The sequence below is a fragment of the Hyaena hyaena genome, unplaced genomic scaffold, assembly GCF_003009895.1.
Source record: "Hyaena hyaena isolate Hyena2069 unplaced genomic scaffold, ASM300989v1 scaffold_11, whole genome shotgun sequence".
Lineage (NCBI taxonomy): Eukaryota > Metazoa > Chordata > Mammalia > Carnivora > Hyaenidae > Hyaena > Hyaena hyaena.
In genome coordinates, this window is record NW_024080643.1 from 7,230,163 (window position 1) to 7,302,251 (window position 72,089).

The 72,089-nt window shown below is 45.2% G+C and overlaps 1 protein-coding gene across 1 annotated transcript; it reads right to left on the reverse strand.

Moving 5' to 3' along the window:
• Positions 1-23,269: 23,269 nt before the first annotated feature.
• FGF9 (fibroblast growth factor 9) lies at positions 23,270-53,134 on the reverse strand. Its single transcript, XM_039255396.1, has 3 exons — positions 52,340-53,134; positions 44,093-44,196; positions 23,270-23,560 (listed from the first exon to the last, which is right to left on the reverse strand). Exons 1-3 carry the CDS (start codon positions 52,614-52,616, stop codon positions 23,315-23,317), a joined length of 627 nt encoding a protein of 208 aa, XP_039111327.1. The 5' UTR covers positions 52,617-53,134; the 3' UTR covers positions 23,270-23,314.
• Positions 53,135-72,089: the final 18,955 nt, after the last annotated feature.

Here is a 72,089-nt window from a genome sequence, read left to right on the forward strand (position 1 = left end):
CAGAATTACTCTGAGTGCTGAATACAATATGTAAGGAAGCTACTACACTATCATTAGTACTACTAATGATACACTACTACACAACAGCTACTACCACTATCATTAACTACACTGTGAGATTCGCTCTATGGGGCTCTATTTATGATTTTTCTCCCTCTGATTCTTGGTGCAGACACCTGACTGAAAGCTACAAACCAGCAAAACCATGGTAGGGGTACCAAGGCCATTCTCTCCACTGAGCGACCACGAAGGCTGTGAGAAATAGCTGGCAGGAAACGGTGAAAAGAAAATTAGATATGAGTTAGTAACGCTGATACAGCAGCAAAAAGGCTAATGTAGTTTTGGGCTTTGTTCCCAATGGTTTCATCAGCAGAGAACAGAGGTGAGAGTCCCTCTCTAATAGCCTTTCTCAAACCCCACCTGGAAAATTACATTAAATTCCAGGCACTTCAATACCATAAAGATGTAGAAAAGCTGAGGGGAGTTCAGAGAAGAGTAATAAAAATGATGGGGAGGTTGGGAGAATTGATTTACTAGGAAAGATTAAAATAACTAACTATGTACAGCACGTCTGGGTGGTGACTGGTGAGGAGCAAAGGAGAAAACATAGCAGCCTATAAATAATGGAAACATGTAAACACCCGCGGGAAGTTATTTCGCATGGTACAAGGAGGCACAACCCCGAGTAATGAGGGGAAGATGAAGGAAAGGACAATTTATGAAGAATGCTGGAAAAGTGGTGTTGGGTTTTCTAAAGACAGAGAGGAGAGAGAGGAAAATTAGAGATACCAAGAAGTAATGCTCCGATTCAGCAAGAGGGAATTCCATTTTTTTTTTTGAGAGGGGGAGAGAGAGAGAGAGAGAGAGAGCAAGCTGGGGAGGGGCAAAGAGAGAAAGAGAGAATCTCAAGCAGGTCCACTCTCAGCACAGAGCCTGATGCGCGGCTCGATCCCACCAGCTGTGACATCATGACCAGAGCTGAAATCTAGAGTCCAATGCTTAATGGCCTGAGCCACCCAGGTGCCCCACCATTTTTCTAAATCATGTTGGTTTCCAGTCTACCCTGGGCATCTCCTACCGTAATGTAAACGACACAGATCATCGTTCTCCCTTCCCGCTAGTCTGGAAGCTCAGTGAGAGTGGAAATCATTTTTGCTCACTGGTGACTTCCCAGCAGTCAGTGCAGTGTCTGCCTTATGGTCATTGCCCCATGAACATTGGCCGAAAGCAAGACTGAATGCAAAGAAATAGAATGAAATAAAGCATTTATTACCAAAAATGATATGGAGTAATGTAGTAATGGCACCAAAGATCTAGCAGGTTTGTTGTGGTTGATTGTAGGACATAGAATTTTAGCATCAGAAGAGCCCTCCTATTAAAAGTCTTATATTTCACTGACTCAACTGTTTTTCCTCCAACCAGTTCATGTGTGCACTTAGGTTTTTTTAATATATACTTTTATTTATTATTTATTACTTTTTATGCATAGAGTTTTATGTGAAATCTCCAGCACACTAATGTATTTCCACCCCTTCCCTTCTACTGGAAAAAAATGCTTATCGGAATGCAACTCATTGAGAGTGACATTGTCACAGGGATAACCTTGAAGCCACTCTAATCTATTAAAAACAAAAAAGTAAATAATTCATGGACTGTTTTTTAGTAAGCCTTCCCTAATTCCCCTCCTGTGTGCTTATTCACGGTCCCCCGCCCCCAGGACTTCACCCTCCATGTGGGCGGGGCCATCCGCAGCTCTGACGTAAGTCTGCACCTTCCCGGGTGCCTGAGAACAGTTTTGGAGTTTCTGAATTCTGAGTAATAAGATGATGCGTTCCACTAGTCATACCTCGTCTGTGTGTTGAGAGGTAACAGACGGGTCTGCCGTCCTAGCTCGCCACCATATTTGCAGGTTAAGTAGAGTGACTTTGCCCCAGGTGACCCAGTTCCTAGCACAGACCAAACTACAGGAATGGTGCTTCTACAGATTTTTGAGCTTATCAGCTGCCATTCTTAGTATGTTATGTTCTCCATAAAGGAGGAAACAGAGTCTTTAAGGAGTTAAGTAACTAAGTCGATCAAGCAATGGGCTCAGATTGAGACCACAAGGGCCGCCTGCAGACCCCACCTGTCCCCCTGCTGTCTCCTGAGGACCCCTCCCCATACTCCAGATTTCTCTGCAGCAGCTCATCGAGTAAAACTACAGAGCATCAGTTTGTGAAGATTTGTCGTGAACAGGGGATTCTCTTGGTCAATACTCATGAGTTGAAGTTATGAAATTTGGAGCCAAAGTCCAGACAACTCTTGATGCACAAATTTCTTTCTGAAAAAGTCAACCTCAAAACCTAAAGCCCATCAGTGGAATCCCAATCCCCCCATTACCACCTACAATAAAACAGTCAAGACCTTCCAGGGAGAAAGTAAGGAGAGGGAGCCTCGCACTTTGCTCAATAAATTTATTTGTTCACTTTGATCAATAAACTTGCTAAAGGTGTTTTGTAGGTATTGGGGATACGGGGGCAGACAGGACTCGAGCTTCCCTATGAGCCCAGGATACAGAAAACAAACCATTTCAGTACAATATGCTGTGTGGCCCATGACGGGCAAAGAGGGGGCGTCTGCAGTGAGTCCAAGAGTGTGCCCAGCAGGGTAGCATGGGACAAAGACACGAATAAAGAAAGAGCATGGTGTGCTTGGGACACCATGTCAGGGGCTCTGAGACAGAGGGACAAGGAAGAGCAAATGTTAGCCCTGAGGAAGTGCAGGGAGCCCTGGTGATAGGAAGTATCCTATAGAACGGATACTAGAATCCATCCTATAGGCCAAGGAGACCACAGTAGTTTGGAAAGTGAGGGAAGGAGTGCAGTGAAATGTTACTGGGCGTGCACACCGCGGAAACCAGAAAGGTCAGTACACAAATCTAAAGTTTAGCACTTTAGGTGACAAAATCGAATCTGATCTGACCTTAAGGCCACAAAATCTGACCTGCACTGGTCTGAAGCTATGTATAGACTTGATCCACTTCATGTGATACCTTTTTCTGAGCAGAAGTATTAATGCTTTGGAAGTGGAGGTGCTGCCTCTGACCCTGCTGGGGGTGTTAAGCAATATATGGCATGTAGAATGTATTGCCCTTCTAAAATCTACAACACTCCAAAAGCCAGCCGGCCCCAGGGAAGTGGTATGGCAGACATGTACCATTCTGGCAGCCCCGTGAAGGAGGGAGGGAGGGGCCGTGATTTGAGGTGGGGAGTCCAGATGAGCTACTGGGGTATGTTCAAGTGATGAGGGGGTGACTGAACTGTGGAGGAAGGACAGAGAAAAAGAAATGATTCTGAAAAACGATTTGGAGAGAAATCAGCAGGACTTGGTGACTGCGAGAAATAGGGTTGGGCTGGGGGGTGGGGACAAGGACTCTGAGTCTTCTGCTGAGTGCCCACATGGGCGGTGGCGTCACCTTAGAGATGGCGTTCACCGGCAGCAGGGCAGGCTTAGGAGCTGGCATAATAGGTTACGCTTGAGCACACTGAGTTTGCAGGACCAGCGAGGTGTCCAGATAGAGCTGTCCAGGGAGTTAGCAAGTCAGAAGCTCAGGGGAGATCTTTGCAATGCATGCGGGTAAATTAAGATTTGATAGAGTGAGGGGCACCTGGGTGGCTCAGCCGGTTAAGCGTCCAACTCTTGGTTTTTGGCTCAAGTCATGATGTCACGCTCATGGAATCTAGCCCCATATCAACTCTGTGCTGAGCATTGGGCCTGCTTGGGATCCTCTCTGTCGCCTCCCTCCCTCCCTCCCTCCCAGTCTCTCTCATTCTTTCAAAAAATAAAATAAAATAAAATAAAATAAAATAAAATAAAATAAAATAAAATAAAATTTGATAGTAGAGACATTTCTGAGGTATTTTCCACATGACAAGCAGAGAGAGGCAAAGAGCATCTGGCCAGGCTCTCCAAAATCTCCCTAAAGAAGGTCTGTTCTGTACAGCGGACACAGGTGCAGGGAAGTAGAGAAAAGGCTCTCGAGTTGTCTGAATCGTCTGTCTCTCCTGCCTTTCTTGTGCTGGCTGGTCACATACAAAGCTGCTTGTTCGCATTGGGCCATCAGCACCCAAACACCTTTCTTTATACAGCCTCCTCTACTCGCCAGTGGCGGTCACTATCCATGTCCTGTTTTGTTAATTCCAGAGACAAGTTATCAGGCAAACACCGTAGCAATTCAAACTCCATTATATGGTGCTGAAATAGAAGCACATCGTGGGCTTCCTTTTCTGTTGTTATCGAGGTGGAAGAATGTGGGTTTGCTCGTCTTCTGAAATTGGTGTGGTAAACAGTTACAGAACCTTCTGAGCTGACTTTTTGTTAAGTATACATAGATATAATAATACAATAATCACATCTTCCCAACACCACACTTTTTCTAGTGCTAGATTCCTTGTGTACAGATTTCTAGTCTTCTCTAGTTAATCTCTGAAATTGTGTCCAAAGTCATTTGTAAGACACAGGTGTGTGCCCTAGTAATAAACAACTGAATTCCAAACCAGAGAGAATGCATAACAGTGTACCCAGCAAATAGTTACTGACAAGATGGCTTTATTTAAATGTGCAGTTCTGGAACAGAAAATAAACAAGGAATTGCCAAGGATTGCGAAGTCATTTCCTATGAAACAGATTCTTCTCATTCAGTTAATGTGGATGGTAGCACAGCCATTTCTGTTTTTGTCACTGGTATTCGTTGCTCATTTCAAATAGACAAAACTCTGGGGCGCCTGGGTGGCTTAGTCGGTTAAGCGTCTGACTTTCGCTTAGGTCATGATCTCGCGGTTCGTGGGTTCGGGCCCCGCGTCGGGCTCTGTGCTGACTGTCAGCTCAGAGCCTGGAGCCTGTTTCCGAGTCTGTATCTCCCTCTCTCTCTGACCCTCCCCTGCTCATGCTGTCTCTCTCTCTCTCCTAGAAATAAATAAAAAATATTTAAAAAAAAAATAGACAAAACTGTGTTTGGAAAGACCCAGCATAAAGCTACTAGAGATGAAGAACCAAAGAACCAAGTCTTAGATAAGAAAAAATCCAAAGAGAAAAAAAAAAAGTAGAGATATTTAACAATACAGTGTTGATATTTTTCTTCATTTCTCTTTTAACAGCCCAGAGTAGGGGGCTGGATGCTCTACTCCATATGAGCATATGAGGAACTAAGGTTTCTTCCCTGTCAATCTCCACCATTCCACCAGCCCCTAGGATATTGAGCTTATCTGCCATGGTCAAAGTTAAGTCCAAAGGTCATATGTGTTTCAATTCATGGGAAGGAGAAAGATGAGAGAGTGAACGTGTGATGTTTGAGGCCCAGGTCTATCATTGCCATAGGTCACTTCTGCTTGCATCCATGGCTAGATATTTATCAGGTGGCCAAACCTAGCTGCAAAGGAGGCTGGGAAATTGAGTCTCTAGCTGGGTAGTGATGAACTCGGCTAGCCATTAGTTGGGAGAAGGAAAGAATGAACCAGAATCAACAGTGGTCCCCGCCTGTCTGTGGCCCCCTCATCAAGCCCAGTGATAAGGCTAGCCCAGTCAGGTACTGTCTCAGGATTCCTGAACTACTCATAGGCAAGATCTCCTCTTCATGGAGATGAAGTAAATACATTTAGAAGATTAAACAGAAAGGAATGGACATGTGATTGGGATACATTGAGCGAAAATTAGATCATTGTCTTCTAAGCTTATGTTTGTTTCAAATTTAAAGAAGGAGGAGGAAGAGGAGAGGAAAGAGGGGAAGAAGGGGAAGAAGGAGCTAATGCTGGGCCATCGCTTCACCTCTCTGGCATGCGGTGAAGGTAAATGAGATTGCGCCTTCCCTCCGCTTGGCATTCCAAGAGGCACTGCAGCTTACAAAGGACAGTACAGACTCCAAGTCTGGACTGCCAAAGCAGAGTCAGGAGGAGCACATGGAATCCACTATGATTTAAGAAAAATGCTAGGTGGGAGTTTCCGAAAAATGGAAACCTTAGTGGACAGCACCATTCTCATGTTGTAATACAATATAAAGGAGAAACGCTTGGGCCAAAGTCAGAAAGCCTAGGTGCAAGCACAGACACAGCATGAACTAGCTAGCTTACTACCCATACAACAGAGAAAATAAGTTCCTAGTTATGTTATTTTAAGGATTCAAATCCAAGGTATGTAAGTATAGCCAAGACCTAATGAGTGCTTACTGTGTTCCAGGCACTCCTGAAAATACTTTACAAACTCTCAAGTCCTTGATCCTGACAAGAACCCCTACACAAGCAGGGATAGGTGACCAAACAAACAAAGGCAGAGAGCGGGGTACAGTTTTGTCCCAGGCCATGAAGTCGGAAGAAGTGGTGGGGACGGGATTCAAATCCGGGCAACGTGATTACAAAGTCGGCACTTTGAAACACGGTGCTAAATGGCTTGGTGGAGAATAGGTGTTTAATAAATGTTCAAGATCACACCAATGGCAACTTCCACTATTTGTAGAATATCTATCAGACTCGTCGGTCTTCCAGCCCCTGAGAAAATGCAAATAAATATTCTTTATTAACTAGTAATAACCACATTCACCAGTTGGTGAATTGACCCCAATGTGATTAACACTTGACTGGGATCCATCTCCCTTTCAAATAATTACTTAAGCAGCACAGCTGGAACATGTGATTTTTAAGTCCAGTAGGTTCCCAGTCAGTGTAGACACAAGTGCAAGGCACATACTGGCCCAGTTTCCATTGAGACAAACCACAGCCGGTTTGTCTACTGCCCACCGAGGGAAAAGTTCTCATTCTAGTTATAGAAAACCAAACTGAGGCTGAGTGGATGGATCTCCTCTCCTTTACATATAACTTGTTTTCAAACCATTAATCCATAAGCCCAAGGTCTTGACCTTCATGTCATATCTTAAATATAAAATATTATGTCTCAAATATAAAGTAGAGAGGATAATTCAGGCACTGGATTACACATTGTATCAATTCTTGCCCCTAATCTCTCACCAACTTCACAGCGTAGTCTAAATTCTGGCATGTGCCTCAAATGTTCAGCCCTTTCTAGACAGCAGTAGCAATCGAATGGGTTTATAATTTGTTCATACATTTGTCACGTAGCCCTTAATATAGTTCCTTGAGTGTGCTCAGAACAATCGGGTGTGGTTCCCAATTTAGCCTCGTGACAAGCTGTCACGTGCTTCTGAGATAAAAACAGCTAAACAGGAATTTTGAAACTTAACTCCTGCTCTGAACTAAAAATATAGGATTAATCGTTACAAAGCATGCCCAAAAGACTCCTCTATATGATATTACATATATGTTTTGATTTTCTTGTGGGGTTTTTTGGGTGTTTGTTTTGCTTCCACATCTCCTTTGTTGTACTTGTAAATCAAGTCACTCTCTCCTGATAACAGTGTGTTGTCCCCCAACCCCCAGGGAGGGTTCATTTAGAACTGGGGTGAGGGATGCCGTCAGCCATCATGCACCAGGAAATGTTCCTGCCCAGGTTCATCTGGCCCTCTCTGACAGATCGCTCCAGTCCGAAACGGTCATCAGGGACAGCTCTCGTAATACCTTTTCCCTTCTTCTGAATTCTCTCTTTGCCTGCTGTGTAGCAAACTTTAGGAGCTTTTCCTTGGTGGGAACACATCAGCCTATATTGTAAGTGCAGGGAGCTGACTTCTATTCGGATTTCCCGATGTGCCAGGGTCACACTAGCATCCATCGTCTCATTTCATCTATGTAACAGCTCTGCAAGGTTGATCTTGTTTGTAGTCATTTCATTTTGTTTGTACTTTTATGGTTCTATAGTCGGCATATAATAAACGGTACAAAAGTATATAATTTGACAAGCTTGACATATTTATACACCCAATAAATCAAGATCAGTAACACATCCATCATTCCAAAAGTCTCCCCACGTCACTTTGTAGTTCCTCCTCCGCCCCTGTCTGTCCTACTCATCTCCAGGCAAGCACCAATCTGCTCTTGAGAACTCTACGTCCGATTGAATTTTCTAGAATCTTGCCTAAATGAAATCATCCGGTATGGACTCCTTTTCGTCTAGCTTCTTGCACCAGCACCACTATTTTGAGATTCATCAGTGCTGCAGTATATTTCAGTAATTCATTTGTTTTTATTGTTGGGCAGTGTTCCAATGTATAGATGTTCCACAGTCCGTCGGTTCAGCTGCAGTGTACTTTTGGGTACGTTCCCCGTGTTTTGGCTATGATTTTAAAAGCTGGGGCTATCTTTTTATGAACATATTCTTCTGTTTTTGTTGGGTACATACATAAGAGTGGAATGTGTGGATCATACAGCAAGCATACATTTAACGCTTTACGAAAGTGACAAAATGCTTTCCAAAGAGATTGTAAAATTTTATATTTCTACCAGCTGTGTGTGCGAGTTCCAGTTCCTCTAAATCCACACCAACATTTACAACAGTCTTTTTTTTTTTTAATTGTAGCCACTTTAATAGGTGTGTAATGGTATCTATCACTTTCTGGTTTTGTTTTGCATTTCCCTAATGAGCAATGTACTTTTTCATGTACTCTCATTCATAAATTTTTTCAATTTGTCTGTTCAAATTATGTCTATTCACATATTTTGCCCATTTTCTTGAGTTTTGATAACTACCTTCTGGATATAAGTCCCTGGACATATAAGTCCAGACATAATTTACAAATATGTTCTGCCAGACTATAACTTTTCATTCTCTTAACGCTCTCTTTGAAAGAAATTGTGTTCCTTCTGTGTTGTATCTGAAAAATCTTTACCTAATATCACAAATATATATTTCCTTGTTGAGTTAGAGAAGTTGTGTAGCTTTTTGTTTGATGTTTTAGGTCTGTGATCCATTTCAAGTTAACCTCTATGGACAAAATGTGAATTAAATTTTTTGCAGATGGATATCCAATTGTTCCACGCCATTTGTTGAAAAGCTGTCTTTCTCCACTGAATTCCTTTTGCATCTTTGTCAAAAATTAGCAGTCTGTGCTGACAAAAATGTAGAGCAACAGGAACCCTCAGAAATCATTGCTGGTGGGAATGCAAAATAGTATGCCCTTTGGAAGACAGTCTGATAGCTTCTTACAAAATTAAACATACCCTTCCCATATGATCCAGCAATCGCGATCCTTGGTGTTTTCCCAAAGGAATCGGAACTGTACAACCACACAAAAACCTCCACTCGGATGTTTACAGCAGCTTTGTTCATAATTGCCAAAACTTGGAAGCCACCATGATGTCCTGCCATAGGTGAATGGATAAACTGTGGTACATTCAGGCAAGGGAATATTATTCAGTGCTAAAAAGAAAAGAGCCATCAAGCCATGGAAAGACATGGAGGAAACCTCAGCACCTAGTATTAAGCAGTAGCAGCCAATCTGAAGGCGCTACATGCTGTGTAACTCCAGCTGCTGCGTGACATTCAAGAAAAGCAAAGCTACGGAGACACTAAGATCAATGGTTGCCAGGGGCTTGCTGGGTGGAGGGATAAATAAGCCAAATGCAAACGGTTTAGGCAGCAGTGAGAATGCTCCGTATGATATCATAATGATAAATACATGTCTTTACACATTTGTCCAAACCCATTAAATGCACAACACTAAGAGTGAACTGTAAGGTAAATTATGGACTTTGATTATGAAGTGTCACTGTAGGTCATCTGTAACCTGTCAGTACAACTCTCATGAGTGGCGTTGGTAATGGGGAAGGCTATGCATATGTGCAGACCAGCGGCGTCTATGAATTTTAGAATCAATTTCTTAATTTCTAAAAAGAGAGAAAGAGAGACAGATTTTGATTGGGATTGCCTTAGGTCAACATATCAATATGCAAAAATTTACGTCTTAACAACACGTGAGTATATAGTATATCTTTCCATTTATTTAGACCTTCTTTCGTTTATCTCTGTTTTGTAATTTGTGAAATTTGTAGTTCGTGAATTGATCTTGCATATCTTTTGCCATATTACCCTTAAATATTTTTATCCTGTTAAGTGTTGTTTTCATTTTAATATCTGATTATTCTGAAGAATTTGTAGAAGTACAATTGATTTTTTGTATGTTTATCTGTCATCCTCTGCCTTGTTAAACTAAATTTTTAAGTCTAGTAGATTTTTGTGGGTATCATCAAGCTTTCTACATAGATGATTATGTCATCTGCCAAAAAAAGATAATTTTTCTTTTATTTCTTTCATTTGCCTTAGTGCTCTGGCTAGAATCTCTGGCACAATGTTGGATAGAAGTGGTAAGAGTGGACATCTTTCTCTTATTCCTGAATTTTGAAGTAAAGCACTCAGTCCTCCCTAAGTATGATGTTCAAGCGGTTTCTTTGTAGACCTTTTATCAGATTGAGGATGTTTCTTTCTATTCCTAATTTGCTGAGGATTTTTATCAGGGATGGTTTTAATTTTGTCAAATGCTCTTTCTGGGGTTTATTAAGATGATGTTTTCTTTTTTCGCTTGGTAAGAAGATGAATTACATTGATTTTTTTTTTCTTTTTGAGAGAGGGAGAGAGAAAGAGAGGGCACGAGTGAGCAAGGGGCAGAAAGAGAGAGAGAGAGAGAGAAGCGGGGCTCACCCAAAGCAGGCTTATGTTTTACCCAAAGCAGGGCTCGTATTCACTTGATGTGGGGCTTGTGCTCACCCCGAGCAGGGTTCAAACTCACCCGATATGAGACTCAAACTGACGAGCCATAAAATCATGACCTGAGTCAAAGTCAGATGCTTAAGAACTGATCCACCCAGATGCCCAACAATGATTGATTTTGAATTGGTAAATCAATCTTGGGATAAATCCCACTTGGACACGATATATGATCCTTTTTATATGTTGTTGGATTCAATTTGCTAAAATTGAGGTCTAAAAAGACCACGAGGGATATAGGTTTTCATTTTCTCCTCTTGGAATGTCTTCCTCTGGATTAATTCATAAAAGAAATTTTCAAATAATTCCTTTATTTTTCTGAGTTTACCTTAAAATTGTATTTCTTTCTCCTTAAGTGTTTGTTAAGCCCAGAGTTTTATTTGTGGGAAGGTTTTTAACTACAAAATTAATTATGAATTTAATAATTAATATTAATGTGTATGTTATAGTTGTATAATATTAATATTAAATTATTAACAAGGCTAATATTAATTATTAGGGTTATTATTAATATAAAATTAGGGCCACTCATGTTATCTATTGCTTCTTGAGTCAGCTTTGTTATTTGGTAGTTTTTCAAGAAATATGTCCATTTAATATAAATTATTTAATTTACTCAATATCAAACACTAGCATCAATTGCTCCTATTATTCTCTCATTTTGTTGTAACATCTATAGAATCTGTGGCAATGTCACCTCACCCTTTTTCGTTTGTTTTATTTATTTCTAGGAGAGAGAGAGAGAGAGAGAGGCAGCGTGAGCAGGGGAGGGTCAGAGAGAGAGGGAGTCACAGACTGAAACAGGCTCCAGGCTCTGAGCTGGCAGTCAGCACAGAGCCCGACGCGGGGCTCGAACCCACCAACCGCGAGATCATGACCTAAGCGAAAGTCGGACGCTTAACCGACTAAGCCACCCAGGCGCCCCATCACCCTTTTGATATCTATACATTTGTGTCTTCTTTTCCTGATCAGGTTGGCTAATAATTTATTGATTTTATTAATCTTGTCAAAAAAAAAAAAAAACAGCCATGGATTTCATTGATTTATTCCTATTGTTTTTATGTTTTCTATTTCATCAGTCTCTGCTCCACCCTTTATTTTTCCTTTCTTCTGCTTACTTTAGGTTTATTTTCTCTTATTTTTCTAGTTTCCTAAGATGGAAGTTGAGATCATTGATTTAAGAACTTTCTTCTTTTCTACTATAGGAACTTAGTGCTATAAATTTCCCCCTAAGTATTAATTCAGCAACGTTCTAGTTTTTGAAACATTGTATTTTAATTTGTATTCATTTCAAATCACTTCATAATTTCAGTTCTAATGTCTTCTTCAAAATGGGATTATTTAGAAGTATGTTATTTAGTTTTCGGTATTTGGGGATCATCCAGAGACCTTTCAGATTGCAGAATTCTATTGTGCTCAGAGAACATATTTTATATGACTTAAATCCTTTTAAATTTAGTGAGATCAGGTTAAAAAAATTTTTTTTAAAATATTTGTTGTACTTTTGAGAGAGACAAAGACAGAGAGCAAGCAGGGAAGAGCCAGAAAGAGAAACACACACAGAATCTGAAGCAGCTCCAGGCTCTGAGCTGTCAGCACAGAGCCCGACATCGGGCTTGAACCCACAAACCATGAGACCATGACTTGGGCGGGAAGTCAGACGCTCAACTGACTGAGCCCCCCAGGCCTACCTTAGTGAGATTAGTTTTATGGCTTAGAAGACCTTCATAAATATTCCTTGTGCACTTAAATAGAATATATACTCTGTTGTGGGGAACGGGGAGAGTGTTCAATTTGGTCCAACTGGTTGTTAGTGTTGTCAAAATATTCTATATTCTTAATGATTTTCTGTCTACTTGTTATATCAGTTATTTAAGGAGGTTATTGAAATCTCAAATTATAATTGTGAATTTGACCATTTCTCCTTGCAGCCTTTCACGTTTCGTTTCACGTGTGTTAAAGTTTTGTTTATTAGGTACACAAACATTTTGGATTTTTACATTCTCCCAGGGAATTGATTCCTTTATTATTATAAGATGATCTTCTTTATCCTTAATATCACTCTTTGCTGTGAGATCAAGTTTGTTTGATGTCAATAGAGCCCCCCCTGCTCTCTTTTGTAGAATAGTAGCATGGTATATATTTTTCTATCCTTTTATTTTAATCGATCTGTGTCATTAAAGTTTGTTTCTTATAGGTAGTATATAGCTAGATCTCACTTTTTTTAAATCCACTCTGTCTCTGTTTGGGGATGTTACACTACTTACTTTTAATGTGATTATTAGTGTGGATAGGTTGAAACTCATCATCTTATTATAACTTTTTAAAATAATTTTAGCAATTAATTTAGAGTTTTATACCACACATCTTTAACTTATTGTGATATCATACCATTCCGTGTGTATATAGTGTAAGAACTTTACATGGGCACCTGGGTGGCTCAGTCAGTTAAGCAATCAATTCCTGATTTCTGCTCAGGTCATGATCTTGCAGTTCGTGGGTTCGAGCCCCACATCTGGCTCTGTGCTGACAGTGCAGAGCCTGCTTGGGGTTCTCTCTCTCTCTCTGACCCTCCTCCACTTGCTTGCACATGCATGCACACGTTTGCTGTCTCTCTCAAAAACAAATAAGCAAACATTAAAAAGAGAACCTTACAATAATATACTTCAATTTCTCCCCTTCCAGGTTTGCGGCTATTGCTGTCATGCATTTGTGATAAACTCGACAGTACATTATTATTATTTTTGTTTCAACAATTTTCATTTAAAGAGATTTAAATAAGAAAAATCTTATATATTTGCCCATGTAATTATTACTTCTGGTCTCCTTCATTCCTCTGTATAGATCCATATTTCCATGTGGTATCTTTTCTCTTCCACCTGAAGGATTTTAAGATTTTAGATTTTTTCACATTAATAATTAATATTTACAATCTAATGTTCTTATCGTATGGGTCAGCTGATGACAAATTCTTTCAGCTTCTGTATGACAGAAAAAGTCTTCACCTTTGTTTTCAAAATATGCTGTTGCTGGGTAGCTAATTCGAGTTTGACAGATTTGTTCCTTCAGTACTTTTGAGCTGTTACTCCACTGTCTTACTGCTTACATTGTTTCTGAAAAGAAATCTGCAGTCATCTGTAACTTTGTTCCTCTCCGTGTAGTATGTGGTTTTCTTAACCGGTTGCTTTCATTTTCTCTTAACACTAGTTGTTAGCAGTTTGGTTATCGTGTGCCTTGGGATGCTGTTTTGGGGTTTTTCCCCACATTTCTTATGCTTTAGGCTCACCCAGCATCTTCGACCCTTCTGTTTATTGTTTTTATCAAATTTAGAAACCTTCTGGTCATAATTTATTCATATTATTTTTGTTTCCTCCTCTCCCTCCTGTCTTTTAAGGACTCTGATGACTTGTATATTAAGCTGCTTAAAGTTGTCCCAACAGCTTGCTGATGCGCTATTCAACTTTTTTCATTTCTTTTTTCTCTGTCTTCCATTTTAGATAGTTTTTATTGCTATAGTTTTGAGTACATGCATCTTCTATTTTGCAGTGTCTAATCTGCTATTAATCCCATCCAAAGTATTTTTCATCTCACACGATGAACTTTTTATCTCTAGAAGTCAAGTTTTAATCTTTTTTTGCACTTTTCTTGTTTCAAGTATGTTTAAATATGGAATATATTTACAATAACTATTTCAATTTATTTTTCCATTCACTCTAAAATATTTGTCATTTCTACATCGGTTGAATTGAATGTTTTTTTTTTTCTTTTCCTTCTCATTAAGGGCTGTATCTTCCAGCTTCTTTGCATGTCTGGTGATTTTAATTGGATGACAAACATGGCGTAATTTATCTTGCTAGGTGCCAGATATGTTTTATTCCCATAAATTTGATTGAGCCTTGTTCTGAGATGAAGTTGGCTTAAAATAGCTTGGTCCTTTTTGGTGTTTCTTGCAAAATACATTAAGTGGAACTGAAATAGTATTTAGTCTGAGGATAACTATTCTTCACAACTGAGGCAAGGCCCTCTGTGCAGTCTACCCAATGCTCTATGAATCTTGAGGCTTTCTAGTCTGGTTGGGAGGAAGAGGCACTATTCTTTATAAGCTCCAAGTACCATTACCTCTCATCGCTTAGCCTGGTCTTTCTCTATCCTTGGGTTATTTCCTTATATTCATGTACTACTCAGCCCCTTTCTAGAGGGCAGTAACTAATCAAATGTATTTATAAATTGGTCATACATTTGTCACATGCTCCTTAATATAGTTCCTTGAGTGTGCTCAGAACCACTGGGTGTGGTTCCCAAATAAGATAGCCTCATGACAAGCCATCACATGTTTCCAAGATAAAAACAGTCACACAGGAATTTTGAAACTTAACTGCTGTTCTAAATTAAAAATATAGACTAATCATTATAAAACATGCCAAAAAGGTATGCTAAATTACATCGTATTGACTGTATGCATGTTTTATCTTTCAGAGACATTTTTTTAATTCAAAGTCAAACCAAGAATGAATTCCTTTAGGAACACTCTTAAGCACCCAGTTGAATGAAAACTGAAAGAATATCTCCAAATGGCTTAAGTCCATTATTTAAAGATGGTACTTGACTTCAAACCACATCCTACTCCTCTTCTCCAAGAAGTCGTATTTTATATAAGAAGGAAAACTTATGACAGTTTATCACACTTTCACAAGGGGTAGGCATAAGCCAAGTGAGTCAATATATAGTCATACTGCATATGAGAACAAATGTTAACAATTCTGTTTTTATTTTCATAATTCCTATCATACAATATATATCAATGATTGCTTGCTGAATAAATTGATGAGTTTCAATGCAAAGTTCCCTTTGCTTGCATTTTGGTCAGGTTCTAAATCATCCATGGGGTATTATATGGACATATTAAAAAATCATGGGTTTATCAAAGGATAAAAGTCAGTAGTTGAGCAATTTTTTATAAGTTTGCTAAAAAATAAAAGCACCAAATGTGATCTGTGACTACAGAAAAATAAGTTGTATTTATCCAAATTACAGTAATAACTTTATTATTTCTATTTTATTTTTAGTGTTTCTAAAATCTGAGCCTCTGCCACTTGAAAAAACATAGGACTCAAGTGTCTATAGTAACCAGCTAATTAGGACATAGAACAACTAATTTGAGATGCAGTTCAGCCATTTCAAGGTACTGATGCATTTGAGAACATATTTAGGACCACAGGGAACACAGAATAGGGCTATGGCTCATGGATATGAGCTAGATATGACTAAACTGTATTTTCAGGTAGGTTAATTCCCCTACTTTAACAGGAAGCATTGTTAAAATAATATACCTCTTCCACATAATATCTGTATATTGAAAGGAATAAGAAGTTTGCATCTAGAACCAAAAGAAAGTTCTGAGACAAATATTCAGCCTTCTTGCATGGCAATATGCCAGGAGGAAGGAACAGGAAGCATACATAGGCATATTAGAGTCGCCACAAAATTCAAAGTTGCTTCTCTGAAGCAGACCATCAAAAGAAACAGTCTGATTTCTAATTTTTCACCCACTTACCAAAGAGTCATTTATTACTTGAATCTATATCACTTCAGACATTGGGAAAATGGCAGCATCATGGAAACAGCCTGCCCTTGGGTTTTATCCAACCAGAGACAGTCATGATGTGGGGTGGAGCCTTTCTTTCCTTGCCAATATGCCTTGCTTTGAGTACTGCTCTAATCCGATTAGCCCTCGCTTCTGAAGCCAAATTTAAGGTCACAAACCTCTTCTGGGAGAATTCCAAAGACCATCGGTCGCATTCTGTCAGATCTACTTGTTGTGGAACACACACCTAAACAGGTGTACTCTTTCAGTGTGGAATAGGGACAGGGACACCCAAGCCGTAGGAAGTCCAGGATCCCTATCACAGAAGAGGAAACCAAAGCAAGCAACATGGAAGCCAGAAGCTGATTAACCACAGAGTTGTAATTCCGGTGAAGACAAACAACGAAAGTTTGATCCCTCTAACCAAGATGTATCATTTCATCTCTCTGGTATTAAAGCTATGGTTATAGGCCCTTTTACATTTCAGTGAGGTGAAATCTATGGGAAATAAGGTATTTTTCCAAAGCTTCCTAAGTCCTTTTAGTTTCATGGAGTTCTGGTACCCTTAAAAGACATCACAATTCTATAACTGATCCACTTTTACAATTCCATTGCCTTTTTTTTTGGATTTTCCTAAGGAGGGAAAAATGAAACAACATCTGTTCTGGGTTGGTTTTTTTCTTTCCCCCCAAAGAAATCCATTTACTGTCAAGAAGGAGCTCATCTATTGAAAGAATCTGTATCATCAAATCTGAGAACACTCTTTGAAAATGCTATCCTCTTAAAACAATAGGGATTTGAATGAGGCTGCCTCTGAGTTCTTATATACTAGTGCAAATTGACTACACAGTTGAAGAAAATGAAGTTCATGGAAAATTGCCAGTGTTGTCCTAATTGTCTTATACTGTGGACATCCCAGTCCTACGGTACTTTCAACAAGCTCTGCGTGTTTGTACGATTAGGGGCATGGAACCCAGCCTGGTATTTAAGATCAGAATGTTGTCTGGTTTTTTTCTCTATTATATTCTTAATGCTGTTCCGTGTGATAGAGCAGTTGTTCCATACATGTTTATTGAAAGAACGAAGTGCATATTTTTAAAATTGTGTTATATTTTTACCTCTTTTATGACCCTATATTTTAATGACAATTACTGTTGCAGATTTTGCCTGTGACGTGAGGCAAATGTGAGGGGGGAAACTATTACTCACGGAAGTGACTAATATTAACAAAATTGAATAGAGTCACCTTCCTGGATAGAAACCAAGAGTAACCAGCAAAAGAGCATCTGAGCATGGCCCGGGTGAGTACAGGGCAACAGAGCTAACCCCAACTCAAAAACAGATCCTGCTCATCTCCGTGAACCAATGCGCCCATGACCAATGCCGGCCAATCAGTCACCATTTTTTTTCATCCTCAAGCTCAGTCACAAGCATCCAGGAAACATCAGTAAAAGACACGATGACCTCAAACACCCCAAGTACAAAGCAGTCTCTTGACACATTGAGAATGCCAACAGCTGTAGGTCTCTTTTCTATACTTGCTCTCATCTTTCGCATTTCACCTTGGGCATCATGAGCCCGGGCCCTCGAAAGTCCGTACCGGGCATACTGTGTCCCGCAGCCCCTGGTACCCTCCTTACCCCATGTTCAGCCAACATGCAGCATGCCTGTTTGTTTAAATGTGCCTAGCAGTCGCTGATGCCGGCCCCACACAGTAAAAAGAAGGAAGGAGGAGGAGGGAGGAAAAGAAGAGCGGAGAGGAAGGGAGGGAGACTCTGGTCCACCACAATGAGACGCTCAGGGTGTTGCTTCCTTCTGCAAGAGCACTTCTAGTTCTAACACCAGCACCCAAGGGAAAGCCCTCTTTTCATCAGTCGGAAACAAATCTCACAGAGCTCTCGTGGACGCCGTACACACGCAGACGCTGGGAGCCAGCGGCAACAGCCGGGTGGAGCTTCCACAACGTTGTGCAACATCTCACAGAATGGCTGGGGAAGAGCCTGCTGAATGTTTTGAAAAATAAGTTTCTCCGAGCAGGGCCATGAACACCGTCAATAATGTTTGTCCTTCCCCTGTGCAAGGAGGGCAGGGCCAGCTGTTCAGCTTTGAATGTCCTCAGTCTACTTTTTCTTTTAACTCTTTATTTCCTGGTACCGAGTGTTCCTAAGTCTACCAACAACGAGAATCATAATCCAAACCACATACATCAGTAGAAGGATCTTCAGAAGAAAACAGGAAAAAACAAACAAACAAAAAGCCCAGCCAGTTGCAGGCACAGCTTGCTGAGGGCTCTTCAGATATTTGGTAGGCCTATAATTTTTTTTAATTAAAATTAAGTTTGGGGGCGCCTGGAGGGCTCAGTCGGTTAAGCGTCTGACTTTGGCTCAGGTCAAGATCTCACGGTTCGTGGGTTCGAGCCCCGTGTCGGGCTCTGTGCTGACAGCCTGGAGCCTGTTTCGGATCCTGTGTCTCCCTCTCTCTCTGCCCCTCCCCCACTCACACTATGTCTCTGTCTCTCAAAAAATGAATAAACGTTAAACAAATTTTTTTGAATAAAGTTTTAAAAATGTTTTCACAGATATAAGATGGAATGTGATTGGTGAATAATAACAGCTCTAAGAATTTTCTTTTACCATCAACCAAAATAGCAGAGATCTCTCTGTGGTGTTTCCGTGGCATCCCTGGTCCCCGGCACAACAGTCATCCAACCTGGCAGCCAGGTATCTCTCCACCTGGTGACGTGCAGGCTGGAAGCGAGGCGGAGAACACACGCCGAGAATGCTCATTTTCACCTGCTTTCCAAACAAAAGGATACAAGAGGCTACTTATTCCCACACGCTCCTCGCTGGTGAAGAAAGTGTTACATCAAAACCTCTTCTAGAGGACGGATGGTGACTAACGCTTATTGTGGTGACCATTTCACCACATATGTAAGCAAAGTCAACGTGTACACCTTATGCTTCTACAGTGATGCATATCCGTTTTACCTTAATAAAACTGGAGGGGAAATTCTCCTAAAGACCTAAGAGAAAAAGCACACCATAAGGAAAAGGTAGAAATCACACTCTCCGTCACTGTTCACACCTCGGTAACCACACCTGTTGTGGCCAGGGCCATGCCGCGGACCCGCATCCGGAACTGGGGGCTATATGCTGAAGGAGGTAGGCACAGTTTATTCCCATAATCCCTCCCCCTCCCACTTGCTGTTTTAAATTTTTCTTTAATGTTTACTTATTTTTGAAGGAGAGAGATATAGAGTGTGAGCCGGGAGGGGGAGAGAGAGAGACACAGAATTCGCAGCAGGCTCCAGGCTCCGAGCTGTCAGCACAGAGCCCGACGTGGGGCTTGAACTCACAGACTGCGAGATCATGACCTGAGCTGAAGTCAGACGCTTAACAGACTGAGCCACCCAGGCACTCCCTCCACTTTTAACAGTATAATATCAACTTGTAAACGTGAAACGTCTGTGGAGACACAGGGCATTATGTGGGGTATATAACACATGTACACACGCACACTTGAGAGGGGCTCAGTGGCAAACACTTCTTTAGAATCCGTCTGGCATACTCTCCAACCCCCGCGATGCCACTGCTCTTTCGTGCGAGTGACCACAAACAGTGGATCTGAATTCAGCACGTTTCAAGGTCAAATGATGCAGCAAACAGAATTTGACCTCACACAATATGCCTTTGTCCGTTCGCCATCCATGTAAATGTGTGCACACACTGCTGCAAGTTCATAAATCTTTACCCCAGATTACTCGCTTCTTCATCTAATGCCTACGGAAAAGAAAAGACATCTGGATATGTTTGTTCCCCCTCCCCCTCCGCTCCCGTCCCCTCAACACACACGCAACAGCTGTAAGAGCAAGGAGAGCATGTTTTTAAAATTCCATTGGTTCATGTAGGCACATAATCTGAAGCAGCTCCAAAATGGACATCAAGTAAAAAATACCAGTTTTCAAAAGTCTGTAATTAGGTATTTACACAAATTACATAATCCTGTATGTATTTACATACAATTACAGATTATCAAGTAAATGACACAATGCTGTAGTGTTGATGAGATGAAATAGAAGGAAAAACACCATAAACTAAAAGCCATCCGTTTATCTACAGAACAGGACCTGGCAGGGACGGGTTCCCCAACACTGACCTGGCCCGCCCTTCACAGTGCCTGGGGACATTCACATGACAGATGGGAGGGAGGTGCAGTCCATGCCTGTTAAGTCTCTGACCCAAGGTGCAAGTGTTGGCACCAACGCGGTGGTGGTTTGGCTATCTGAGCATCTGTTTGCGAAAACCGGAACCGCCCACTAACAGTGGCTCGGAGCTGCCCTCCACTGGGCTGTGGGTCTCCTCCGACCCGAACAGAACCGGATGCAAACCCACTCGCTCTGAAGCCCCGACAGGATGATGCTGAAACCCTGAGCCATCTACTCTCCGGGACACTTATTTACATCAATTGCATGTCAATATTTATTTATTTACAGACCATTACAGTTTATTGTATCCATTGCCAAAAGCATGTAACATTTTTTTCTTTAAAAAAGAAAAAAGAAAAAAAGAAAAAGGTACCCAAACAAAATGACTCCAAAAGTAGACGTTAAAGTAGCATTTCCTAGGAATGCATGGAGATTTTAGTCTTTTTCACAAATTCGTTGCTTTCTTTTAGGCCGATTTTCTAGCATCTCGTGCTACTTTAAGATTACTTTTGGCTACCTCATACCTCCTAAACTCAGTTTCTTCAGTGCTAAGTGTTGTACCTCTGACATCCTAGAAACTCATTCTTCCCCGTGGTCAGATGTTAGTTTGATGTTTTCGGCCAAAAAATATTAAACACCTTTTGGAAAAAACGAAAGCCTGAATATGTGTACATTTTAGCAGCAGCAAAAGGTTAAGTAATAAATAAGAACACTACATCTGGGAATTAAATGCAGTTTCTGTTTAGAAAGGAAAAAAAAAAAAAGAAAAAAAGAAAAAAACCCGAAGAGGACATTCTGAGTTTATCATAAATCAACTATTTTACACTGCTTCTGTCCCCTCCCCCCCAAATATTTCTTAATTCCAAACGTTAGGCTTAGTTTTTCCTTAATATACATCAGCAGGAGAGTCCGGGTAAACACTCGGGTTTGGACCAGAGAAGGGTCACGTGTGCTCACGGCGGTAAGTCATGCACTTCTGCTTCAAAACAGCTTTAACTCAACAGTGACATACTTTTATTTTTCATAAAGAATGTGCATCCGAGCAAAACAAAGTTGGAATATGAAATTAGTTACATAAATCCCAACACATTTTTTAACTGTCACTTTCAATTTCCCAACATAACCGGCTAGCAAGTGCTATGTGTAGTATGAGGATTTGTTATAAATTCCTTGTTCTTAAATATTGCTTGAAGAACTTGGCTCTTTTCTCCTTAGTATATAGTAAGAAATAGTCTTCCTTGCCCAAGGGCAAGTTCCAAAATTATTGCTACTAAAGAAATATGTATTCTTACGCTTTTCAGCATAAAATGTTATAAAAGCCTTGTAAAAGATATTCTATATAGTAACCTCCCCTCTAAAAAAATTGAGCGCTTGTGAAGACCATTTTAAAAAACAAAACACAGTCAACAAGTAAAATATTTTCCCCCTCATTGTCGTTATTGATGAAGATTTATTAGTTTCGTTTTGCAAGTTTTACTTGAAGGGTACTATTCCCATGTATTATGACGGTTCACACCGAAAGCAATTTTCTACAAAAGATCTGACAATGACCCCCATGATACTTGTCTAATTTCATTTTTGATAGCCAAGTCCACACATAAAATTCTCCAAGAATGATCCTTGTTTAATCTGACTCTTGTCCCTTAAAAAAAAACAAAAAATCTGTTCTGTGTAAGCTTTTTTTTTTTTTCCCTCCGTTTTGAGGCTCTAAATCAGTACAATGTTTGATGTTAGTCCTGTCGTCCTGGAGATCAACTAAAATAAAAGCATGGTTATTGTTTTGCTTTGGTATAGACTGCAACAGATTTCAACACGTAGCATAGATACCAACCCTTATACCTTCCGTGAACTTACAATGATGGAATAAGTCACTTATGAGAGAGGAAATATTACACACACAGAATAAAAGTTTGAGACCCAGTTTTTCTTTAATCCTCTGGGATAAGCTATGAAACAAGCAGTCTGAAGAGTGAATACTCGGTGTCATGAATGATGTGCATAAGTTTACAATAATACGGGCACAAAAGAGATTGTCGCCTTTAGTACATTAGGGTCATTAGGATTTCTCACATCCATGCGCCGTTATATTTACTTGCATGAATTAACCACAGGTTCGTAGCGGACTTTGCCATTTAACGCTTACAGAGCCTAAAGCTTCCAAAATGCCTATCTGGCCTGTACATATTTCATTAAAAATAAACTCTATATAATAAATAAATATATAAAATAAATAAAATGTTGCCTTTGGAATTTCTATAAATAAATTTAACTTTTTTTTCCATTTTTTTTTTTTTGTTTTGTTTTGTTTTTTTGTTTGTTTTGTTTTTTAACTAAGAGGTCTTTGCTTTAAATTCACTGGGCTGGCCCCAGTGAGCATTAACTGAAAAAGTCTTTGACGTCAGACTGCACCCTCCATGCCTCTGAAAATGCAGTGTGCCCTTGCGCAGGCCACCGGCCAAAATCCTGATGAGTCGAAGTATGGGAGCTGTGCTGATACGGGATGAAGGACAACTGATCAAAAATGGAAAAGCGCGTCTAAATCCCAGCATGCATCAGGCCGTTGACCTCTGCTTCTCTCTTCCCCCTCCCCCGCTACTCATCCACACACACACTCACAACCCCGCTCAGTCTCCCTCTCCTCGTCTCACAAGAAATCAAGCAACTGGGCAGCGGCGGGCCTCCGGGAGGGCCAGCCTGTAAGTGCAGGACAAAATCAGCGTACGCCCCTCCGAGCCTCCGACCTACGTTATGCATGCGGCAAAGTTTGGCAACAGTGGAACTGGTGTGATGACCCAGCTAATCGAGAAGAACCCACCGCGGGAAACCTTTATAGTGGTTACTTTTTTTTTTTTTTTTTAAGGGCTCAAGTGAAGAAATTGTCTTTGTCAACTTTGGCTTAGAATATCCTTATATAGTTCGGGTACTTTGTCAGGGTCCACTGGTCTGGGTAAAAAATGTGTGAACTTCTGGTGCCGTTTAGTCCTGGTTCCTTCTCTTGGGGTCCCGTCTTTATTTAATGCAACATAGTATCGCCTTCCAGTGTCCACGTGTTTATATAGATTCGAAGAGTAGGTATTGTACCAGTTTTCTTCAAACTGTTCTCTGAACACACACTCTTGGGTTAGTTTCTCCTGTGAAAACAAACAAACAAACAAACAAATCAATATTTTTGCAGAATAGCTACTTTCTGTATTTGAAACGATGCCCAATTGCTATGCAGTATATCTGAGGAGAAAACTACTGATTTTAACCCACTGGAGCCATGGTGATGCATTTTGCAAAGAGTGCCTCACGTCAACTACATTCTAACTGTGTTTTATACTGACTAAAGTGTAAAAGATTCCAAATGTTTTCTCGGTAGATGTTTTCATACGCCAATTATTTCAATGAGTCAAACAGACAAAGGACAACCAATGCTGTGAGTTGTCCCCATTTTTATTACAGCAATTAGGATGGTGACCATCACAGCAGAAAGATACTTAGCTGAAGCCAAAAGTTCAGATAACTGCTTCATCTCTACTCTGTGGTTTATAAAGTGCTTGCCCTGTAGAACAACATTCTCGTTTCTTTGTGACTCTGTAAAAACGCTTTCAAACTTCAGGCTTACAGGCGAATCACCTGGGATGCTTCTTTAAAATGCAAATTTCTTATCCCCAATCTTTTAAAATTCGTATTCAGAAAGTCTGGAAATATGCATTTTTAACAGGCCCTTCTGGGGAATTCTGATGCAGTTAATCCCTAGTCCACGATTTAAGACCAAATGCTTTCTATGTGACTTGAGTCTTCCTGGATACAAAGGAAGTGAAAACAAATGGTGAAGCCCTCCTACCTTCTTGAACTTAGAACCCCCCCCAACACCCAATTTAAAAAGCCACGTTCTCAGGCACACAGCTACCAAGAGAAAAGCTGACTTATTCCTATACTCCCAAAGCGAAAAGGTGCCACATTTTCACAAATGGATTACACCTCTCGCTCCACCTGAGATTTACGAAACTCTAGGTCCCAATTAAGCCCACAACCCAGGGCTCCTGCAGGCCCGCCATGCGTCTCGTGGGCAGTGGTCATGACCAGAAACAAGGTACGTGTCACCTCCCAAAACCATGAGCATACCCCAGTCACGAAAGCTGTGCCCTGGAGAAACGAGGCAACGGGACAGAATGGCCTCTCTGTTCTTCTCGCTGCTTGACTGCAAATTTCCAAACTAATACCTTCCTAGACGCTATTTCAGCAAAATAGACACGAAATGATCTTTCAAATTATTCCCCTTGCTCTCGCCCATCTGGCTTCTCACGCAAGTCAGAAAACAGACCAACAAACACGTGTCCATCACTACAGATGGAGGCGCCTGCCGTTCTTCCATTCCCAACATTCGGACCCGAGGGCCGCGAACCCGACACCACCAAAGTACAGGTGCCCTTTTCCATACGCACACGCCAACATCTCCTTGCTGTGGAGTAAGTCAGGGGCACAGAGGAAGGGAGAGAATGTGACCAAGGCAACAGGCCAGGGGAAGGCCGGCTCCCCCACTTCCTGAACGAACCCCCTCGGAAGCACACAGGGCCTGCACCTGGACAGGCACTCTTCCAGGCACCAAAAGGGTCTGTGACACAATGTCACGTCACTGCACAAGTCTTGGCTACATCAAACAGGGAGACGCAAAAGAGAAAAAATGTTGCATCTGTCAAGGATGGAAATGATGGGGAAACTCTGGAACACTGAAGCTGCATTGACTGGGACACAGTGAACCGCGGGGAGGAAGAAGTGATCTGTGGCTCCCCCCACACTGGATTACCCCACTGGGGTCCCAGGAGAGGCTGTCCCCCCAGAGGCAGCCCTTCAGTTCAGTCTAAGCAGAAACCCAGAGGCGCTTTCTCCTGAGAAAACACCAGCAACCCCGTATCCTCCTCTGCGCTTCTCCACAGGCCGCAGGACCAGGCCGTGTGAGCTTTCTTTCATCTCTATGAAGACTGACGAAATAAAAGTGGTGTGTTAAAGACATTACCAGCTATTTTAGGCATTACTTCCATCTGTATAATAAATATTCTCCTCACAGACAAGATTATTACTGGCTAAAAATGTCTGGTTTGGGTTTGCTGTGATTAAGTAAATTTTCTAAACAAATCACGGTGGGGTGGTTTGGGGTTTTTCTTCGTTTTTTTTCCCTCTTACTTAATAAAATGGACCAGAGTATGGAACTGTATACTGAACTTTCAGTTCTACCAAAAAAAACACAAAAAACAAACAACATGAAAAGCAAATTCAAATTAAGTTTTCTTTCCTCAGGAAATCATATCACCTGACAGACAAAATAGAACACTCCTTCCGCCCTTTGGAACCATGAGTCACCCACGACTTGGTGTTGGCTCCGCAGACCTACCGCACCCACAGTGCAACGGCTTTAGTGGGTCAGAGACGCACACGCTCCACCTCAGCGGAAGGCGGCGAAGGGCGCGGCTGCGGAGCCGGAAGCCCGCCGGTGCGGAGCCGGAAGCCCGCGCAGACGCCGGCTCCAGCCTTCACTGGCGGGGGCACATGTACAACTACTGTAAGTCTCGGTAACTTCATGTTTAGACGGGTCGGTAGCAAGTATCTGGAGACACAAACCCAGCCCCAGAACGTGGGTGGCAGAGAGGAGGCCCTCCGGAAACAATGGCGGTCGCTGACCCCACGTTCCCCTCACCGCCCCTTCCTCCTGGGAGAACTCTAGGGGGCAGCGAATACAACTTGTCCCCTTAAACACGTGGGACAGGGAGGCCCGGATGTGAAATGACTTCTTCCGCCTTCGAGGCCACAGGTCTCCTCATGGTAAGGAAGCCCCTGCTGGAAGTTTCCAGAGCCCTGCAAGAGGCGCTGCACTCTGGAGGCCAGAGCCTTCCTTTTTTTTTTTTTTTTTTTCTTTTCACTAATCAGAGTGATTCCTCCAGACCCCCTCCCCTAGGGAGGCTTTTTTTTTTTTTTTTTTTAATGTCTATTCTTGAGAGAGAGAGTGTGTGTGAGCGGGGGAGGGGAGAGAGAGAGAGGGAGACAGAATCTGAGGCAGCTCCAGGCTCTGAGCTGTCAGCACAGAGCCCGATGCGGGGCTTGAACCGACGAACCGTGAGATCAGTGACCTGAGCCGAAGTCGGAGCCTAACTACTGGGCCACACATGCCCAGGGAGGCTTCTGATGCTGTTCCCAGAGGGTCAGGCATTAGGGACGGCCCCCCAGGGGAAAGGCTAGTGCTCCCGGCCCAGGCTCAGGAATTACATGCGGCAACTGTGACTGTAAGACTCACATAGGCTTCCTTTCTTCTCTATCTTCATGAAAATATACTTTATAGAAGACACTATTTGCCTTGCAGCAGGAATGCATGGAGATGAAAAGAAAACAGAGATCATGAACAAAATTCCACAGTGGTAGGGACATTGCAGTCTAGCAATGGGACACATTTGTTTTCGGTATTTACAAAAAGACTCTTATTCTACATCTTTTGAGAGGGGCTTTTTTAGCATATGGAAAAATTTTTTTAATTTAAAAAAATTTTTTTAATGTTTATTTATTTTTGAGAGAGACAGAGCATGAATGGGGGAAGAGCTGAGGGAAAGGGAGACACAGAATCTGAAGACAGGCTCCAGGCTCCAAACTGTCAGCACAGAGCCCAGCTGGGACTTGAACTCACAAACTGTGAGATCATGACCTGAGCTGAAGTCAGACCCTTAACCAACTGAGCCACCCAGGCGCCCTGAAAAACGCTTCTGAAAAACACTTCTCAAAAACAAATGAATAAGCTAAGAAACTGAACTAGCTTCTTCAGTGCTCAGAAAACACTGCTCTGTTTCCCCCCCGCAGGCTATTATAGCACTGTTTATACATACATAATATGACCTTCTAGGCAACCCAGAAAATAAAGTGAATAATAATTCACAGTATCATCTATAGCCAGCATTTTTTGTGATGGTTGAGAGTTCCGTTGCCTCCCCTAGGGAAGGGCTGCGCGACTTCGGTTAACAAGTTAAATGAGGTTGTGCAGACATTACGTTGCAAAACCACTGATACCTTTCAGCTCCTGTAATTGTTACACACTTAGCATAATGCCACTCAGATAAACTGAAATACCTTAAAAATTAAAACGATCTTTAAGAATTAAAGACCTCGTTACTTTTTTTATACCGTATGTGTGCTTTTAAATTTCTTCCTCTTATTCGGGATTACATTAACATGTGACCTCTGTTTGGGCAGATAAGATAGCAAACTTTACAGAATTATTCTCATTATGCTCACCCTTTAGAACTCTGTGACAAAGTAGTTAGCTAAGGTGACGATACCTACGTATTTGTACTCCACAGTGATTTTCCTAAATTAAAAATAAGCAAACGACTGCAAATTAGGACAGCAAAAATATACTAACCTGTATTCTCCTATATATGCAAAGGAGAAAAAAAAGTTCCTGCCTTCAACTCAACTGTACACTTTAGAATTATAGAAGTCAGATGTTTTAAAACTCACCACATGTTTCCAATGCAGACAGTTTATAGAGTATTCCACTATAAAGTGATCAATTCTTGTTTTATTGTATTTCCATGTTTTAATTTTTTTTTAGATTATTTAACTGTAGCTGTTTATGGCATACCTATCTTTGAACTGTTGGATTATATCACTAGGCTTGGGTGGAGAATGTGGATTTAATTCAAAAGTCTACTAAAGCTCATGCTTTGGAACAAAATCTGGTGAATGTTAGCAACTATGGAAACCTCTTTTCGTTTTATATCATCAAATTCTAAGCAGTGGGAAAAACTGAAATTAAAACTTCAAAACTTTTACGAATCCCATTAAAACCAAAGACTGAGATAATAATGTGAAAATTACAGCACACCCTAGAGAATGTTCAGGAACGCTGTAAGACATAAACTCATAGAGACACCACTTTAAAATATTAGACAATTGGAAAATGTGTAATCCACATGGGAATTATTATGCCCAATTCATATCTATGCCCATTTAAAAACTGAAATCAGAATTTTTCAAAAGTTGAGGCTCAGTTGTTCTCAAGGAAAACATATAGCATATGATGCTGCCATTCTAAAACATGATTTCCATATTTGTATATATAAATATATAATATGGATTATATATATGTGTGATACATACATACACACACATAAATATATGCGGTGTAGTTTTAACCACCTACCCAAATGGTAGCATGTATTCAACTCAATGGGTCCCTTAAACTAGTTACGTAAACTAGTTACGTAAACTGACCACGTTGATCCGAGGTCAGTGACTCTGCAGAAACTAACCTGACGGTAGACTTCCCAAACATTTTACCAGTTAATGATTTGATGTAATCGCTCATTCTCGTATCTCCCGTTTATTACAGTCATGGTATTTAAACCTCCCTCAACCACAATTACTCGTACAGATGTATTCTTCCTCATTAATAATCTAGCAGTAAAGTCTTAATGGGATTTGTTGCAAGGATCGGGGTGATTAAATATAATGACTAAAGGACCATTAATAAGAAGCCAGGTCTTTTAACTCTTCTCTCCTGGGAGAAGTCCCCAAATAGACAGAAAGCAACAAACACAGAGGCGCAGAGGCATGGGGGCACTGTTTCTTATTTCATTAGAAGCTCCAGCTCAGCGCCAACCCCACTGTGCCCTCCATATAGCTCACTCTAAGCCCTATTTTTCAAAACCTTTTTAAAATCCCCACTATTCCAGAGGGGCTGGTTCTCACGTCCACGGCTGGACTTGTGGGAACAACGGAAACTGTTGTATCTGGTCAATGTAAACACAATGAAGCAAGCAGGCGAGCAATTTTTCATTCTATCTCATCAAAATATATAGAAAAGTAAGAAATCCTACATTCTCTCCTCGCCTTCCCCACCAAAGACTAAACAAAACAAGACAAACACAAGCGACCTTCTCTCCAGAAGCTGCTTTACTTGGGCATTTGGGGATTCAAAAGTCGAGTCCCAGTCTGAATCTAGGGGCACACAGACACCGTCGGTGCTATGCCCTCGCCAGCGATGCCACCAATGACAGAACCTGCATGGACAAGCTAGACGATTTAGGGGCCTCCCTTAGAAGCTGCCTATAGGCACGACATTTGTTTACCAAATCTTACCAGCTCGTAAACCTGTAATACATTTCCAGAGATGTGGTTCTACTGGGGAAAGAAGACCTTGCTCAAGGATTCAGGTCTGAGAAGTCCGATATTCACTTTAATGAATATTACTGCTGGGGCGCCTGGGTGGTTCAGTCAGTTAAGCGTCCGACTTCGGCTCAGGCCATGATCTCACGGTGCGTGGGTTCCAGCCCCGCGTCGGGCTCTGTGCTGACAGCTCAGGGCCTGGAGCCTGCTTCGGATTCTGTGTCTCCCCCTCTCTCTGCCCCTCTCCCGCTTGCATTCTGTCTCTCTCAAAAATAAACACTAAAAAAATTTTTTTAAGAAATATTATTGCTTGTATCCCTGTATCGACAATGCACCTTTAATGCTTCCACAAAGAACCTTACAGGAAAAATTCATGAAACTTCTTTTAGGATCTTGGAGCACCAGAGGAAAAGGAAATCACACGTAACATTTCTTACCACAGATAATTATCTGGTAGGGGCAGGACAGTCTCCAGTGATCACTTAAAATACACAAAGGCCTGACAAGCTGAAGAAACCTCACACTGGATAGCACCAGACACAAGAGCAGAGGGTGGGACGCCCTTGAAGACTTAGACCAACAGATGAGGGTGGAAACACGTCCAGCTGAAAAGCTGGGAGGGGAAATTAAGGAAACAAGGGACCCTAAAAGACAAAGACCACTGAATCCAACTACTGTGTTTCCGTGATAACCATCAGATACACTGTCGGGAGTGGAATCGGGAAAGAAAAACATGCCAAAGGGTTTTTACGATAGACAAGAATGGGTTACGTTAAGAACTTGGTTTATGGGAATAAAATTAGAGAAAACCGAAAGATGAACCAATATGACAGCATAAGCCCAAAGTCTACTTTGGGAGAACAAAAAGATGGACGGACTCCCTCACATAAAGGAGTGCCAGGCCTCCACAAACACGCGCACGAGCTGGGAGCAGCTGATTAATAATCCTGGGCCTCCGCTTCCTTATCTGTAAAATGACGGAACTGGACTAAGATACTCCTGAGGTGTCTTCGGTCTGAGATTCTAGTGATTCGGTCTCGGAACCTGGAAACGCAGAAAGCAGGGCTGTCCACGGTAACTCTGGAAGGACAGACTGAACAGGAAGTGGAGGAAAACAGGGAAGGAAACCCAGTGAAAGGTGCTGCCTCAGGCGCCGCTGCGGAGAGGCTGGGGGCAGCCGGTCAGAAACGCAGACGGAATGAATGCTTCCAGAAGCAGCCGAGGGAACGAGGCTGCTCTTTCAAGGAAGAGAGGAGGACAAGGACGGGGACGTCACTTTGGCACAAGGGGCCCTGCTTTGCCCTCCCTGGAGGCCATCGGGCCATCGCGTCCTGGAAGGGGGCTTCCCTGCCCCGTGTCCTCTCCACCACGTTGGCCACCGCAAACACGGCTCATGAACGAAGGTCTGCCTGACCAGCATGCCCTACGTCATCGGCCCTCCCTGGGACAGCTTTACTGGGACAAAAACCAAGTCTTGCAAGAAATCACAAAGTTAGCAACGTCCCAGAGCACTCAGACCTGACAGAAAAGCCGGATGTGTCCACGAGGCAGACAACACGCTGCACTGAAGAGAAACGTCACTGGAACTCTTGAATTTCTCACCCCCCACCCCACCCCCAGCCGATGCGCCTGTGCCCCAAACCCCATGCCCGCCCAACACCCACGGGGAAACACGACATCAAGTCGTAAGGTCGACCATGTCTGTCTGTGGCGCCCCCACTACTTCTCGGGCCCCCCGGCTCCTCGCTCCAGCTGTAGTCATGCCAGCCCAGATTCCTCTGGAACCAGACTCTCCACCCCATACACAAACGGCCCTGCTCCCCTAGGAAGTGACCGGTGCCGCTGTCCTTCTGCAGCGCTCGGGTGACTGTGTCCAACCCTCGCAGGCCTCTCTCTGCCAGACTGCAACAACCCACCTCCCATTCGAATCAGGGTTAACACCACCAAAAATTCCATCCCTCCAAAACCCAATGTGTGTACTGACACGGGTGTTTTTTAAAACCGCGCTTGAGGGGCGCCTGGGGGGCTCGGTCAGTTGGGCATCCGACTTCAGCTCGGGTCATGATCTCATTGTCCGTGGGTTCGAGCCTGGCGTCGGGCTCTGTGCTGACAGCTCAGACCCTGAAGCCTGCTTTGGATTCTGTGTCTCCCTCTCTCTCTGACCCTTTCCTGCTCCTGCTGTGTGACTCTCTCTCAAAAATAAAAGTAAAAACATTAAAAAAACAACAGTGCTTTAGTCCTGAAAAAATGATTCCAATGGTAGACATTTTGGGGCTGTGACAGCCTAGTGAATTCACTACTATGTGATTATAATAAATAAATAAACAAACAAACAAAGTAAATCAAACCCCAAAGAAATTTCTTTAACTACATGAATAAAATGATAATGAGGGGCATATAAAAATAAAGCATCTAAAATTAACCTTGATAAACATGGTTAACACTTTATAATCCGAGGGATGCCATATTTTGATGTGGAGGAGGTCTGCATTTTCATAGGTTATGTCAGAAATCGTCATTCCAGAATTCAAACATTCGAGAAACACACTTTCCATGCATCTGCCACCCCGTAAGGGATATGAGGCTGCTCCCCGGTGGCCATCCGTCACTGCCACACGCATCCATGAAGAGTGCTGAGGGAACAAGCCTGTGCTAACGAGCCACGGAGAGCCAAGCAGAGTGCTGGCTGTTTTATAGGCTTCGTCTCCTCCGGTCCTCACAGCAGTGCTGTGGCGTGGCTGTCATTAGCCCTGTTTCACAGCTACGGCTCAGCAAGTTTGAGCAGACTGCCCAAGGTCACACAGCTAGCGAACGACAGAGCCGGGATGCTCAGCCTTGGGTTTCCATTATCGTACGCTTTACCTCCAAGTTCGAGCTGATCCACATGCAAGCACAGGCTTCAATATTCCACCAAAACATGGCAAACTGAAAATCAACTTGAAACAGAGAAAGGGAAAGAACGCGAGCCAAGCAACACAGCCGAGAGAAAAGTATCTGAAACATGGCCATTCCTACGCGAGGTGGCTGGAGGCATGGAATCCAGAGCTGAGTGCGGACAGCATTTATGCGACAACGGATGATGCATCGGGGCAGCTAAACAGGCGAGCATCATTCGACGCGACCGCGAAGCAATCACACTGTGCACCATAGGGAAAGGGGTGTCTTTGGCCTGACCTTGGCCAGTCTGTTCTTGGAACGCTGCACTGAGCTTTGAGCGTTTCGTTACAAAGTAAAAGCAAATCATGACGGAGATTTCAATGAATGATACACACACACACACACACACACACACACGAATGGGGAAAGAGGGGACCAACTTACGCGAGGATTATAAGCATCTCTAAAGAGGATGAAGGAACACAGCTCTGCCTACGTCTCTCCCACTTGACACCAGAACCTTCCAACCCTCTGCAGCAGGGGTGTTGGGAATTCTTCCCGGCCGCCTGTCAGCACGCTGCTGGGGTGCACCCGGCCAACAGCCTGAGAAATGACGTGCGTGCCCGGGGGTGCATGAGGGCGCGGTGGCCGGGCCCTGCCGAAGCAGCCGCTGCCCCTCGGCTCCAGCGTGGCCAGCTCCCTTTGTGAGGCTGCAGGATGCCTGCCAGGTCGGGGCTGTGACCAGAGGGCGGGGGGGAGCCTGCAAGCGTCAGCAGCAGGGAGAAGCAGAGACAGAGCGGGCCGGACCGGGGGGCGGGGGGGGCGGAAGCAAAGATGACAGAATTAGGGTACATCCAGCAGCCACCATGTTCCCGAACCCCGCAGCAAAGCTACCTCCACGCAGGACCCCGTCCTCAGGACCCCGCCTGCTGGCCCGCACCTCGCACCCCTCTGCGAACAGTCCTGGCAATCCCTCCGGCCCCAGGACCCAGCGCTCCCTCTAAGCTCTCAAGCCCTTTTGACACATAATTCTGTGATAACACATATTCAATCAAGTTCTAATTCTTGCTTTGCGTATCTGCCCCGCACCCCCCATGAAGCTGCAGGATCTTGAACGGGTTCCAAGCTCACCCACAAGAGGAAGTGACATTTGCATTTGTACCTGTAGTCGATTCTCATCATTCGAGGCAGCTCTGTTCTGAAAAGCCGCGGAGGGCGCTGGAACGGCAAGTACCGAAGCCCAGCTCCCGAGAGAAACACAGGGTCAGGTTCCTGTTAGCCTCCCGTCATAACACTGCAATACGTGACCTTGTTTCTTGTGGGTTTGTACTTAAGTTAATGTCGTAGATTCACTAGGGTTCATGCCCAAACGAAACTATCTGATTTATCTGGTTTGCTCCCTAAGGCACATCGCAGCCATCTTGCATTTAGCAATACCAGACAGGGGCACCCCGGGGGGCTCCGTCGGTTCAGCATCCGACTTCAGCTCAGGTCATGATCTCACAGGTCATGGGTTCGAGCCCTGCGTCAGGCTCTGTGCTGACAGCTCGGAGCCTGGAGCCTGTTTCAGATTCTGTATCTCCCTCTCTCTCTGACCCTCCCCTGCTCATGCTCCCCACCTTTCAAAAATAAATAAATATTTAAAAATTTAAACCTTAGAAATACCAGACGGAATTCTGCACTAGCTGGGGGGACATTTTCAACACTAAAATCGCCAACAAACAGCACAGAAAGGGAAACGTGGCACTAGATAGATCCCTCAAAAGGATGCCTATTTACAGTGTGAGCGACCCAAGGAAGCAGGGCGTCACTTGGTAGGGCCTCTGCTAGAAACGTGCCTACCCTTTGCTTCTCTGTGACTGTCTGCAAATGACCACGGAGGAGCCAGCAGTAATGATGTCAGGGTTCCAAGCAAATTTCGAAAGTAGACGAATTGGCCGACATACAATATGCCAGCAGTGAGGACCAAGTGTATTTCCAGCACCTGCTACAGTCCCAGCACGTCAGTAGTAGGCGGGGTCAGTAACCTGTGCTGGCTACGTAAAAGCGAGCAGGAAAGACTGGGGGTGTGCGTGAGGGAGGGAGTGAGCCAGTGAAGGTGTGAGCAGGTGAGCGTGTGAGCAAGTGAGGGTGTGAGTGAGCGAGTGAGGGAGCGGAAGCATGGGTGAGTGAGGCTATCGCAACAGCACTTCCTAAGTCTGAGGCCATCCAGCATCACTAATTCAAGGAACGGTGGGGGCAGGAGGGGGGCGGGGGAGAGAGACTGATATACTTTGAAGAGAAGCCGTGGGCTCTGCCATTCAGAGCCTGCCTGTGAAACAGGCTCCAGGGTGGAGCAGTTCAGGTTCACCGGGACCTATGATCTATTCTGACCCGAGAGGTGCCTGCGGAGAGGTGAGGCACACGACCCAGGTTAGGGAGAGAAGAAGCAGTGGGCGGGGGGCGGGGTCGGAGGCAGTCAGTTTGTTCCTTTGCTGGTCCCAGTGCGGCTTTCTCCTGGTGCCCCTCACCCTCCCCAGGTTACAAGTTAACCAGACCGCACATGCGCAGGGAGGGGCAGGACCACACAACCAGAGGTCAGTGCCCTCGGGGGGGAATGACTATCCACTGCACAGATATGCTGCTCTCTTCCAATAAATGTACCCACGGCTCTGTAACAAATGCACTTTACAATGTTAATGAATTCGCAGTAGTTTCTGTCATAATGTATCTTTTCAATCCAAAAGCTCCAGTACAATTACTAACCTGTGGGGCTCCTAACACTTTTCATCTAAAAGGGAGCCTTATACACAGAATGGCCAGGAGCACTCCAGTCTGTACATCAGCTCTTCTCATCTTAAATGCCTATTCATAAACTGGATGCTTAGGAGTCAGGGTCCACGGGTCTTTAGGAAGGAAGGAAGGAAGGGAGGGAGGGAGGGAGGAGAAAGAAGGGGGGAGGGAGGGAGGAACAAACAGGCGATTTGGGATCCCACTGACAACACATTCATACTTTCAATATTTATTAAGTGTCAACCACATGCAAGACACTGTTTGAAGTACTGGCAGTTCCATGGGAAACAAAAGTAACCAAGTCCCTACCCTACTCTTTACAAAATGGAATTCTGTTCAGGACTTCCTGGGGATCTACCCCAAGAAACAGCCACTCTCTCAAGCTTTCCTCCTTAGACTTTTCCGGCAAGCACTGAGGCAGCGGGCTTCAGAAAAGGCAGCAGCAGGGAACAGGAGTAAAACCAAGGGCAGGAAGACAGAGGGGGCCTTATGTGAAGTCTGCACCTGTCTTGAGGAAGATTCTACCCCGAGATTCCTGAGGCTGAACAAAGACCATTCCTGAACATGTTGCCTGATCCAGAACCATCCGCCTCCAGAGAAGATGAGAGCAAGCTAATGAGCTACTGGGGCGCCTGGGGGGCTCAGTTGATTAAGTGTCTGACTTTGGCTCAGGTCATGATCTCGCGGTTTGTGGGTTCGAGCCCCGCGTCAAGCTCTGTGCTGACAGCTCAGATCCTGGAGCCTGCTTCAGATTCTGTCTCCCTCTCCCTCGGCCCCTCCCCTCCCTCACTCATGCTTTCTCTCTCTCCCTCTCTCTCAAAAAATAAACATGAAAAAAATTGTTTTAATCTACTGAGCTATTAATGACTAAAATGAAATCCTTCCCATAACCTATAACATCTCCAGACCTGTCTTCTGTGACCTTGGTCATTACTGACATGGGATGTTTAAAACCTGCCTCAGTAGATCAGCAAATCAGAAAGGCTACTCTGCTAAACAACATACACTTAAGTAAAATTAAATAAATACATAGACACATTTTTAAAAATGACTTTCCACTAACTTATAGCCGTCAGCATAGACTCTAAAGAAACGATCCAACCACAAAATAAAAACTAGGCTGCTCCAAAGAAAAAAATTGTCCCAAAGTCACATCTGCAAAGAAAATACTAAAAGCCTTCTGTAACACATGGTTAATTCTGGTAAAATTATTTTTTATTCACAAAAATGGAAGGCTGCTCTTATGCCTATATGTCAGATAAAGTTTATTAACTCAGCTATGTTCAAATCATAATCTGTCTGTCACTCTCTATGTGACCTTGAGTAGCCACTAAGCCGCTAAACTCTCAGGGACAGTGTATGAGCTAAATCAAATGATGCAGTATAAGATGTTCTTCTGAGGTGTCACCCTCTTTGTCATCAAAGAATCGTTCCCTGATCCTTTGAAAACTGGCAATGTACACATACCGTATAAGGCAATGCTCTATTACCCACAAGATCTGTTTAAAACCACCTATTTCCAGCGCATACCTGCTATCAGGGAGATTACTAAACAAATGACCCTTTTCATTTCCTTTATATGAATTACATTCTTTGGAGACCGTCTACAGGACATGCCTGAACGTCTACCATGGAGGTAATCTGAACTGACAAACCACAATGACAAATTGCTAAGTCTAGTGGTGCCTTGCCGTTCGGTATGGTTTCCTGTTCCATAAACATGCAAGTTTATTCCGCTCCTTCAAAAGTCGCTCCCGAGTGCCAATGCCGAATCCCTAATGGGGACCAGACGGGCTCCAACAAAGTGCCAGGGTCAAGCGGCCGCCCAGGCATGCCGCTAACCCTCCTTGCTAGGACCTCACACCTCCTGTGATGTTTTCAGAGCTGGCGTGTGCAGACCCCTGGGAAACAAAGGGCCTAATCTGAGGGACTGTGAGTTTTCTACAAGCGTGGTTACACTTTGTCTGTTCATTTCATGACAAAGTAAAGGGATTGTTGTAAGGCTATAGGCCACCCGTAACCAGAGAATTCTTGCTACCCAAGAACGTGTCTGTGCTCAGCAGTGCTACCAAGTTCACCATCAGGGCTAATAGGAAAAGAAAAGACATACTCGGTACATCAGTGAAGACCACAGAGGTCATCATGTGGTTTCCCAGTAACTGGAATAGGAGGACTTGGGAGGGGGGAGGGGCAGCTGTCTTCCCAAGGTGCTCCAAAGAACAGGTGTGCTCAGCTCCAAAGGGCTTTAAGGCCACACGGACAGTGAACCAGCAACTTAACCTCAGTCGGGCGACAGCTTCCATCACATCAAATCAACTGGGTTTTATTGGGCTTATAGTTTAGTGTGAATTTTAACATTAATATGTTTTGAACTGGAATCGCCAGACTAGTATAAGAAGTTCATGTTTGGTACGTATTCAAATGACGAAGTAACGATAATTTAAACCAGGATGTGGTTCTAAGGATCTGAGATACTTTAATTTTTCCTCTTGAAGAAGTTGATGGATCCCTTCACTCTGGGACAGGTGGATCTACACGGTCTCTTCACCTCTACCCCACATCATGGAAACACCTGGCAAGGGAAATTTTTTGATTCACATGCCTCTACTCTGCAGAGACAACTGCCTCGACTGATGTATTTTTTCTTAAATGTATGTGCATAGGAAACACAGTCAAAAATCTATCACACCTTGGTGGTACATGGATTCATATAAACCAGGACCCAGTGGGGTCTCTGGAAAGATAACAATCAAATCTTCCAGGAAACACGTGTTTTATAAGCATCCCCATCAAGATGGTGGTCGGGTTCCAAAGCACGGGTCGGAAGGCTGCAAGAATTAGGCAAGCGTCAGTCTGCCATCTACACGGTCTGGGTCTTTGGATAAGGAAACACAGAACTCTGCAGGTGGGCAACCGCAGCCAGGGCAGTGCTATCGGCACACGGTGCTCGAATACAGCAAGGCTCTGCGTGTGTGCAGGTCACAACAGGCTGAAGAGTTGAGTCAACCAACACTGACCATATGCCAACTGCACATAACGTGTCCTGAGGGGCCCTCAAGAAACAGAAGGATTAGAAAGAGAATCTGACTCCTAGAAACTTAATCCAGTGGAAAAGACCAAGAGGAATGAAAATTCTGGACGACATAGAGTAAGCGCCATAGAAGGGCTACAAGCCTGAAATCTGCACATCATCACTTTGTATCACTTTTACAGATTCTATGCTCTACTTTCCTCGATCATTATGATTTTAGTGACGAGTTTAGTGATTTTGGCTACCTTTTTTAATGAAATGATAAAGTATCTTTCATTAGATGCAAGTTTTTTTTTTAAGATTTTATTTTTAAGTAACTCTACAACCAACATGGGGCTTGAACTCACAACCCTGAGATCAAGAGTCACATGCTCCTCCGACTAAGCCAGCCAGGCACCCCTAAATACAAACTTCTTGAAGGAGATTAATTTTTCCATAGCATTCTTTTTGAAAGAGATATTTATTATAGTCAATTATTCTTAATGATTAAAGTATCTTGATAATATTCAAATAAATTAGATTAAGACTCTAAAGGTCTGAGCCTTACTTCTAGTCTCTTTGATAAGAACAAAAGTGATAAATGTAGTACTCTAATGCCATAATCCTCTGGCCAAGTGTGTGTGTGTGTGTGTGTGTGTGTGTGTGTGTGTGTGTGTGTGTGAGAGAGAGAGAGAGAGAGAGAGAGAGAGAGAGAGATCTGACACCCTCTCTATGACTCCGGCAGATAATCTTTACATTTGAAAGCTCATGTGCCCTAACTTGTCTGTTCTTCCTTTTCTGAGATTCCTATTCATCCCTCAAGATCCAGTTTCGGTTTTCTCACCCAATTTCCCCAAGCAGTTATTAAGCACTCTTTTGGACCCTCCAAGATACCTGGGTGTTTTTCTAATATAGCGCATTGCACACGGCACTGAATTATTTATAAGTACATTTCTCCGACCAGAGTTGGAGCTCTTTGCTGCACTGTTACACATTTAGCCTAGTACATGCCATCCAGTACATTTAAATGTTTGTCAATGAAAGAGCAAACAAAGGAATTGACACATGCGTGAGTGAACACGTGAACAGGAGAATCGAACCCCATCGCGGAGTCAGAATTATTCAGGCTTCCTTCAGTCAGATCACGATGCACACTATGCATGCCACTTGTCCCACTGCCATGTTCCATTAGGACAGCAAAATCCTATGCATTTTTCTATAGAAATATGACTCTGTTCACCTTTTAGATACATTCCCAACATAAACTTGGAAACAAAAGAATGACCTAGACGAAAAGGGAAAAGTCATCCCAAAATACATTTTAAATTCATTTTTGCTGTATGTACACACCTATTTACTTTTTGTAAGGGGAAATCTGCTACTTCCCCAGACTTCCTCTCAACCTTCTTTCATAATAATACACAACCTCATACAGATAAAAATTCTTAAAGCTACAACTTCTAGCGTACAGTTGACCCTGTCAACTGACCCCCGGCGCAGTGGAAAACCTGCATACAACTTTTGACTCCTCCCAAACCGCACTGCTAATAGCCTACTGTGGACTGGAAGCCTTCCCTACAACATAGACGATTAACACGCATTTTGGATATGAGGTCCTTACAATAAACTTAGCCAGAGAAAAGACAACGTGAAAACTGCAAGGAAGAGAAAGTACATTTACAGTGCTGTATTGTATTTATCAAAATAAATAAATAAATGAAACCTGCCTTATAAGAGGGCCCAAGCTGAGGCGCCTGGGATGCCTTGAGCGTCCGACTTCAGCTCAGGTCATGATCTCCTGGTTCGTGAGTTCAAGCCCCACGTCGGGCTCTATGCTTACCCCTCAGAGCCTGGAGCCTGTTTCGGATTCTGTGTCTCCCCCTCTCTGTCTGCCCCTCCCATGCTCATGCTCTGTCTCTCTCTGTCTCTCAATAATAAATAAACATTTAAAAATTAAAAAAAAAAAGAGGACCCATGCAGTTCAGACATGTGCTGTTCAAGGGCCAACTGTATTGAGTAACAGAATCAGTGCCTATTTCTCTTCTTTCCTTCTCCCAGTCCCCTCACAGTGAAATGTGATGTTTCGGCCACTCCTGATTCCCGCTGCCACACAGCTGTGGTGGCCACAACCCAGATGCAGAGCATGACTCCTGGCCACAGACGAGTGCCGACCTCATTCCCATCCCCCTCTCCTGCCTTAGGCTCAGACCAAAGGGAAAACCATCGGCTGCCCAGCTCCATGCATAAGAGGCAACACGATCTTGCTGCAGACACACTGTGCGTATGTGCATCACGCATTAGACAGACAAGACCCAAGAGTGAAGCCTGACAAATCCAAGCCATACATTCTTGAGATCCGGAGTAGGAAAAGCCACTCCAGATATCTACGTCAAGCTGTTCGCTTCACAGATGAGGAGAACAAGGGCCCTTAGGAGTGGCAGAGACAGAATGGCAGAGAGAGACTGACTCCAATTGCCACCCTTTTGCATCTTCACCATTTCTTTCCCGTCTCAGCCATGTCCCCCTTGGCCGGGACATACCAGGGACGACACGTCACTGTCCGGCGCAGCGCGTGAATGGGAAGGTGGGATTCACCTTCCAGCAGGGTCCCACGCACACCTGACCACACGAGCAGAGATGCAGTGAGGGCCACACCCATGTGTTTAACGAAGCAGCAACAGAAGTCACAGCGCTTCGTTCATTTCCACCCAACAAGTGTTCACGGAGCCGCTACCACTTGCGGAGGAGGCAAAGTGGCCGCTGAGAAGCACCGCGTGCTGCGCTAAAGCAGGCAGCCATCCACCTTCCAAGGTGAGCATTTGAAGGGCTCTGCACTGACAGGTGACGCTCATATGCGCGTTTTGAAGGGCAATTCTCCCAGGAGCACGGAGACTGGATTGGAAAGGGGAGAAGGCTCAATGCAGAGGAGCCTCGGAAGGTAGTTTTCCAGAAAGGAAATCACAATACGCAAAAGCGTTCCTCTTCCTCCTTGGTTCTGAGCAGTTTCCAAGCCCGCGGGTGCTCTGTACACGGCGCGGGGGGGGGGGGGGGAGGCGGTGGCGGCCTTTTCTCGGACTCTCCCCTTCGCCTAGCTGGGTTCAGGGACTGGGGTTGTCAGCTGGCTGTGTGGCTTTGTGGCCACGTGGCGGTGGAGGTGGGAAGTCTACTCCTGGCCACGCGCTCTGTGGGCTTCCCAGAAAACATGCCAAGAGGGGGTTCTCCAACTTTCCGCCACCCGGCCACCATTTCAGACAGTCCTGTCACTGATACTGATCGGGCCTACCTTCAGGGTACATTCTAGAGCCTGCATTCTGTTCACAGCCTGTGCTGCCGACTGGGGCATAGGAAGGCAGGCAGCCGGAGGAGAGGAGACGAGAGACGAGCTAGAAGCCACCAGAAGACCCCAGACAGGGAGATGAGGCTCGGCTGGACAACATACACAGAGGCCACTGTGCCGAACACAAAGCTCCACCACTCTCCTTGTCAACCAGCAAAACACGGGCTGTGATGCCGGAGATTTCTTCTGAATGACTCGTCACCTCTCTCCAGGGGAGGGTGCTGTGCAGGGGCGTAAACGGTGGTCCATGGAGTGGGGAATAAATATGGCCTCTATCTGAGATTACTCATTTGTTACAACCTTTAAGAACGTTTACCTTAATATGGGTTTTCTAAAATAAAACAATCAGGGGTGCCTGGGTGGCTCAGTCAGTTAAGCGTCCGACTTCAGCTCAGGTCATGATCTCACGGTTCGTGGGTTCGAGCCCCGCGTCGGGCTCTGTGCTGACAGCTAGCTCAGAGCCTAAAGCCTGTTTCAGATTCTGTGTCTCTCTGACCCTCTCCTGCTCACTCTGTCTCTCTCTCTCTCTCTCAGAAATAAATAAAACATTAAAAAAATTTAAAAAATAAAAATAAATAAAACAAAACAATCAATATGAACTACATTTTATATACAGAACCTTTAAATAATTTAATATACACTGTTAAGAACCATACTCAAAAAAAATTGTTTGGCTGGCAGTATGTGATCCAGAAAGTCTAGAGACCATGGTGATAAACCCTAGTCCTTTCCACTCACTAAATGTTGGGTCGTGCCCTACACACAAGAAGCATTTTATTTAGTTCAGCTGTGACCAACCTAATTAAAGCCACATGGGATACCTAAAAGTATTAAAAAAACAATTGACGGGGTGACAAAGGAGAACATCATTTTAGGTTCCAAAAGTTTAAAAGCTTCCTTATACCTTCTATCTTTGCACTTAAAAGCGCTGGCGACAACGATTTAGGCAGTAAATAACTTGATCTGAACCGCGAACCGTTTCAAAAGCTCAACCCAATCCTGTGCTTAAAAAGGGACTTTATTCTCTCAAGGAAGCACTTCTTTTTAAAAGACTTACATATCTAACCAAATCAACCAACCTAGACTCAAATTTCACCAAGGCAGGAAAACCCATCTCGCATCATTAAAAAATGGTGTAGGTTGGGTGTTGGGGTGGCTGAGTTGGCTAAGCGTCTGACTTCAGCTCAGGTCACAATCTCATGGTTCGTGCGTTCGAGCCCCGTGTGGGGCTCTGTGCTGACAGCTCAGAGCCTGGAGCTGCTTCAGATTCTGTTTCTCCCTCTCTCTCTGACCCTCCCCTGCTCATACTCTGTCTCTCTCTCTCAAAAATAAATAAACATAAAAAAAATTGTTAATGGCATGTCCTATATTCAAATGACACAGGACATTTATTGTCATTTGAAGAGTTTGCATTTGATACCGTTCCAACCCCTGCATGTGTGTGTACACACATACTTATTTTCTAATATGTGGACAAGAAAGGGATATATCTAGGCAACATTTCTCACCATTATGTGTGAAAATGCCCTTCACTTCCGTCTCCCATTCTTTCTTTTAATCTTCAACTTTTTGTGGGTTCTAAGCAAACATCTCTGATGGCCAGGAACGTGGATTAAATTCTCCTATGGCTACCGCTAATGGCAAGGAAAAACTAACAGCTGATTTCACTACAAGCTTTTTTGTCAAAAATTCAAGGTAGTATATAGTCACTAATAATCTATTATTCACACTCATACATTTGGCGAAGAAATGCACTAAGTTCCTGCTGTAAAGCACGCGCTGTGTTTTAGGAACTGCTAGCACAAGCAAAAAGACAGCAAAGATGTAAAGTCAGTCCCCTTCTCTCAAAACAGAAATGAGGACTTCTCACTACTGTCAGCACCTAGAATAGCACCTGGAGCACCTAGAATAGCACTTGCCACCTGCGGGGCTACCCTAAATACTTTACTGCCTCCTTCGAGGAGCTTACAACCTGGGAGAGATGGGAAGGGAGACAGGAAAAAAAAAAAAAAAAGAAAAGAAACTTAAATACTTGCAGATGATTATAATATTTTTATGTTCTTATTCACATACAAGAATATCTGACAATAATTTCCATCCCTTTCTTCTCTATACATAATGAGAGTCCTGTGGCGCTCAGAGAAAGGGTTTATACTCACTGCATGGTTGTCTGTTTCTAGTTTTAATTACACTGCTTTGCAAAGCTTAGGAGAAGATAATTTCAATTCATTTCAAAAATAACTCCCATTCAATACAAGAAGATGGGATTTTTCACACTTGTGAATTTTCTATTTACTTGACAATGAAAATGGCTCGACATATAAATAAAGCATTTTCTTAGAAACTTTGGCCTGGTGAAGATCCAGCGCTGATATCTATAAATAAAAACAGAATGGTTTTTCTCAAAAAGCAAGAACGTGCACTCTCCTTCCAAACAGACTCAGTTTCGTTTCTAGACGTGTGTAATCTGGAGGAAATGCAGTCCCAATGGAACAAAGCGTAAAGATTGGCAAGGTGTCCCCCAGTACTTACTGATCCGTACAGCTCCCCCTTCTCGTTCATCCCGAGGTACAGTCCGCTGTCCACGCCCCGAATGCTGACCAGGCCCACTGCTATACTGATGAATTCCAGAATGCCTAAAAGACAAATGGGAGACAGGTCAGAGCACGGAGCAATGCCTTAGTCTTGGCATCCCTAAGACTCTTTGAGAGGACATTGAGCCCAACTCCCAATTTGGATAATCTCACACTCACTAAAGCACCTTGGGGCACCTGGGTGGCTCAGTTGGTTAGGTGTCTGACTTCAGCTCAGGTCATGATCTCACAGTTCATGAGTCGAGCCTGGAGTCGGGCTCTGTGCTGACAGCTCAGAGCCTGCTTCAGATTCTATGTCTCCCTCTCTCTCTGCCCCTCCTCCACTTGTACTTTCTCTCTCTCTCTCTCTCTCAAAATAAACACTAAAAAAATTTTTGAGTGTCTTCTCTTAAAACCACTGCCAAAGAAAACTGATTTTTCAACGAAATCCCATTTTGTAAAAATGATACAAAAATACGTACTAACATGACACATAACAAAAAAATTTTTAAAGCTAGTGTTTACAGATACCCTAAGAGTGATATGACAGATAAACAAAAATACATCTTCTCATTAACCTTAGAAGAGTATAATTTAAGAGAAAAACATCTTACTCCCCCTTTGTAAATATGAAATTAAGAATCTGTGTATGGGCATGAGTTGGAAAAGATTATATTCAGAGACTGATCTTATTTCCCTTAGGATAATAGTATAAGGTGCTAACCAAAGACCTTATTGATTTATACGACTATTATTCACCTCTTCCTCATCTAACTTTATTGAGCTCCACCTGGAAGATTAAATAGCCTACACACATCACAAATATTTCTGCTTAAACAAAATATTGGTTTTTGCTGTACTTATCTAAACCTCAAAGAGCTAGTTAAGCAATTAAGATAACATAATATTCTGAGGGGAAAATGCTAATATCAAAGAGCTCTTGATTGCAAACGGGCACGGAGAACTATATCCCAAAGTCAAACCAACATAATCTTCTCTTCCCCATCTTTCCCCTTGCCTACTTCACGGAGACTAACGACACCTTGACTGGGCATCAGTCTAGAAGTTTATGGCCATACAACAGCAGCTTTCATTTCTCTAACTATATTGTTGCTTTAGGATGATTACCCCACTGTATCTCTGGGACAGTGCTATAGTATTATTTGGGCTTTGCCATTCGCTCAATTTTGTTATAAAACGATATCCTCTGGGCAGACCTTGAGTTAACATATACCAAATATTGAATTGTTTTAAAAATACCTTCAAATATTGAAAAATTCACTTATATTTAAGAGTTGAGCAGAACAAGAAGGATAACAGTGTGCTATAGTCAGTCTCCCGAGAGTAATAAAAAAGCACTTACGTGGATTTTGAGACAATTAATTTTGCAACCCTCACAAAACAGACTGGGCTGCAAAATCCAAAGAAGACATGCACTGCATGAATCTCATAAAGCAAAGGGTTCCAAGGTGATATAAAAAAGAAGAGAGATTTCTTACAAAGGGGCATTCTTAATTCTTTTATAAGCACAAAATGTAACCGATATCTCGTGTCTACATTTTACAGAATATCGGAACATGCAAAACTATTTCCATAAAATGTGAAACAGTGTACGGACAAAGTATAAAGAGCAATTACAAATTGTGTTTCGGATCTGACAATCTGCGACTCTGCATTGGAAGATGCATCAAAAAGAGCCAGTGTATGACGAGCCTTCCCTACCTCACAGAGCAAACAGAAACATAAATAAGGAAATATTTCCACAAGATTCACTTCACACGAGATGCACTCGCTTACTCATGCAATTCCTTCATTTTACTGTCCGGTTTCCAATTCTTATGATTAAAAAGTCATTTCAATTGTGGCCTTTTATTACTATGGGGAGTCCCATGCATATGAACCTTTCCTTAGCTACCTGAAAACAACTACAATATAGGCCATCAGTAACCCCAAAATTAGTGTCAGGAATTCATTACTGTCTAATTTTCATCATAAGATGACAGATAGGAAGTATTTTGCCCCTGTTGAGGTCTAACCAATTTAATATGCCATGTCAGTGGGGAAGGGTTTAATTGCAAAACTAAAAGTCACTTGCATCTTCTAACAGAGTATGTGAGGATCTCTCGGTTTTCCCTAAACGTGAGGCAGCTCTGAGAACGAATCATGAGTGTTCATCATCATTGCCCATCAGGCCCAAAAGCAACAGGGTGTGGGTGATCTCACAAACCCATTGACCAGCTTGTCTGCAGAGCACCAAGAATCCTATCAATAACAAAAACGATGACAATCAAAATGGCTTGAACACTTGAGTATTTAGTCAGTGCCAGAGAGGCCTTCTTCTACTCCATCCTCAGAACAACCCTAGGCATTCCGGTATTTTAACCTTCAGCTCACAAATGCGGACGCTGAGGTTTCGGGATGTTAAATAATTTGCTCCCAAGCAATGAGACACCAAAACCTATATCCTTACTGATGATGCACATCTTACCACTGCTTTTACCTTTTTTTCCCCCATGTATCCGTGATTTCTGTAGCATATTTATATAGCCATTCCCTCGCTAGTGACTAGAAGTTGTCACCTAGATCAGACTCCACAGACCCGGTGAGCAGGCCCAGAAGTAGCAGAGAAAATGAAGAGCAGGTGAGCCCCTAGGACTGTGCTCTCTCATCATGCAGCATTTGGGAAGGGGAGCATCTCCTATGTATGTAGACTCTTGACCCAAATGGTTTATGTACACAAAGTTAAAGTCTGTTAAAGGCTTTAAGTACTGAAGTCATTATTGTATATTCTGGAAATGAAAGTATTAAGAGATCTACCTTCTTTTTCTGGCATCAAAAGATAGCTATGGTTCATTTATACTGGCGTGTTCAATCAACAAACTCTTACTGAGTGACTATCATCAGCCAAGAACCATGCCTATCTCCTCAAAGAGCTTACCATCTAGTGGAAGGAAAGACAAGTCAACAGATAAGAACAACAACAATGTGGGAAAGCCGGTGAGAAGAGGACATTTATGCTCAAGGTCCAATGAGGAGTAGCTCACTCAGGTTTGGGAAGGGAAGTCAGAGGGGGCCCCCGGAAATACCTGAGACAAGTTTCCGAGGTGGCTCTCCAGGTGAGAAGAAACTACCTATGAAGTTACCCCAGGTGGAAATGATTTCATCATCTCAAACCACCATCCATATCCCTGTAACTCCTTGAAAAATAGAGACCTCAAAAGAAAAGCACACCTTTTATGAGGTCATCTCAGTGACCTAAGGGCAAGCAGAGCACCTGAGTGAGTCATAGCATTCCCCCCTCCCTCCCCCCTCCCCGCCCCTCCCAGAGCACCAGCATCTTGAGGTCAGAAAGACCCAGCAGATTGGATCCTTATCATTCCTGGTACCATCTTGTCCACAGTGAACTCCATAACCTCCACCAAGTCAACTAATCTGTCTTTGGGCCTGAGCCAAGCAAGTGCTTCCAACCACGCTCACTGGAGGGTGGCCCCCTCCCCCTTTTTTGCATGAGTGTGCAGTGCAGGGGGTGCTGGATCGATAGCAACCCAGGAGAAGGCTTCTGTGTAGAAAGCTTTAAATGTTTACTGAGCAACAGGAGAGGGAGGGTAAGAAGGGAAGGGCGGGGAAGGGAAGAAAGAAGACAGGAAGAGAGGGAGGGAGGCAGACGCGACCAAGGCACCCTCAGCTCACAAGGGCCACGGTAACAGGCAGCGGCCAAGTGGCATCCATCATTCTTTCATGGCAGCTCACAGTTCCTTGGAGGATGTGCTCACTGGGCCCAAGGGGGTCTCCTGGGGTCCGAGGTCATCTCTGGTCCGCAAGAGTCTGCGACAGCTCCTGAGATCACTTTAGGAAAATGACCACACCAGGCCTTTGCTCCAGACTCACTCGATGTCAGTGGTCAGCCCAGGGCTCCGTTCAAATGGACCACGAGCCCAAAGCTGGCCCAGCTCCCAAAGGCCCCTCTGTATTGGGCCTCACGTCCAAGGCCATAATAAGGCCAGGCACGTGGGAGGACGGCCACAGTGGCCCGAGCCAAACAACCTCCAGCCTGAAAGCCCCCAACACTTAGCAGAGCTGCACTCCTCAGAGGACAGGAACGCACGCAGACTGTGGAGAGAGGCATGACAGGAGGCTTTCGAGAATAGATCAACCCCCTCCCACGGAGCTCCCTGCTCGCCCAGAGAACCCACCCGGGCCGCCAAATCCATCATCTCAAAGCGCCGGAGGGAGCTCATCGGAGTCCGTAGCAACTCGGAGCAAATCTCCGAGCTTCCTTAGGAAAGGACTGAGTGGGAGTTACAACTCCCAATTTTTCAAGCATCTGAACCGATCCGGGAAACAACCCCTGCAACAGGCAGTGTCTCCCAGCGCAGGCCCCGGCGGTCGCCGGAGGAGTCCATCCGCTCGGGCTGCCTCGGCCAAGGCAGACGGCGCAGAAGGACCGGCACTCACTTCCTTTTATTATCCCGCACTGCCATTTCCTCAACGGGTTCTCTGCTCGCTCCCCCCCCCCGCCCCCCGACGAGCAAGCGCTTTAAAGAGAAAAAATGTCCCTGCAGAGAGACACCTCGCCCCCCGCCGAGGCCCCGGAGAGACCCGCGCTCCTCCTCTCCACGCCCGGCCTCACCTCCACGCCAGCACCCCCGCAGGAAAAACAAAGGGCTTCTCAAGGTCCCAGCTGAGGCGTCCCCGCCGCCGTGTCGCCGCCCCGCGCGCAGCGGTCCCCGGCGCGCTCCCCGCACGGACGCGGGCACCGGGTGTCTGTACCCGAAGCGTGACCCCGCCCCCACCCCTACCTACAGCTGCTCTCCTCTAAAGGATCGGAAGAGAAACTGAGGCTGAAGACTAAGTCCCCTGAAGGGCGCTGGGGTGCGGAAAGGGAGGCCGCGGACCGCGGCGGACGGAGGCCGAGGGCGAGGCCGCGGGCGCGCCAGGTGCGGCGAGCAGCCGCAGCCCCCCCGCCGCCCGCCGCCCGCCCCGCGCGCGCCCCGCAGGGTCCTAGCGCCGCGGCGCGCGCCCGGCCTTCCGGGCGGGGCTGGGAGGGCGAGGGGCGGAGGCTCGCGGCGCCCGCTGCGCGCTGCGGAGGTTGCTAATATTGGGACCTGCCGCAGCGGGAGCAGCGGGAGACCGCGGCGCTGCTGTCACCCCGGGGGCCGCTTCTCCCTGCAGCCGGATGAGAGACTTAAATAACCCTCCCGCCTCAGCCTCCCTCCCCACCCCCACTGCGCACAGCCGCCCACTCGGCTCCATGCGCACGGGGGTGAGGGGCGCAGCGCGGCGCCGGGCGCGCCCTTCCCCCCGCGGCCGGCCCCCGCCGACCCTCCCGCTCGCGGACCGAGCCCCTGGCCCCCCCGCCCCCCGACGCGGGCCGGGGCTCTCCTCCCTCCTGCCCGCACGGCCCCTACCAACCCAGCCAACAGCGCCCAGCGAGTCTAAGGAGTAGAGATGTCACTTCCTTGGCGACACCTTTCTCCAACCTCCGGGATTGGGGGCGGGGTAGGAGGGGGGTGACGACTTCTAGTTATTTTTTGTTTTGTGCTCCCCATTCAGCTGCTTTAGCAGCGGTCCTTGTCCGGTGACCCCAGAACTCGCTTTTGGGGTTCCCTCCACCCTCGCGGTCCCCACGACTCAACCCTGGCATCCAAACTCTCGCCGGGGGCACTTACTAGATTTCTAATGACTCACTCGACTGCGTTTAGCAAACGTCCTACCCTAAAGGTGACTGCATTAAAAAAAAAAAAAAAAAAAAAGCCTATGGGGGGGTGGACCGTGGAGGAGCCCCAACTGGATCAGCCCACAGTCTGTGCACGCCGGGGTTCCGAGGCGCTCCCGCCGAGGCCGGGCTCGGCCAATTCACACAATGAAGCCGCCCTCGCCCCGCGCGGCTGCGCCCCGCGGCTCCCCCGGGCCCGGAGGCCGGGGCCCAAGCCGGGGCGCCCGAACGCAGGCCCGCGGGCGGCGAGCGCTGCTCCCCGAACGCGGTTAACAATAGCTCGCCGCCCCCTCCACCCGCCTCCGCGGCCCTTTGTCCCCCCCACCTCCCCCACCCCGCGGCTCCGGCCTGGCCGGCCGGGGTCCCCGACCCACCTCCCAGGCACCGCGGAGCCACCGACTCTCCGAGACCCGGCTGCGCGCTTCAGACGCGGGAGACGGGTCCGAGACGGCGCGGGGGGAGGTCGGGGCACGACCGCCAGCCTGGCCTGCGTCCCCGCCACCGAGCCTCCCGCCGCGGAGCGCGCCCGCGGCGGTTCCCACACCGCGGACGCCGCGCAGGACCCGCACTCACACACAAAGAGAAAGCGAAGGGACTCGACTTGGGCCGAAAACAATCTCATTCCCTAAACACTACCAGCAGCGTGCGGGCCCCGGCCCGTCGCCCCCGGACACAGGCGTCCGTGCAAGCGCCGAAGGGCGCGCCGAGCCGGGTAGAGAGGGGGGGGACGAAACGGAGCGCGTTTAGGACCGCGCGGAGCCGGCCGGGCGGCCGCCGAGAGCGCCGGGGGGCCCGGGCGGCCGACTCGGCACCTGCCGGCCGGGACCGCGGGAGCACCGGGCTCCGGGCGCCCGCGCGCCACGCCGCCCGCCCGCCGCCCGCCCTCCGGGTACTGACCGCTCGGCACGGCGGCCGCCCTTCAAGTGGCCGGAGAGACAGACCCGCACTCGGAGTAAAGTTTAGTCCTCGCTTTGCAGCCGCCGGGGCTGCGTTTGCTCCGGGGGGCGGGGGCGGGGGGCCAGTTCTATTTCGGCCGAATAACTGCAAAGCGAGGAGCTCCGGCGTTGCCTTTTCTTCTTCTTCTTCTTCTTTTTTTTTCCCCCCCCCCAAGCAGAGAGGGGAGCCTGCCAGAAATCTATGCGCTAGTAGGTTCCGCCTGGGGCTCAGGCTTGGCGGTGAGCAAGAGGAGAGAATCCAGGGCCTCGAGTATGGGGGGCCGCCCCCATCCCTGGCCTGTCTCCCCCCCTTCCGGCACCGTCTACAGCCCCACGAATCTAAACAGATAGTTTCGGCTGCGTTCGACATCTGGCATTAAAGCCCGAGAAAGAAAAACCACCACAGGACTTTGTTTTTTACGACCTAGTTTAAGTGTTGTCAGGTGGGTTCACGGAGAAGTTAACTCCTTCCAACAGTCTGCTTGCCCGGCTGGCGCTTGCTCGCTTCCCAGCGGGCGAGGGAAGCACCGAGAGCCCCCCCCGCCCCCCACCCCGGTACGGGGCTCGCTGACACGGCGTTGCGGGGCTCCGGGCGGCCCGCAGGCACGTGCGTGCAGGCGTTAAAGTGAGCAGAGTCAGCAGCACTCGGGGCTGCAGCCCTCAGTGCTGAGTCACAAGTACCCTCCTTGGGAAATGAAATCCTCGGAATGTCCTTTAAAATTAGCTCGCAGCTTTTGCACGCGCGCGCGCACACACACACACACACACACACACACACGAGAGCCACCCAGGGCTGCACACTGCGGAGATACAGAGCACGGGTAATAACTTGGTAGCTGGAAAGACAGACGCCCCCGGTGAGCGTTCGGCCCCTTCCCAAGTCATTTTCCCCAGCGCTCTGCCTCTGCTGCCCTCGGAGTCTAAAATATGACTTTAGTCCTCCCAGCAGAACAATCAGTCGGCAACCTTCGCCTGCGGGGTTTTCAGACCCTCGCGGTGGGAATCAACAATACGCTAATTTACAATTCAAACAGTATACTTATTAGAAGAAAAAGAGAGGGAGCAGAAACTTCCCTGGGACACAGGATACCACTGCCTTCAGCAAAATGCATTTTCAAGTTCTCAGTAGTTAATGATTAAAGCTTTAAACTCGTGGAATCAGTCCATTCAAAAGAAACTTCCTAAACCCGATATTCCCGTGTATCTGATGCAAAAGAACTAGAGACTTGTGTTATATTTCTAAATCATGCCCTCCTTTCAAAAAAAAAAAAAAGAGTGTGGGGGGGGGGCCTTTTCAATGTAGACTTGCATCAGTGCCAGCAGGAGATCTGCAATTCCGGAGGCTTTTTGCTTTTTCTTTTCCTTCTTTTTTTTCTTTTCTTTTTTCCTTTTTCTTTTCTTTTCTTTCTTTTTTTTTTTTTTTTTAGGCTGGCAAGACAGAAACAGACGGAGGGAGAGATCCCTCCCTGCACCCCCCGCCCCGCCACCACCTCCTTGGCAGTGATAACCCGAACGCGGCATCGCACAGACATTAAAGGGTTAATGGTATACCTACCAAATCGGCTGTGGTCTTTCCTGGTTCCCTGGATAGTACCATTGGGGAAGATTTCTAAGTGGAATCCAGTCCTGCAGTATAGCTGCCTCCGCCTGAGAATCCCCTTTAAATGATCCAAGTCCGTGACTGCGGGTCCCCTGGGAAGCCCCCCTGCTTCGGACTGACCCAGGTGGTCACTTAACAAAACCGGACTGTCCACCGGCAACACGGGCACATTCCCAAACGGTACCGCATCCTGCACACCGAAATAGTTCCCAACTTCACCTAAGGGAGCCATCAGAGGACTTTTGGAGCACAGGAATAAACAATAATGACGGTATCAACCCAGAAGGTATTAGGCGAGGTATATCCAACTCCCCTCCCTTACTGCAGTTGCAGAGAGAGAAAAAAGAAAAAAAGGTTCTTTTCTTCAATCCATTAAATGCATAAATAAAAGTAATCTGCTGTTTCACTGGCACAGGTTCAAGGTCAAACCACTGATAGTCTAAGAAACCACCACTTTATACTCACACACTGACATATTGATAAACACATCTATGTATCTCTATAGATAGATCCCCAGCTCTTAGCAGGCAGGAAGGTCTTCATCCCATCCGACCGTAATAAGGAAAAAAAATCCGTAGTTTCTCCATTTGGTTTGAGATCGGAATGACCATAGCAACTTAAATGCCTAGGCGTTATTATAAGGATTTTTAAGATGCACGGGCTACGTCAGAATTTACGGATCCCGACTCCAGGAAGGCATGCGCTGTTTTTACTCTAACCGACTCTGCAGACATCAGCATGAATCCTTCAAGGGGAAAAAAAAAAAAAAAAAAAAATCTCACGTTGGCGGCGGCGACAGAATCTCCCCTCCTGGTCCCCCCTCCAAAAAAAAATTATTATTATTATTTTTTTAAAAACCAAAAGATAAAAACTTTAGGCGTCCAAAGCTAGTATCCAGAATTCTCCCGGGGCTCGGCAGGCGTCCATTGGCTCAGAACGGGCGGCGAGCGGCGAGCGGCGAGCGAGGAGAGCCGCGGCCGGGGCTCGCGTGCCGCCCTGGCTGCCGCGAACAGGTGTCGCCGCGCCGGCTCGCCGAGCGGTGGAGCCGGGCGGAGCGCTCCTCCTGCGCAGCCCCCGCCGGCGCGCAGAGTGGCGCAGGCAGCGGCATTGGGCTGGGTTTAAGGTAGCGCGGCGGCCGCCCGGGGCTCCCCCGCGGTCCTAGCGCCCGCCCGCGCGGCTCTGCCGCAGGCCCCGCGCGGCGTGCCAGAGCGCGGGACTTCCCGGGAGGCGGCCGCGGAGCCCTCGCCGTACACGGGAGGACGCGCCGGGGGGGGGGGGAGGGGGGGGAGCCGGAGGCGGAAAGCCCGAGCCCCCCCGCCGAACTGAGGCTGGTAACCTAAAATCTGGCCGGAGGCGTGGGCGGAGGCTCGGGCTGCAGCCGGGAACTCGTTTTCGCAGCGGCGCTACAGTGCTGCATCGCGTTACGAAATAAAACTTAGTTGAGAGAGTTGGAGGGAAGTGGGGGTGATCGGGGAGCTTGAACGGATGGGGCGGGTTCTCTCCATTCTTAATGCCAGGCACACAGAAGCGCAAACTGTGCTGCAGGTGAGCCGGGGGATGTGAACCCAGCCTCTCGCTGTCGCCGTCTCTGACACACGCACACACACGCACGCCAACACACACGAACACAGAGGCGAGGCGGACTCGGCCACCGTTTTGTTCGGGGCTGTCTGAAGGCGTCGGCTTCTGCACCCCGGGCTGCGTCGAGGTGCAGCCTGGCAGCCGGATCCGGGCGACGCGGCGCGGCGGGCAGCGGGGGCGCCAGAGCACCGCCTGTGCCCCCGAGTTCCACTAGCGCGCGCATCTTTGGAGAGTCGGGAGGAGGAGAGCGCGCCAGCGGACCCCCTCTCCACCCCCACCCCCAGCCCCGCTCTTCGGGGCGAGCCGTGCCACCCTCGCTGTTGCAGCCCGGCTCGCTGTGGGGGAAGCGGCCGCGGAGTTCCAGTGTCGCCCCCACGGTCGGAAGGCAGGCGCGGAGTCGGGGGAGCGGGCGGGAGGCGCGCGGGGGGCGCCCCGGGGCGCGCGGCCGCTCCTTCCTGCTCGGCCTCGCGGGGCCCCGAGTGCAAGCCGGAGCTGCAGGGCCCGGGCCCGGCTTCCCGCTCGCGGCCAGCGGCCTTCGCGCCCAGCCGCGGGCCGGGACAAAGAAATCGCCACCCCGGGCCTCGGGGACGGGGGTGTGGGGGGCGGCCGAGCCAGGCCGGCCCGAGAGCAGGGAGGCGGCGCGCTCGGCGCCCGGGACAGCCGGCCGGCGCCCGGGACCCCCGGCGCTGCCCCGGCGCCGCCCCCCGCCCCCGGCACCCACGCGCGCGCACATTCGCCCCCGCGGTCCGCCCCCCGGCCCCTCGCTTCTCGGCTCCTCTTTGTTCACATTGTCTCAGAAATGGCCCGACTCTCGGGTCAAAATGGTGAAAGTTGCCGAGACTTAGGCACAGCTCTGGACTGCGGGGCGCGCGAGAGGGGCGCGAAGTCGCAGCGGAGGCCGCACCCCTGCGGTGGGGCCGGGGGCGCGGGCGGGGGCGGGGGTGGGGGGTGGGGAAGCCGCCCCCGTAGCCGGCGAAAGGCTGGAGGTGAGGGACTGGGACCGGCGGTCCTCCGGACGCCAGGGTTTCGCCGGAAGATGAAAGGGAGTCATGAATGTGCAGATTTCTCGGGTGCGGGAGGCGCCGGCGACCCGGGGCGACCTCCCCCGCCCCCGGGCTGGAAGGCGTGCTCCGGCCACGGCAGCGAGGAAGGCGGCGGGCGAGGGGTCCTCCCTCCTTGCCTTTCCCACACCCCTTTGCCGCAGTCCCAGGTCATTGGGTGTCCGCGGGCTGACTCCGTGCGTCGTCGTGCTTACGTGGTTCTGGAGCCCCGGAGCCCTGCCCCGTGGCATTCCCGGCGGTCACACCGACGGTGGGCAACAACGGCAGCTGCTCCGGGAGCCGGGAAGAAGTGTCACTTCTCATAAGCCACCCGAGGAGCTGGCGTTAGTCGCGGGGGCAGCCGGGGGCGCTGGGCCGCTCGGGCCCCGTGCGCGCGCCGGGTGGGCCACTTTTCTAATAACAGCTGATAAGAGAGGGGCCGGCGCACGGGGCGAGGGGGGCAGAGGAGAGCGCAGGAGAGGGGGAGACGTGACATTTCCCCTGAAGACCCGGCTGGGACCGTGTCCACCAGCTGCCTCCAACCACATTCTTTCGGTCTGAGTTTAGATGGTGAGCCAATGAGCTGAGACCATTTCCGCTTCCGAATCCTGCAGCCTCGTGACTGTCACTTTAAAAAGGATGCAGCAGCGGGAGACGGGGCTAAGTAGCTGACGGAGCCCTTCCCCGTTAGGGGCAGCCTGCTCTCAGCATCTCGCCGCCACCGCAGTGGGCTCATCCACGTTTCCTCCGCGTGCCGAGCTCGAGCTGCGGGGAGCTTCTGCCGTTTCCATGGCCCCTTAACTTGCCCATCAAGTTGCTTTCCCTTCTGCTCGGTCCTGTTTTCCTATCACAGTTAAGGCGGATAATATCCCTCCTTTCACTGATCACATCCCGTTTTTCTCCAGAACTCCCTCCACTGGCTCCGGCCGGCTGGCGTCCTCAAGATTCCCGTGCAGCTCAGCCATGGTCATGAGCCCCGGGGTCCACGCCTGTGTGCGTATGTCTTACAAGTATTCTTCAATAAGGACATAGATGCTAAGCTGCAGGAGGAATGAGGCCTTGCTTTCTAGACACGTGGTGTAATTGGCTTAATAACACCTGCTTTGGAAGATTGTTGTTAGGAATAAAAGGAAAAATGCATATAAAACAGGCGGCAAACAAACACCTAAGACATAGCTATTATTACGCCCCTCCATTTCTGCCCACGAGATACGCAGCAAATACTGTTATTGATTTCAATCTCAATGCTCTCTCAGCCTGTCTCTTCTCAAAGTATTTTAATCCCTCTGGTTTTCTCTTCTTCCGGCTTGTCATCTGTCTCTTCTGCTGATAATTTAGAACTTAGACCACGATGGGAATAAATGATGAGGTGAGTGAAGAGAGCTATGAAGAGAAATGAGCACTAAGACAGGGGTCAGCAGATCTGGAAACAGCTTCCCCAACCCTCCCTCAACCACCACAATCAGCTCCCAGTGATTGCTGATACCAGTTCCTGGGCCCCGGGTGAGTTGCTGTAAATACGGGTTCAGGATACACGTATGTAAACAATGGCCTGTAAGCCATGATAGAGCCCCTACAGATCTCTGGTGACCGCTGGAAAAATGGGCTCTGCCCACCTCTGCTGCTTTGTTCATGAACACGTGTCCCCTCCTTTGACTGCCCTGGATCCCCAAATGCACATCACCATGGAATACTTTCATACCTTTCCAACGATATAGGGCGTCTGCCCTGCCATCTCCGTTTCCGTCTCCCCGGCCTCTGCAGCCCCTTAGGCAGGGGCTCTGGTTTGGGAAGTGTGAGGGACGCGCAGTGGAGGTGAGTGTTTGGGGAAGCTGAAGTCAGTTCCTATCCTGACCCTCATGGACTACATTTAAGTTTCAGTGGTAAGAGCCAGCACTTATTGATGCTTGCTATGTTTCATACTACTAAGTGCTTTTGTGTTTTAGCTTTTTAACTTTCAAAATCGCCTTATGAGAAAGGTCCTATTATTATCCCATTCTACACAGGAAAAACCAGACTTCTAAAGATTAAGTAACATGCCTCTTGCCACAGTGCTAATACGTGAATAGAAATATTATAATATTTCTATTATAACAGGTATATACTTCTAAATCTTTATAAATGGCATGTTTCCATTAAATAAATATGGAAGTAAATTGCTTATATGTATACATGGACAACCAATTAAAAGACATAATGAAGGAATAAAGACCCTAGTTACAACACGGGAGGAAGGGGGAAGAAAGATAAATTCCTAGGAATACAATTAACAAAAATGTGCAAGGTCTGCAGGAAGAAACACATGTAAAGCTCTCTCTAGGGACACAAAAGAAGAATTGAACAAATAGAAAGCCATGGAGTGTTCTCAGATTTAAAAACTGCAATTTCATAAATACATAATCATTCCTGAATTAATCGAAAAACTTAACATGAACACAAAAAACACCAGTAAGTTTTTTATTAGAAATTCTGATGCTCAATACAGAAAATTGAATTTAAGTTGGCAAAAAAAAAAAAAAAATTTGAAATTGACATACAATTTTTAAAAATATTTTAAAGCTATAATACACAAAACAGAGTAGTGTTGTCATACAGATAAAGCAGTGACACGGAATAGAAATCACAGAAATAGGCTGAAATACATAGTATAATTTAATATATGGTTAGCAATCAGGGGAGGTGAGGAATGAACTATTGAGTAAATGGTTTTGAAACAACTGAATAGACAACTCGGAAAAAATAAGTAGTATCTCACACTTTACATGAGGATGAAACCTAAATGGAGAAAATATTCCAATATTAAAAAATAAAACCATAACAAATAGTAAAAGAAACAACGGAAGAATTCCTTTTTATAATCTGAATAGTGAAGGTCTTACTAATTGTATGACAGAACCCTAATGCCTAAAAGGGAATAACGACAAATTCTACCACATACAAAACATTTGTTTAACTTCATGGAGGGAAAACACAGATTCAGAAGATAAATGACAAAATGGAAAAAAAGTCCATCTCATATCAAAATAAAGAACTCATCTCCCTAATATATAAAGAGCTCCTACAAATCAATAAGAAAAATATGACTTCTGTTTTCCAGTCTGACATGTAAAGACTTGGGAAGTCATCATTCCCTCTAGACCCCTCTAAGACCTCATTGTGGGGAAAAAGGAAACCCAGCTCAGGATTTCTAAAAGACTGAGACCTAGTATAGGACTACAGAACATGACATGCAGAGGGCTCCAGCATAATACAGGAATTATTAGAGCTAAAAGAACTGCAAGACACAGACCCTATTTAAGAAGCCTCCAGGAAAACCCAGATAAAACAAGGGAGATGGAAAAAAATGGACACCAGAAGAAATTTTAGCCCCTGACCCCACAGCAACTGCAAACAGTAAAAGCAGCCTAACTTCTAGCCAGATAAATCTAAAATCTCACACAAAAGACTGTCTACCTAAGCAATTCTCACCCAATACATCATATCCAGCTTTCCACAAAAAGGTTAAAAGGTTAAAAAAAAAAAAAAAAGTACAGTGTGAAAAGACAAAGCAAGAGTTCGAAGTTTTGGAATTATCATACCGGGAATTTGAAATAACCATCATTACGGCTGGCTCAGTCAGTTAAGCATCCAACTTCGGCTCAGGTTATTATCTTGTAGTTTGTGAGTTCAAGCCCCACATCGGGCTCTGTGCTGACAGCTGGGAGCCTGGAGCCTGCTTTGGATTCTGTGTCTCCCTCTCTCTCCGCCCCTCCCTCGCTTGTGCTCTGTCTGTCTCTCAAAAATAAATAAATGTTAAACATTTTTTGAGATAACCATCATTAGGAAGGTAAGGTCTCTAATGGAAAAAGTGGATACCATACAAGAACGAACAGGTGATGTAAGCAGAAGGATGAAGGCGAAAGGAAGGAATTATCAGGAAATGCGAGAAATCCAAAACACTGCAGCAGAAATGAAGGAGGCCTTTGATGGGCTCCGCAGGGGACTGAACACAGTCAAGGAAGGAGCCAGTGAATTCGGAACACATGTCAATAGAAACTTCTCAAATTGAAACACAGAGATAAATAAAAGAGAGGAAACAATGGGACAGAATATTCAAGAACTGTGGGAAAATGACAAAAGAAGTATCACACACATAAATGGAATACCAGAAGGAGAAAAAAAGAGAGAAAAAAAGCAGAAGAAATATTTGAAGAGATAACATTTAAGAATTTTCCAGAATTAATGACAGACTCTAAGCCACAGACCTAGGAAGGTCAGAGAATCCTAAGTAGGACAAATACCAAAAGAAAAAGAAAAGTACGGTGTACCTCACACTCAACATATCCATGTCTACAGCACACAAAGACAAAAAGAAGATCTTGAGAAAGGCTAGAGAAGGGGGGAAAATCTTACCTGCAGAGGAACTAGGATTAAGAATCACACTGGACTTTTCTTCAGAAACCACGCAAGCAGGAATAGAGTGGAATGACATCTTTAAAGTGTAGGGGGGAGAAGTACTAGCAATAGAATAAAATAGTTTACAGAAATACAATTGGTTCTTAAACATTCATAAATAGGTTCAATTCCATTTATGATAAAAGAAATGCAAAATAAAACCATGCGGATATACCATTTTTGCTATAAATTTCACAAACATTTTAAAAGTAATATACTGTATTAGGGTTTGGGGAATTCAGATGCTCTCATTCATTACTGTGGAGATGAAACTGTCACCGCCTTCAGGAAGGGCACTTTCGATAAAATCTACTTATGTGTCACAAATGCACAGATCCTGTGACTCAACAATCCCTCTTCTGGGAATTTATCCTCAATATCTATATACACAGGTACAAAGTCATGTGTGCAGAAGATTCCTCACTGTACAGCTCTTGGTAGTAGAAAAGACTGGAAACAGTTCATGCGTCCACCAAGAACAGGTTATGGGGCATCTGGGGGTTTCAGGCAGTTGGGCGTCTGGCTCTTGGTTTGGGCTCAGGTCATGATCTCAGGGTACATGAGACTGAGCCCCATGTAGGGCTCTGCGCCTCTCTCTCCCCGACTCATAAGCGTGCATGCACGCTCTCTCTCTCAAAATAAATAAACTTTGGCGTGCCTGGGGGGGCTCAGTCGGTTAAGTGTCTGACTTCGGCTCAGGTCATGATCTCACGGTTCATGGGCTCGAGCCCCGCGTCGGGCTCTGTGCTGACAGCTCAGAGCCTGGAGCCTGCTTCGGATTGTGTCTCCCTCTCTCTGACCCTCCCCTGCTCATGCTGTCTCTCTCTCTCTCTCTCTCAGAAATAAATAAAACATTAAAAATTTTTAAATAAATAAACTTTAAAAAAATGAGTGACTGGTTATATGAATTAAAATTTAAAATAATTCCATAAAACAGAATCTTAAGCAGCTTGGCAAGGAAAAGAAAAACAGGGAATCTTTTTGTATACTACCATGGACTGAATTCCAAAGAATATTGTTAAAGAGAAAAATACAATCCAGAACGGTATAAGCATCATTTATGTCCTAAAGGGAAAACCTTTATTTTTACACATGTAAGTAATATCTCTAGAAATAGATATAAGAAGCAAAGACAATAGCTTTGCTTGTCCTCAGAAAAAGGAATCATATACCTTGGGGACAGTGAATAGGAGGGAGAATCTTCCCTGTATACACTTTCTTACCATCTTGAACCACATGAATGGGAAGTTTACAAAAACATAAGCACAGTTTAGCTTTTTTTGAAGTTATTAGATATTCCTCTTTGGAAGGAATAGAAGTGCAGTGCCTGATGCAAAACTCTTGGGAGAAAATGGGCTGCAGAAAATGTGATCAAGGACCACGATTCTCCACACAACCCAGGTTCGTGAAATAATGCATCTCTGAGAATGCAGTAGAGTCAAACTCCAGGTGCGGCTCCTTTCCATCTCTTTCAGGATAATTCTTGTGTTTCCTTAGCAGTGTTCAGCATTTTCCCTGTTCCCTTTCCCTTTCTGCCTCTCCTGATTTCTCCTATCATAAAATGTGACTTGCAAAGTCCTGGGGCTTTATTCACTTATAATTGTCCCAATATTAGATCACATTGCTGGTTCAACAGGTCCAACCTTCCACTCCAAGTTCATTCTCAGGGCCTGCAAAGCTGCCCAACTTCTTACTGTAACTTCCCCTCCTTGTTTGCCTCTCCATTCCCACGTCTCTCCACTTTCCTTATGGTCACTCCAGCAGAACCCTTTTTAACTCTTTTTCTTGCCTCTTTCTCTATTTTCCCCCCTACTTTTAGAATATGGATGGGGTATAAATAACAACAGTAACAATCATCCTTATCACTCAATACATGCCAAGAATTTCACATGCCCTATTTCATTTAAACTTCATTACACTATAAATTGGACATTATTACCTCTACTTGTTAGGGTTGAGGAAACTAAGGCTTAGAGAGGTTAAGACACCTGACGGAAGTCACACAGCAATGAAGCAGGATTCTAACACAGACTTTCCAACACAGAAGTTGGGTTCTCCACTCCTACTCCTTTGCAGTTTAAGATTAATTTGTAATCAGATTCCCACTGAGTTATCTGTCTATATTCTCTTCTCCGTTTTACCCCCTAACTCTGCCTTTTGTTATCATTAATAAGAATGCTAAATTTGGGGCGCCTGGGCGGCTCAGTCGGTTGGGCATCCGACTTCAGCTCAGGTCATGATCTCACGGTTCGTGGGCTCGAGCCCCGTGTCGGGCTCTGTGCTGGCAGCTAGCTCAGAGCCTGGAGCCTGTCTTCGGATTCTGTGTCTCCCTCTCTCTCTGACCCTCCCTTGTTCATGCTGTCTCTCACTCTCTCTCAAAACTAAATAAAACATTAAAAATTAAAAAAAAAAAAAGAATGCTAAATTTAATGGATCATCCATCTACTTCATTTCTTATACTTTGATGCCTTTTAGTGATTCAGTGGATAATTTCCAAGTTTCTCCTTTTTACTAAGTACCTAAAAACATAAGACATAGGAAGAATAGAAAAACTATAAAATATATATTAAGAAGAATAAAATAATATCAGAGGTGTGACTTACATTTCTAAAAGTCATATATCAAATGTGGTAAAGGATGAGTGAAAAAGAATAGGCATCTAATTCCAATTATCTACCTACTAACATAAGCTTCATACTTCTATTAAAGAGTTGCTTTTCCGGAGCGCCTGGGCGGCTCAGTCGGTTATGCAGCTGACTCGTGGTTTCAGCTCAGATCATGATCTCACGTCGCATGAGTTTGAGCCTCCGGTCTGACTCTGTGCTCAGAGCCTGCTTGGGACTCTCTCTCTCTCTCCGCTCCTCCCTCATTTGCTCTGTCTCCCTCAAAACAAACAAACAAACAAAAAAAACCTGACTTAAAAAAAATAGTTGCTTTTCCATTGAGAACAAAATCTCTTTACAATGGGAGAAAACATCTAGAAAATGCTTACTTTTGTACAGCCTGTATTAATTTATATCATGCATGTCTAGATATTGGTGATTGTATGCCAGGTATTTAGAAATGTGGCAGTTCCCGCTGGGTGTTATATTCCACTAGAGAGCATGTCCCTTTTCTTCTTAGATATGAGTGGTTGGTCACGTGAATCCAATCAGTAATTGAACGGGGTTGGGGCAGGGCTGCAGCTTTAGTAAGACTCTGCAGACCTTTGGTTCACCCAATTCCTTGGGCACGGCCCTCCCTGCTTCTGACGGAGAGTCCAGGGGGCGCCAGTTTCCTCAACTCTTGAAGATTTCAGACATTTTCAAAACAGCTTTCCAGGCTCCTCACCCCCATGAAGCTTTAAAATCTGGCAAAAGTCTTTTTTTTTTTTTAATATTTATATGTTTTTGAGTTACCGGCCTGCCTCAGCTAACTGCACACTATCCAAAAGTAGAAGTTTTTATTTTATTTCTGAACATGACAAGCTAATTATGACAAGGATTCTACCTGATACGTCACGATGGTTTGTAGTTTTCGAAAGTCTTACACATCCACTATCCCAACTTTTACCAAGTCCGGGGCACAGGTAAAGTAGGGTACCTGCCTCGGCGGGACATCTCTGAAGCCATACCTCCTGAGCACAGCTGCCCACGGGGAAGGCGAGGAGGGTTCTCCTCAGTTCTTCTGAGATCTGGATTGTCCATGGTCCCTCTATATGAAGGACATAAAAATAAATGGGAGATTATGTACCAGGCTGCACAGCGTCACCTCCACTTGACTCGCACTTGTTAGTCTCCGTTTACAAGAATGCTTGAATGCATGCAGGTTCAGGCTGAGATTTAAGGTCATTAGTTAATCACCTTACATCTTCATAAAGGTAGGTTTGCAGCATTTATAAAACAATCACCTCAGCATTTTCCACCGGGCTAATGACTGGAGAAAATGCAAAATAAAAACAAACAAACAAAAAAAACCAAAAACAAAACCAGACCGGGAGACAAACCATAAGAGACTCTTAAATACAGAGAACAAACTGAGGGGTTGCTGGAGGAGAGGGAGGTGGGGGGCTGGGCTAAATGGGTGATGGGCACTGAGAAGGATCCTTGTTGGGATGAGCACTGGGTATTATATGTAAGTGATGAATCACTGGGTTCTACTCCTGAAACCAATATCACACTGTGTGTTAACTAACTTGAATTTAAATAAATTAATTTTAAAAATAACATTCCAAAATTTTCTTAAAAAATTTTTTTGGGGGGCGCCTGGGTGGCTTAGTCGGTTAAGCGTCCGACTTTCGCTTAGGTCATGATCTCGCGGTTTATGTGACTCCCTCTCTCTGACCCTCCCCTGCTCACGCTGTCTCTCTCTCTCCCTCCTAGAAATAAAAACATTAAAAACAAATTTTTTTTTTTAATGTTTTTATTTTGAGTGCGAGTAGGGAGGGGGAGAGAAAGAGGGAGATAGAATCTGAAGCAGGCTCCAGGCTCTGAGCTGTCAGCACAGAGCCCAATGCAGAGCTCGAACTCACAGACTGTGAGATCATGACCTGAGCCGAAGTCGGATGCCTAACCAACTGAGCCACCCAGGCGCCCCATTTCCCAAAATTTCTAAGGAGAAAAATGTACCCTCTATGAACCTCCTGGCACATTAATTTCACAGGTTATGCTGGTATGTAAACCTACCACTACGTAACCATGCCAGCCTCTCAATATTATAGAGCCAGGAGGATATGTTTATCCTTACTGCCTCTCTAGATATGTTTCCCAAGCTGACTTTTCAAAGAAGTGGAATGCGCACCATCTTTAAGTACCTTCTAGATAGTGTTTGCAATTCGGCAAAGCCCCTTTCACTGTGGCAGAGTAGTTACCGTTCAGCTGAGCTGGTCTTTGACACGGTAGCCCACAATACTTACATGGTATTCTCTGAAGGAGATTCAGAAAGTCCCTATGGTCAGAAATCCTCTCCCAGCATCAATGCAATTTGTTTAGAAATGCAATTTGTTTTAGAGAGAGGTCCCTAGAGGGGTGCCTGGGTGGCTCGGTTGGTTAGGCATCGGACTTCAGCTCAGGTCACAATCTCACGGTTTATGAGTTTGAGTCCCGCATCGGGCTCTGTGCTGACAGCTCAGAGCCTGGAGCTGCTTCCGATTCTGTGTCTCCCTCTCTCTCTGCCCCTCCCCTGCTAGTACTCCGTATCTCTATCAAAAAAATGAATAAACACTAAAAAAAAAGTTTAAAAGAAAATAAAAGGCCCCTAGAAAGGTACATGTTATTTCTGAGTGCTAATCAATTTTGCTTACACGGTGAAGCTATTTTCAACAGAAAACTAAAGAAATGAAGAAAAAATGCCATTTATGAAGACGGAGTAGTAACAGGAGAGAAAGCTGGGGAGAACTGTAAAGGCAGCGTGATTGCATCTATACAAAAACAGCATCTGCACAGGCTGGGGGAAGCCTCAAGGAAATGCACCAAAATGCTGACACCGGTTACATTGTGATCACAAACTTAAGTGTTTTTGCCTTCGATTTTCCAGATTTTCTACAGTGTGTTTAATGTTACTTATATAATGAGAATACTTTTGTTTTTTAATTTTGAAAGCAAAATAATGCCTTTTTCGTAGAAATTGGCCACTTCCTAGCAGACACATTTAACATGTTGTTTTAGATACGCCACAGCTGTTTGGAGCCATTGCTAATAATGTGCTTCGTTCAGGTCATCATTTATGGAGCAGCACGTGCCAGACTCCAGAAGGAAACAGAACAAACGAGACCGAGGCCTGTCTTCGCTCCTTCCCTTGATAATAACGGTGGTTGTTCTCCTACTGCATCAGCTTGAGCATTAAGGCTTTAGGGGAAACAGAGAAGGTGTGAGAGGAAGATACATACGTGAGGGCTGGCAAGGCAAGTTCAAAATCTGTGGCGCAGGCCTGCAAGCTAGAAGCCCTGTGGCAAAAGCTGAAGCTGCTGTGGACAGACGACTTGTTTCCTACCCCAGGGAAACCTCAGTTATGTTGTTAAAGCCCTTCAGCTGATTGGATCAGGCTCACCCATATTATTCAGGATAATCTTTACTTAAAGTCAGCTGATTGTACATGTTATCCACGTGGATGAAATACCTCCGAGCAACACCTGTATGAGCGTTTCGTTAAATAACTGAGAACGGTAGCCTCTCCAATGGGACACATGAAACTGACCCTCATAGTCACTCAATATTTTCTCCTAATTTAGTTAAAGCTACGAGTTTCTCAGCTCATTTCAGACCTCACCAAAAAAAAAAGAACTCGGGAAATAATGCCCTTGCTCCATCCCCGTCTTCCTTCCAAGGCCAGCTTAACACAACGCTTGGTCGACTGGGAACTTTACACTTAGCCGAACCATCGTGAAATCAAACACAGTATCATCACAGAGGTCTAAAAGCTCTCTCACCCGGGAGAAGGCCCTAGCAAATTAGGACAGTATTCTTATTCCAGGTAGGCTGCTGTTCTGAATCTGGTGACGACCAAGGTAGAGAGGCATTATAAAAATCAGTGAAAAGCAAAATCCACTCCCTCTGAACCACAATGACCAGTGTGAGGAGGCAAAAGGTGGAGAAGAACTATCATTCCCACACCGTAGGCTCCAAAGGTTTTTTGACTGTTTTTCTTTATTAAACTTTATTTTTATTAGACAATCTCTTCTTTAAATTTATTTTATTTATTAAAAAAAATTTAAAAAAAAAAAAAAGGGGGCGCCTGGGTGGCTTAGTCGGTTAAGCGTCCGACTTTCGCTTAGGTCATGATCTCGCGGTTCGTGGGTTCGGGCCCCGCGTCGGGCTCTGTGCTGACTGCCAGCTCAGAGCCTGGAGCCTGTTTCAGTCTGTGACTCCCTCTCTCTCTGACCCTCCCCTGCTCAAGCTGTCTCTCTCTCTCTCCTAGAAATAAATAAAACATTAAAAAAAAATTTTTTTTAATTTATTTTATTTAGGCTATGGTCCCTTACTTATTTATGCAACTAGCCTTCCTCATGCCATATATATCTACACCAGTGGTTCTGGTGATTTTGCGCCCCCACCGCCACCCACAGTGAGTGACAGTGTCCAGACACATTTTTGGTTGCTACACTTGGGGACACACGGTGGAGGCCGGAGTGCTACTGAGCATTCTACAGGACCCCGCGATGAAGAATGATCCATCCCAAAATGTCAATAGTGCCAGGACTAAGAAACCCTGGACTAGACCATACTTAGTGGTATGAGTTCTGCCACAAATTCTGATCAAGTTCCTCAAAAACTAGGTCTGTGGAGAAAATAAGCCTGTTAAATTCTCTTAATCTTTAGTTTCCAAACTTTGCTGAAATTGCTCTTTAAAATTGTGTCAGAGTTTTTAGTGATTTTGGAAGGGTAAAATGAATAAAATATGTTCTCTTTTAAGAAGGCTGAAAATACTAACGTTCTGAGTCAGAGAAAGTTATCGATTGTAATTCGAGGCACCTGGCTGGCTCAGTCTGTAGAGCACACAACTCTTGATCTCGGGGTCATGGGTTTGGGCCCCATGTTGAGTATAGATAGAGATTATGTAAAAATAAAAATCTGTAAACAATTACAACTTTAAATATACTAGTATGTATTACATGTCAACCACACTGCTGTCAGTTTATCATGAAACACAATTTACATTAATTTTCTAAATAACATATTTCAAAGGATTTATTAAATTTTCATTCACTCCTTATTTTTATTTATTTATATAATTTATTGTCCAGTTCGCTAACATACAGTATATACAGCGTGCTCTTGGCTTCAGGGGTAGATTCCCGGGATTCATCACTAACGTACAACACCCAGTGCTCATCCCAACAAGTGCCCTCCTCCGTGCCCGGCACCCACTTTCCCCCTCCCCCACCCGCATCAGCCCTCAGTTTGTTCTCTGTATTTGAGAGTCTCTTGTGGGTTTACCTCCTTCTCTGTTTGTAACCGCTTTTTCTCCTTCCCTTCCCCCATGGTCTTCTGTTCAGTTTCTCAAGTTCCACACATGACTGAAAACGTGATATGTCTTTTTCTGACTGACTTATTTCACTTAGCGTAATGCCCTCCAGTTCCATCCATGTTGTTATACATGGCAGGATTTCATTCTTTCTCATTGCCATGTAGTATCCCATTGTATATATAAACCACATCTTCTTGATCCACTCATCAGTAGATGGACATTTAAGCTTTACCAAAATTTGGCTATTGTTGAAAAGCACTGCTATAAACACTGGGGTACAAGTAGCCCTATGCATCAGCACTCCTGTAGCCTTTGGATAAATTCCTGGTAGTGCTATTGCTGGGTTGTAGGGTAGTTCTATTTTTAAACTTTTAAGGAACCTCCACACTGTTTTCCAGAACAGCTACACCAGTTTGCATTCCCACCAACAGTGCAAGAGGGTTCCTGTTTCTCTGACATCCTTGCCAACATCTGTTGTTCTGAGTTGTTAATTTTAGCCACTCTGACCAGTGTGAGGTGGTATCTCAGTGTGGCTTTGATGTGCATTTCCCTGATGATGAGTGATGTTGAGCATCTTTTCATGTGTCTGTTGGCCATCTGGATGTCTTCTTTGGAGAAGTGTCTGTTCATGCCTTCTGCCCATTTCTTCACTGGATTACGTTTTTTGGGTGTGGAGTTTGGTAAGTTCTCTATAGATTTTGGATACTAACCCTTTATCTGATATGTGACTTATAAATATATCTTCTCCCATTCCATTAGTTGCCTTTTAGTTTTCTTGATTGTTTCCTTTGCAGGGCAGAAGTTTTTGATGAGGTCCCAATAGTTCTTTTTTGCTTTTGATTCCCTTGCCTTCAGAGACGCGTTGAGTAAGAGTTGCTGCGGCTGAGGTCAAAGAGGTTGTTGCCTGCTTTCTCCTGTAGGGTTTTGATGGTTTCCTGTCTCACATTTAGGTCTTTCATCCATTTTGAGTTTATTTTTGTGTGTGGTGTGAGAAAGTGGCCCAGGTTCATTCTTCTGCACCTTGCTGTCCAGTTCTCCCAGCACAATTTGCTAAAGAGACGGTCTTTTTTCCGTTGTATATTCTTTCCTGCTTTGTCAAAGATTAGTTGGCCATACATTTGTGGGTCCAATTTTGGGTTCCCTATTCTATTCCACTGGCCTATGTGTCTGTTTTTGTGCCAATACCGTACTGTCTTGATGATTACAGCTTGGTAGTAGAGGCTAAAGTTCAGGATTGTGATGCCTCCCGCTTTGGTTTTCTTTTCAACATTACTTTGGCTATTCGGGGTCTTTTGTGGTTCCATATAAATTTTAGGAATAAACCTAACCAAAGATGTAAAAGATCTGTATGCTGAAAATTATAGAAAGCTTATGAAGGAAATTTAAGAAGACATAAAGAAATGGAAAAACATTCCATGCTCATGGATTGAGAGAACAAGTATTGTTAAAATGTCAATACTACCTAAAGCAATCTACACATTCAGTGTAAACCCAATCAAAATTGTACCAGCATTCTTTTCATTTACTCTTTAACTGAACTTATATTAAACATAATTGGCTCCATTCAAAATCTATTTCATCTCAAAAGTAAAATAAGAGGAAGTTTTCTGAACTATAACTGTAGCACCCTCATGCCCCATGAGTGTAATTCATAAGTAACACATCTATTTTTCTGCTAACTACCCAATGTACTTATCACTAAAAAAAAGAAAAGTCGAAAATACACTGAAAATCGTGGGATTTTTTTTACCATCCATTGTATTAGGGTTCTAAATATGCATATACACAGATATTTATTACATAGGGTATTATTAGACTTATACATGTATGAAGATTATTAGAGAGAGAGATTATATAATGAGGTTTATTATAAGGAACTGACTTATGTGATTTAGGATGCTGGTTGAGTCCAAAATCTACAGAGCTGACACCCCCGCTCATGTCTAATGGCTAGGAGCTGCCAAGTGGAGGAGCCAGTGCCTAGTTCAAAGGCTGCTGGACAAGAAGGTCTGTCTTTTGTTCTATGCAGGCTATAAACTGATTGACCGAGGCCTACCCACGTTTATGCAAAGCAGTCTGCCTCAACTCAGTCTGCTGATATAAATGTTAGCCTCATCCAAAAATGTCCTCACAGAAATACCCAGAATAATGTTTCGCCAAATATTTGACACATAAAATCAATCAGTGCAGCCATTCAGGAAAAAAAAAAAGACATCTGGAAAAGGGGAAAAAAATTAGAAGTAACTTACAATATCTAAGACATGGAAACAAGCCATGTCCTTGCATGGGTAAATGGACAAAGAAGATGTGGGGTGTGTGTGTGCGTGTGTGTGTGTGTGTGTGTGTGTGTATACATATATATAAAATTTTTAAACATCTCCCATCTTCTCATAGGCACTCACTAATATTTGACGTGCATCCTTCCAGACTTTTCTGTAAGTACCTACACATATGCACATTATGTATAATTTGTTCCCATTTAAGGAATACACCTATATGCATATGTGTGACTTATGTAACATGCATATTGCTTTTTCAAAAACCAGTACTCTACCAGGGCGCCTGGGTGGCTCAGTTGGCTGAGTGACTAACTTTGGCTCAGGTCATGATCTCCTGGCTCATGGGTTCAAGCCCCACATCAGGCTCTGTGCTGACATGAGAGCTCAGAGCCTGGAGCCTGCTTTGGATTCTGTGCCTCTCTTTCTCTGCCCCTCCCCCACTCGTGCTCTGTCTCTTTCTCTCTCAAGAATAAGTAAACATTAAAAAACAATTTCTTTAATAAAAAAAGGCCAGTACTCTACCATTGATACCCTCCTCTGTCAGAACATGCAGACTTACCTAGTTCCTTTCTAAAGGCCACTCCCCCTTCCACGGCTTCGATGCACCACGATCCAACAGTTTTCTCCTATTGATGGACGTTTGACTTGTCAACAGTTTTCCACTCACAGTGTCACAGTGAGCATCCTTTAAACTAGATACAGTTCATCCCGACGCCGGTGCCCCTCCTTGTCCAACTGCACAGAGTGGTGCCTGAGACACAGAAGGCTGTGCCCTGGGATTGGGTAGAAAGACCAACCCAAAGTGCTCCTTGAACTCAGTCCTTGGTGCTCCAGGTTCCCCGATGAGGATTTCCTTATATGTTTATCACGTTTCGATTCCAGCCAATAAATATGCACTGAGCCCCTGCCAATGCACAGCCCTGTGCTAGATGCTAGGAATTCAGTACCACACAGAACATGGCCCCTGCCCTCCAGGGTGTCACCATAACGGTGTGGCAGGTACCAATCCAGGAGTAGCAAAAAAAGGCAAAGGGGCAATGGAAGTAGGTAGAATGGGCACATCAGGCCCTGCTCTCACCTGCACTAAACCTTTACTAATTATGCCCCCTGGACAAACCTCCCTGGTCTCTCAGTCCCTGCCTAACAGATGAAATCCCTGCAAGAATGCCTCAAATAGGTCTCCTCTGGGTGACATGCTGACTATATACCTTGGGAACTAAAGAAAAAAAGAAGACTCAAACAACAATAAACATAGAAATCTGTATCCCCCATCCAGGCATTGCGTGGGGACGCAGTGCACGCCCAGACGTGTCTAGAAGTGGTGGACCAGCCTCCTACCTGGATGTTCCCTCCGAGGGAAGAGAGCTGTTCTGTCTGTAAGCTCACCGCTCTCCCTACAAGTTAGACACAATACACATTTGTTCTCTAAATGTCCAGGTCTGTGTCCGGTGCGCTATTCCGTGTTGATCATCCTTAGACAATTTATTGCTTATTGGCGTTAGATAAGTTTATAGCTATTTCGAGTTTTTAAAGGTGGAATAAAGAAAGCTGAAAGACAGTTCCTGCCCCGCTCTGGGGAGACCACACGTCATTTGCCTCACTGTTTCTCCTTTCATGGGCACTGCATTCCGGGTCTTGTCGCCATTCTTCTGAGTCTTCGAGTTTAGATTCTTTCCCAGCAGCTGGCGTGGCTCCTTCTGTACCGCCGTGGGTGGAAATGGCCGCCGTCCCCTCAGAGATAACAATTCCTCATATACTTGAATCGCATCAAAAAGTCTCACTTTGACTGTGTCTTCCCAGGCTACGTAACACTGATTTCCTCACTTCGCTTTCATTTTCCTTCAAACTGATGCAAGATGGTTGGATTTTCGCTGCCACTTCCTATTCGGTAGAATGTGCTCTTCAACACCACCTGGCTGTGAACTCTGTAAAGTCAGGGCTCTCTGTCCGGCTCACCAGTATGTCGAAGTCCCAGGATGAGGGGCTGTGCCATCTTGGGTGCTCCATAAACATTTGTCGATTGACTCAACACACACCCCTGTCTCATCTTTCCAGGTTCCAAGGCGGATTATATCTGATAAATAGGATGTTACAGCATTAGCTCTGGCTTCATTTCTGCCTCCTAAAAAGCAAGATGAGGTTTTTGTGCCAAGCCCCACCTTTGCCATGATTAACAAGGAAGCACAGTATCCAGCATGATAGGTCAACGACTGTTGACCCTTGGGTCAGAAACCAATCTCTGAACAAAAGGTTAATGCTAACGTTTTTCTTTTCCTTTGTGAGCAATTATCTTCTGATTATCTTCGGTTCAACTTTTGTCACGGAGCACAGTGATTTCTAGAAGAATGTCTCCGGCCTGCAAAAGCAAGGGTAGATTGACTCTGAGATAAAGTAAACGCTACCTCCCTCCCTTTCCCTTGACTCCAG

Coding starts and splice junctions, on each gene's coding strand:
- FGF9 (XM_039255396.1), bottom strand. CDS start 52,616: ATGGCTCCCTTAGGTGAAGTTGGGAACTATTTCGGTGTGCAGGATGCG. Junction 44,197..52,339: donor GAAAGACCACAGCCGATTTG/GTAGGTATACCA, acceptor TTTGTCTTTTAG/GCATTCTGGAATTCATCAGT. Junction 23,561..44,092: donor AGGGGGAGCTGTACGGATCA/GTAAGTACTGGG, acceptor TTGTTTTCACAG/GAGAAACTAACCCAAGAGTG.